The 60,959-nt window shown below is 34.8% G+C and overlaps 1 non-coding gene and 1 pseudogene across 1 annotated transcript; one reads left to right on the plus strand and one right to left on the minus strand.

The window, feature by feature from the left end:
- The first annotated feature begins 39,829 nt into the window (after positions 1-39,829).
- On the plus strand, positions 39,830-44,787 carry LOC147382032 (uncharacterized; annotated as a pseudogene).
- On the minus strand, positions 40,088-40,194 carry LOC147382033 (small nucleolar RNA R71). Its single transcript, XR_015174183.1, has one exon. It is a non-coding gene; the product is annotated as a small nucleolar RNA R71 (small nucleolar RNA).
- Positions 44,788-60,959: the final 16,172 nt, after the last annotated feature.

The following is a 60,959-nucleotide window of genomic DNA, read 5'->3' on the forward strand; positions in this document are numbered from 1 at the left end:
GCTCGGTCACGCAAAAAAATGTATTCTCTTAAGAAAAGTGTTATCCAAAAGGAAAATCTCCTATTAAAAGGTGTAGGGAACCAAGAAGCTGACGAGTTGAATATTCAAGATCATCGAGAAAAAAGATAAGCCTGCTAAGTCGAAAACCCGAAAAGGCGACTTAGGCAAAAGTTAGGGCATGACCATAGAAAAAGAAAGCTTGCTAGGTTGAAAACCTGAAAAGGCAACCTAAGCAAAAATCAGGGTATCTTTAGAAAAAGAAAAATAATGTCCGTTAGATTGAAAATCTGAAGAGGTGATCTAGGCAAAAATTAGGGCATCATCAAATTGGAGGAAAGGTCTCATCAAAAAAAAAAATTCAGAAGGAAGTTTGTGTAGAAATTAGGAAATGCAGAACCATTCAAGCCACAACATTCGATGAAAATAATGATGAAGTTGAAGAAACTCAGAAGTCATTTTGAACATTGTAGAATATTTAGTAGTATGTTTACTTGTTCAAGTGTTCGTCAAAGGAAAATGTAGAACCATCAACCACTTTGAAGAGAGATCTTCTATTCTAATAATTATCAAGATTTATTAAGTCCTGCTCAAGCATTTTTCAAAGAAAATTCGAAAGAAAATGATCAATCCCTTATTGCTCATATGATAATCTTAAGAGTCTTGAAAATTTAAAGGAATTTTGAATCTTCTGTTTGTCATATATCAGAGTCCATAGTTGCTCGTTCATATTTTTTAAGTGCAATCCATTTCATCAATTTCATAGTCAAATTCCAGTTGTAAGCCAACCCTAAAACTAGGGGCATTTTTTAGAATAACTGTGATTCCAAAGTTTTTATTTTTAATCACATGATAACATAAAATCTTACAAAAGCTTAAAAGTCCGATGAAGCCCAATGATAATTATGAATCCAAATGCATGATAAGTCAATAAAAGTCTAATCTTTCAAACTTTGAATTCGACAATACCGAGTCTTTAACTAATTCGAGTATGAGAAACGAGACTCCAATTTTTTTTGAATGAATTAATAGGATTATTTAACTTCCTATAAATCTGAACCCGAGAAATGTGGCTTAGTGAGTTTGAGTATGAAAAACGAGACTCCAACTTTTTTGAATCATAGAATGAATTAATAGGATTATTTAAGTTCATATAAATCTGAGCCTGAGAAACGTGATTTAGTGAGTTCGAGTCCGAGAAACGAGACTTCAACTTTTTTTTGAATCATAGAATGAATTAATAAGATTGTTTCAATTCCTATAAATCTAAGCCCGAAAAACGTGGCTTAGTAAGTTCGAGTCCAAGAAATGAGACTCCAACTTTTTTTTGAATCATAGAATGAATTAATATGATTTTTTAAGTTCCTATAAATCTGAGCTCGAGAAACGTGACTTAGTGAGTTCGAGTCCGAGAAATGAGACTCCAACTTTTTTTGAATCATAGAATGAATTAATAGGATTGTTTAAGTTTCTATAAATCTAAGTCTGAGAAACGTGGATTAGTAAGTTCGAGTCCAAGAAATGAGACTCCAACTTTTTTTGAATCATAGAATGAATTAACAAAATTGTTTAAGTTCTTGTAAACCTTAGCCTGAGAAGCGTGGCTCTAATAAGTTCGAGTCCGAGAAACGAGACTCCAATTTTTTTGAATCATAGAATGAATTAACATGATTGTTTAAGTTCCTTAACCCGAGAAGTGTGGCTACAATAGGCTCGAGTCCGATAAACGAGACTCAAACTTTTTCGAACTCTAAAAGAGAATTTCAAATAGGATTTAACGAAGTTCCTACAATGTTATGACTCCAATTACCTCAATGTTCAACCTTGCCATGATTACTTTTGTTACATAAGCACATTTCAATTTTGAATCATTATTGTCAGTGAGAGAAGATCTCTAGGACCTGACACATTTTTACTCAGTAAACATCACACCATTGTACATATGTGCACTTTTGCATTAGTTAGGGAGAATTTTCTAAAATTGAAAGATTTGACATCGTTAGTGAGAGTTCAAGCTCGAGGACCTAACAAACTTATTCGGGGAGAGTTTTACCCTCAAGGATCCGAACGTCCCAATGAATTGCTAAATCAAGCTGTAAAATGAACTGTCACTAGCTTTGGCATTCATATATCGTATTATCTACCAAAATAGATTTGCTATCTAGTTTGCTTCAACCCTCTGCCAAAGAGGGGCATCTGTAAAAATCCCATTTTTGCACTCGTCTAATTAATCAACTCGTTAACCCGATTATAACGGTTCTCAATGATGGATGATTATTTTATTGCTTTATTTATTACTAGATATGTTTCAGAAATTCGGATGAGATATCTCAAACTAACAAAATCGTAGAAATCATGCTACAATAAGAAAATATAACTCCAAAAATATAGAAATCATCATCTTGCAGACAAAAAGAAGCTTTACGATAAAAATCACTAAAAAATGATAAAATTATGAAAATACCCCTAATTTCAAAACATCCCTAGAGCTTACATTACGCTTATGAAAATCCTTTCAAACACATAAAATAACAAATCGAAACCAAATAAATCATTTCACCAATTTTCTCAAAATTCGATAAAATTACGAAAATGCCCCTCATAAAGTTCACGATCATTTTGAACAAAAAATTTCATAAATGATACAAACCAATATTCTTATTGAATTACTTACAAAAAATTGATTCTAAAACACCCTAAAACATCAAAAACTGACTTGAAACGTAAAAGTTCTCTTTAAGGGCAAAACGATAATTTTTCAATTAAAAAAAATTTTAAATTCTAAAATTAATAAATAAAATATTAATAATGTAAAGTGAAACATTAATAAAATTAATTAAAAAATTTGAACGAAAAAAATCGATCAATCAGGCTCTCAGGCAAAATTGTTATTGGTTGCCCAGATATTTATTAAAGAACCCCTCCATCTGAGGGCCCAAAAAATTAAAGATATAATAAGGGGGGGTTCTTCAAAAAATAAGAATATATTTTTAGTCAATCAAGTAAGACTGAAGTCAAAATCTTAAAGTCAATCAAGTAAGACTAAAGTCAATCAAGTAAGATTAAAGTCAAAATCTTAAAGTCAACCAAGTGAGACTAAAAGTCAAAACTCTAATAGAATTCTAATTAAATAATAACTCTATTTAAAACAATCCTAATTAAATAATAATTCTATTTAAAATAATTCTAATTAAAATATAACTCTACCTAAAATAATTATAATTAAACAATAACTCTCTCTAAAAGAATTATAATAAAACACTAACTCTATCTACCAAGCATTAAAAAGATCTATAAATAGGGGTCCCTACAATCTATTTTCGGATCCAAAAATAAATCCTACGAGAAGTACGTTAAAAAACTTTCCTAGCCTCCCATAAACCCTAATTTTGAAACCCCAACTCCTTACCTAACACCCATAGCCCAACTTTAACTCAAAAAACACCTAGAAACCCTTCCAAAACACCCCAGAAATTCATAAAAAAATTATAAATACTCAGAAGGAAATACTTTATTTTGGAGATCCGAAACGAATCCGGTGACAGAATGAAGCAAGGAGTGCTGTACGAAGAACAATTCTACTAGATCTGAAGGAACAAGACCGTTGTCTTCGTAAAGGTAAATATTTAATTTTTTTTATCAATTAATTCTTTTTAGCAATGTAGTTCTATATGGGAATTAGTAGAGACCGGCATTTACCGGGCAAGGTTGGTGCCTAATACTTTTCAACCCCGTAATGTGATCCCCGAACTCAGTTATTTTTTTAAAGTAGATTAGTTGTTTTCATCCATTTAGAGTCGATGTTCGATTCCTAGACTGCAATAACTAGGTGGCGACTCCCAAACCTCAAAGGTCAAAAGTGGATCTGCACACCCCGCTGATCGAGGGCACTTTCACAAGCCTCCTACATTAGAATTCAAAGTGCTTCTAACGATTTTGAGATATGTATATCTTGGCAAAAATTAGACTTTGCCTGTAATAATTTTCTCTAACTTCAATATAGTCTAAGAAAAAAAGTTGTTAAAAGTTTAAAGAAAACATCAATAAGCTATTGGTTTGACCGTAGATGACATTAAGGGATTTAGTCCATTTGTGATAATATACCACATTCTTCTAGAGGATTTTGTTAAGCTTTCTTTAGAATCTCAAAGATGGGTAAATCATGTCATGAAGGATCTGGTCTAGAGTAAAGTAATAAAACTATTAGATGCAGGTATCATCTACCCCATTTTTTATAGTTGTTGGGTGAACCCCATTCAGGTTGTTCCTAAGAAGTTTGGTATCACTATAGTAGTGAACCAAGACAATGAGTTTAAGTCCCACTTGAGTTTAAACTTGATAGAGAGTATGTATCGATTATAGGAAACTCAACTTAATGATTCCCAAAGATCACTTTCCACTACCTTTCATTGACCAAATGTTAGAGCGTCTAGTAAGACATTCTAACTATTTCTTTTTGGATGGTTATTCCGAGTACAAAAAAATATCCATTACTCCTATCGATTAGGAGAAAACAAATTTTACTTGTCCTTTCAAAACTTTGGCATATCGCCGCATGCCCTTTATGTTGTGCAATGCACCAACTACTTTTTAGCGGTATAAGATGAATATATTTTCAGACATGATAGAAATATATCTCGAAGTATTCATGGATGATTTTTTAATATTCGAATCAAGTTTTGATGAATGTCTCCATCATTTGACTTTGGTCCTCATGCACTGTAAAGAAGTCAGCCTAGTGTTTAATTGGGAAAAATGTCATTTTATGGTAACATCAGAATTGTGCTAGGATACATTATTTTTGTAAAAGGGATTGAAGTAGATAAAGCTAAGGTAGGTTTAATTAAAAAGGTACAACCTCTTAAGACTGTTAAAGAAATTAGATCATTCCTAGGCTATACAGGTTGTTAGGCAAGGATGTTCTTTTTAATTTCTTAGAGTGATGCTTTTTTCCATTTAACAAGCTTAAGTTTGAGTAACCTCAACACCCATCATTCAACCTCCAAATTGGAATATTCTATTTGAGGTTATGTACGATGCTTCAAATTATACAATAGGCATTGTTTTGGGTTAACAAATCAATAAACAGTTTCACGTTATCCAATATGCCAATAAAAATCTTAGTGATGCTTAGCTTAATTATTTTACAAAACAGATAAAGAAATGCTAGCAGTGGTCTATGTCGTTGATAAATTATTCTTTTACCTAATAGAATCGAAAGTCGTGATCTATACAGACCGTATTGCTTTGAAGTACCTTCTATCTAAAAAAGATGCTAAAGTAAAGTTAATCCATTAGATTCTGCTTTTGCAAGAGTTTGACCTCGAAATCCAATATAAAATAACTGTAAAAAATGTCGTAGCTAATCACTTATCTAGGATTGTTATTGAGTCATTTAAGAAATATTTACCCATTTCTGAATCCTTTCCTGATGAGCAACTTATGCAAATCTTCAATTTTAACATTTCTTGGTATGTTGACATTATCAACTACCTAGTTACATGTCAATTGCTAATCTCAATGACTAGATAAGAAAAACTTCGTCTCTTTTTGAAAGTCAAATGGTATTTTTGGGACGAACCATACTTATTCAAGTAATGTCCTGACCCGATTATTAGATGTTGTGTTCCAACCTGTGAAATATCAATATCTTAGAGTTTTATCATAATCATACTTGCGGAGGGCACTTACTTTAGTGGTAAGAAGACTATTGTAAAAATCTTGCAGTGAAGTTTCTTCTAACCAACCATTTTTCGAGATGCCCACGAGTTTAGCAAATCTTATAGTTAATGTCAGAAACAAAGAAAATTTTCCAAGAGAAATGAAATACCTCAGAATTCTATTTTGATCATCAAATTTTTTTACGTTTGAGGCATAGATTTTGTGAGATCTTTTTCTATCTCACAGGATTTCCAATATATCCTTGTTGTAGTTGATTATGTATCCAAATGGGTGAAAGTTGTGGTATGTAAAACGAATGATCATAAGGTGGTGATCAATTTTGCAAGGTGACTATCTTAGCAAGATTTGATACTTCACGAACTATTATAAGTGACGATGGCTTACATTTTTATAATAAACCTTTGCATCGTTGATGAGAAAATACCTCATATCTTATAAAATTTCAACACCTTACCATCCATAAAAATGTGAATAGGTAGAGATTTCTAACAGGGAAATCAAGATCATTCTAGATAAAACAACCAATCCTTCATAGAAATATTGGTCTTTGAGATTAAATAATGCATTATGGGCTTACTGAATTGCTTTTAAAACATAAATAGGAGTGTTTCCCTACCGTTTAGTTTTTAGCAAGGTCTATATGTGACGATTATACATTCTGACACCTAGAGTTAGGTGTAGCTCGCCCTGGAGTCACCTAAGAGCACCCGTGTAAACTATGCAAGGCTCACATATGAAGTCATGTCAGTCCCGTACTAGGGCATATCTGTTAGCTTAGTGGCATTTTAGTAATGAAGGAGTATGACTGAAAACACCCTCGATCTGTAGGGTGTGCGGATGTGCTTTTGATTTTCGAGGTTTGGGAGTCGTCACCTAGTTATTATGATTTAAGAATCGACATTGACTCTAATAGATAAAAACAACTAATCTACTAAAAGAAACTATGATCCGGGGATCACGTTACGGGGTTGGAAGGTATTAGGCACCAACCCCGCCCGGCAAACGCCAGTCTCTACTATTACCAAAAAATGATTACAGTGCTAAAAAGACCTAAAAAAAATAAATAAAATAGATAAAAATATACCTATACGATGATTGTAATGATTTGTTCCCTCAGAATTGGTAGAATGGCTCATCGTAAAATACTCCTTGCTTTATTTCCGTCGTTCGATCTACTTCGGATCTCCAAGATGAAATACCTCCTTCTTAGATCTAAGTATTTCCTAAAAAATTTTGATAGATTTTTGAATATTTTTTGGAGAGTTTTTGAAAGTTTTTTACAAAACCTAGGGTTTGGATAATAAGTAGGAGTTAGGGCTTCAAAATCAAGGTTTGAGGAAAGCTAGGGAGACTTTTTGACTTACTTTTTCTAAGATTTATTTTCACCTATGAAATTAGGTTGTGAAGACTCTTATTTATAGATTTTTGGAAGAATTAAGGTTTGACTAGGTCTCCTTTTAGGTAAGGTGAATTAGGATTTTGACTTACGTCTTGTTTGATTGCATAGGTTTCTTCAATTAGGGTTTTGACTTAAGTCTTATGAGATTGACTTGGTCTTTTAAGTTAGGTTTTAATTCTTACGTACAATAAAAAAAAATATTTTTAAGTTTTGTGAAGAACCCCCTAATTATATCTTTAATTATTTGGACCCCCAGATGGAAGGGTCTTTTAATAAATATCAAGGGGGCTCTAGTTAAATAAGTGGACAACCATTAACAATTTTACCTGACGGCTTGATTGATTACTTTTCTTGGTTCAGATTTTTAAATTAATTTTATTGAGATTTCACTTTATATTAATTAATGTTTTATTTATTAATTTTAAAATTTAAAATTGTTAAAATTAAAAAATTATCGTTTTGCCCTCAAATAAAACTTTTATGTTTCAAGTCATTTTTTGATGTTCCGGGATGTTTTGGAATCGGTTTTTTGTAAGGAATTCAATGGGATTATGGGTTTGTGTCATTTACGAATTTTTGGTGTGAAATGATCATGGACCCTATGAAGGGTATTTTCATAATTTTATCGAATTTGGTGAAAATTGGCATAATGATTTATTTGGTTTCAATTTGTTGTTTTGTATTCGAAAGGGTTTATCTAAGCGTAATGTGGGCTCTAAGGATATTTTGATGTTAGGGTGTAAATACGTGATTTTCATCCTTACGATGACCACATATACTACGATTTGGAGCCGCCACCATTCAAATTGTGAATGGGTGTGAATGGTCACCCAATGCATATTTTTTGAAAAATTGCCATTTTGTGCATTGGTGACTCGCAACGGATAGGATTGGTCGAACCTAGAAACTTGGGTAAGCGATTCGGTTGGAGAAAAGGGAAGGTGTTAGGCACCCTTTCTCCACGCCAAGTGGTAGTAACCTCTACATAACTCGGTCATTTTGATTTTGAAAAACGAGATGAAAATAAAAGTGCCACGTGTGTGCATTTTGTACTCTAGATAGGGATTGACTTTTGACTTGATCATAGGGTCATTTCATTGGTGGAAATGACCCTTATGAGCCTTTAGCCTTGGGGTCCAATCATTAAAAAGGTAAAATAAAATAGAAGAAGGGGATATTAGAAAAGGGAGGAGGATAACGTTAGAGAGAGAGAGGGGAGGAAAAAGTCTAATGTCCACCTTGAAGCTTCTTTTCTCTTCTTTCTTCTTCTTCTAGATCTCCTTAAGTTCTTAGTGAAGTGTGAGAGAGTTATTGTGGGAGTTAAGAGAGTAGTAAAGAGATAACTAAGGATTAGAGTTTTTTTTTCATAAGACTTGGTAACCATTTTTGGGATGAGAGGGGAGGTCTTTATAGATGTTTGGAGGAGGTTTGGGGGTATAATGGGGTGATGAGTTGAGAGAATAGAGAATGGCATGGGTATTTGAAGATGAAAGTATGAAATTTGGAGTGAATTTAGGGGTAGTTTTGTAAAGAATGGAAATGGATTGTATTTCAACCCAAATGGTTTGGATCCTACCCAAATCCATTTGGGTAGAGTGTTAGGTGGGATGAGATGAGTGATGGTTGATGGGAGGAGTGGGGGTGCAAGAGAGTTGTTTAGGGAATGAGTGTTAGGTTGATGAAAAGGGTAAGGTGGAGGGATGGGTAGTGTAAGAGATTGGTTGGTTGGTTTTTGGGAGAATAAAGGAGATGATGCCATGTGACAATCATGATGAGATGGTGAGGGAATGAGATTGGTTGATTGGTTGATGGGGGTCGTTTGATTGGAGAGAAGGGTGTGGGTTAGTTGATTGATGATGAAGGATGTATGGGTTGAGGTGATTTTGTTGGAGTGTTTTAAGGGATATGGGTGGTGATGTGGGTGGTTGATAATGTTAGAGAGTGGTGATGGGTTAGGATATGGGTTGAAGTATGGGTGGTTGATGATGTTAGAGAATGGGGATAGGGTAGGTTAGGGTAGGGTATGGGTTGAGGTGATTTTGGAGAGAGGTGATGTGGGTTAGATGGAGTGTTTAGAGAATGGTGATGGGAGTGGGTGATTAGATGAGGGAGGTGAAGGGTGGTGATGACATGTGTCATCTTTTGATATTGAGGGGTTGATTGGTTGATGTGGGTAATGGGTAATGGGTTAAGGTTATGGGTTGGATAATGAATTGGTATGGTTAATGTTTTGTAGATTTTTTGATAGATTAGGCTTGAGCTTTTAGAGGGTTATTGGTTATTTTGATTTGGATGGGGTTTGATTTGAATGGGATTTTTGAAGGTGGGTTTGTTTTACGGTTTAGGTAACATGGGATTGATTTTGGGTTAAGGGTAAGGTAGGAAATGGATTTAGGAAAGAGTTGAGGCCTTGTGGGCCTTAGGTGGGTTTAGGATATTTACGAATTTCGAGGCGGAGTGGTGGATGATAAGCATGGAGCGGTGATATTGAACACATGTGGGATGGGTCACAACCTTTCTTGTGGGTCCCTTAGACCATTGGGTGGTCTTGGGGCCTTAATTAACTTAAGATTGCCATTTTCATCGTTTTGGGCCTCAGAGGCCCGTTGGCCTATTTTGTTGGAAAATCAGTATTCCGAATGGAGTGAGGTGGATGGGAGCATGCCGAATCCTCTTGGTGGACTTACTAAACCATTGAGAGGTGTTAGAGGCTTTGGTTCTGGCGAAAATGTCATGTTTCGATGATTTGGCCATCAAAGGCCCGTTGGCCAAATTTATCGAAAAATCACTATTTTTGGGCCCTTTCGAGTAAGGGCCCGTTCAAATTGGGGTGTCTACAAGGGGTATTTTGATAATTTAGTCATTTTTTAGTGATTTTTATCGTTAAATTTCTTTTTGTTTGCAAAATGATGATTTCTATGTTTTTGGGGTTATATTTTCCTAGCGTAGCGTGGTTTCTACAATTTTGTTAGTTTGAGATACCTCATCCAAATTTCTGAAACATATCAAGTAACAAATAAAACATCCATCATTGGACATCGTCGCGATCGGGTTGACGAGTTGATTAATCAGGTGAGTGCAAAAATGGGGTGTTTACAGATACCCCTCTTTGGTAGAGGGTTGAAACAAACTAGATAGTAAATCTATTTTGGTATATAGTGTGATATTCGAATGCCAAAGCTAATGACAGTTTATTTTGCAACCTAATTTAGCAATTCATCAAGGCGTTCGAATCCTTGAGGGTAAAACTCTCCTCGAACTAAAAAGTTGTTAGGACTTTGAGTGCGAGCGCTCACTAATGATGTCAGATCCTTAAATTTTAAAAAATTCTCCTTGACTAATAGAACAAATGTGCAAGTGTGTGTACTGTGTGAAAGTGAGTGAAAACTAAGCAAAATCTGAACAAACCCTCGGCGTCATCTGTTTGAGCATAATCCGAGAAAACCCTCGGCGGCATATAGCTGAGCATAATCCGAGAACGCCCTTGGTGGCAACTGGCAGAGAATAATCTGAGAAAATTGGCTAAGCAAAATATGAAAAAACCCTCGGTGGCAACTAGCTGAGTATAATCCAAGAAAACCCTCGGTGGCAATTGGCTGAGTATAATCCGAGAAAGCCCTGGTGGCAACTAGCTGAGCATAATCCGAAAAAGCCCTCGGTGGTACCTGGCTGAGCATAATTCGAGAAAGCCCTCGGTGGCAACTGACTGAGTAAAATCTGATAAAGTCGTCTTTGGCAACTGGTTGAGCATAATTCGAGAAAACCCTCGGTGGCAACTGGCTGAGTAAAACTTGCTGAGCAAAATCTGAGATAACCTTCGGTGGCAATTGGTTGTGCAAAATCCGAGATAACCCTCGACGGCATTTGACTGAGTAAAACTGGGAAGGAAGGAATGAATCTGGGAAAGAATGATTGAAAATGAATCTGGAAAATAGTGATTTAATCTAGGAATGAATGAATGAATCTGAAAATGAATCCGGAAAAGAATGATTGAATCTGGGAAAGAATCAGTGAATCTAGGAAAGAAAGAATGCATTATCTCCTATTCTATGTGAAAGGGTAATGAGTTAATCTCTGGGCAAAACCAAATATGAAATCAGAAACGTTTCTGTTTAAACCTCAAGATTTTTTTTTCAAAAATTTTATGAACTTAAAAAACTGAATTTTAATTTCCTTTGAGCCTCAGGATTTAAAAAAAATTGTTATCAAGAGGATAACCTTGAATTCGGGGTTCCTATTATCCTTTAGGATTAACTTTGATCAGGCTTGAGAACCAAAATGCCCCTAGTTTGAAAGGAAACATTGCACCGGAGATAATTTGAACATAATTTTTTTAAAAATTGCCCCTAGTGTAAGGGAGAAAGCTACATGCCATGGAAAAAAGAAAGTGTCCCATGTTATGAAGGTTTGAAATATTTGATTACCACAAACACAATAAAGATTCAACTTTTAATTTTGACTTTTTATATTGAAGATGTTGAGTAGGCTCAATATAACAAAATATTTCCTTTCGAGATTCATTGTAGAATTCACCATTTTCCTTCTTGATCACTTAGATAAGTAGAAATTTTCAAATCAATCATAGACAATACTCGTAGCTTCTGAGTCTTTGATTGGTTTAAGTTGGGTATTGAAACTTGGTCATTCGGACTTTTGATGTCTCGACTCGGACCGCCCTTCAACGGAGATCTTTTTTTTTTTGTTGCCCTAACTTTTGCCTAGATCGCCTTTTCAGATTTTCGATCTAGCAAACTTTATATATATATATATATATAGGGTTAGGTTCAAGGGCCATGTGAGAAAACATGTAAGAAAACTTTCGTTTTTCAAAATAAGGGTTAGAGGTTTTGGATTGAGCTGATTTTTTGCAAGGATGGTCACTATGATGAGAAGATCATCCTCACAAAAAATCAGCTCAATCAGAAACTTCTAAATCCATCAAAAGTGATTTACAAATTAGTGATAAAAATTGAAAAAATATCGACGGTCCACATTCTAAATCACTTTTAATGGGGTTAGAAGTTTCAAATTGGGCTGATTTTTTTTTTGGATGATCTTCCCATCATAGCGATCATCCTCACAAAAAATCAGCTCAATCTAAAATTTCTAACCCATATTTTAAAATTTTATTTACCGCCGAAAGTTTTCTTACATGTTTTCTCACATGGCCCTTGAACCTGACCCATATATATATATATATATATTGTTACCAAGGCCGTCCTTTCGGATTTTTAACCTCGCGACTTGCCTTAATTTTTGCCTAAGTCATCATTTCAGGTTTTCAAATTAGCAGACTTTTTTATTTGCTCTAATTGTTGCCAAGGCCGTCCTTTTAGATTTTCTACCTTGCGAGCTTACCTTAAGTTTTGCCAAAGTAGTCATTTCAAATTTTACACTTAGCAGATTTTTTTCTTTTTCTTTCCTTTTGAACTTCTGGAGTTATTGTCTGATTATACTTTGCTACATTCCTTGAGTTTTTCGCACAGTACTTAGGAGGACTTTTATATGTAAGCTTAGGACTATGCATAAAAAGAAAGGAATTTTGATGCTCAAAAACCCAAATGCCCCCTTGTGTGGCATTTCTTATATTGTTTTGAATTTTCTTCCCCATTTTGAAGATATTTCTTTTTGAAAATTTTTTTGTAGGGGAATATATTTTTTTATTTGGATGTGGTCGGGCATGATGTAACTTCTCAGGCTGCCTACGTACCCCCAACATTTTGGGATCAGACCAAAACGTAGTTTGAATTTTTCTCTCCCCAAGGTTGGGTGATCAGGTTGAGAACGAAGAATATATTTTTCTTTTGAAAAAGGCTGCAAAGGGGTTGAGAAAGGATATATTGAACTTGGTAATAGAAGAATTGATTCGACCAAAGATGGCTTCTTTAAATATAGTATCGTTTGATTTGATCAAGGTTGATTGGTTCTGGTAATTCAATTCCATCATGGTCTTGAAGTCTGAACGTTTTTCCCGATAATATTTCTTTGATGATGAACAGACCTCCCCAATTTGGTTTGAATTCCCTTTAGGGTCAAAGATAAGTGCCCGATTTTCTTTGAGTACTAAATCCCTGACTTGTAAGTGGCAGGCCTTGACCTTTTTGTCAAATGCTCGGCCAACTTTTCTTTGATAAGCCTGCACGTGGTACAAAACTCTTAGTCATTTTTTTTCGATCAAATTTAATTCTTCATACCATTGACGAACCCAATTTGCTTTTAACAATTGACATTCCAACAAGACCCTGAGAGATGGGATTTTCATTTCAACTGGCAGAACTGCTTTCATGCCATACACTAAGGAGTAGCTCTAGTAGAGGATCGAATTGAAGTTCGATATGCCCATAGTGCAAATGGCAATTTTTCTAATCAATCTCGATGTGATTGACTGAAAATGCCCTCGATCCGCTGGATGTGCGGATCCGCTTTTAACTTTGAGGTTTGGGAGTCGTCACCTTGTTATTACGGTCTAGGAATTGAGCATCGACTTAAGATAAATAAATCAACTAATCTACAAAAAGAAACTAAGTCTGGGGATCACATTACGGGGTTGGAAGGTGTTAGGCACCAACCCCGCTAGCACAAACACCGGTCTCTACTATTTTCCAAAAAACTACATTGCTAAAGACCTAAAAAAATAAATAAATAGAAGAAAAAATATACCTAGATGTTCGTGACGATTTGTTCCTTCAGATCTGGTGGAGAGATTCCTCGTATGAGGTTTTTTTGCTTTGTTTCTGTCACTGAATTCGCTTCTGATCTCCAAGATGAAGTATATATTTCCTAGATCTGAGTGTTTTCTAATTTTTTGATGGATTTTTAGGTATTTTTGAAGGGTCTCTAGGTATTTTTTGAGCAAAAGTTAAGGTTTGGATGATAGGCAAGGGGTTAGGACTTCAAAATCAGGATTTTGGGAAGGCTAGGGTGGCTTTTTGACCTACTTTTTCTAGGATTTTCTTTAACCTATGAAATTAGGTTGTTGAGACTCTCTATTTATAGAGTTTTTTTTTTGATAGAGTTAGTGTTTGATTAGATTTCTTTTAGGGTTTTAATTAGGGTTTTGACTTTAGTCTTATGAGATTGACTTGGTTACTTTAGATTAAGGTTTTAATTAGGGTTTTGACTTAAGTCTTATTAGATTGACTTGGTTTAGATTTTTCAATTAATTTTATTAAGGTTTTACTTTATGTTAATTAATATTTTATTTATTAATTTTAAAATTAAAATTTTTTAAAAATTTAAAAATTACTGTTTTGCCCACGAAAATAACTTTTGCGTTTCAAGTCGATTTTCAATGTTCCGAGATGTTTTGGAATTGATTTTTCGTAAGGAATTCAATGGGATTATTGGTTTGTGTCACTTATAAAATTTTTTGGCATGAAATGATTGTCAACCCTTATAAGGGGTATTTTCGTAAATTTGTCGAACTTGGTGAAAATTGACGAAATGGTTTATTTGATTTCATTTTGTTGTTTTATGTGTTTGAATGGGTTTTCCTAAGCATAAGAGGGCTCTAAGGATGTTTTGATGTTAGGGGTATTTTGATAATTTGATCATTTTTTAATGATTTTTATCGTAAAGCTTCTTTTTGTTTGTAAGATGATGATTTCTATGTTTTTGGGGTTATATTTTCCTATCGTAGCGTGGTTTCTACAGTTTTGTTAGTTTGAGATACTTCATCTAAATTTCTGAAACATATCTAGTAACAAATAAAGCATTAGAATAGTCATCTATCATTGGGAATCGTTGCGATCGGGTTGACGAGTTGATTAATCATGCGAATACAAAAATGGGATGTCTACAGATGCCCTTTTTTGGCAGAGGGTTGAAGCAAACTAGATGGAAAATCTATTTTGATAGATAGTACGATATCTGAATGCCAAAGCTAGTGACAACTCATTTTGCAGCCTGATTTAATAATTAGTCGTGGCGTTCGGATCCTTGAGGGTAATACTCTCCTCGAACTAAAAGTTGTCAGGTCCTCGGGTGTGAGCTCTCACTGACTGCGTCAGATCCTTGAATTTTATAAAATTCTCCTTGACAAAGTGTGCACGTGTGTATTTGAAATTTGAGATAAATCTCATGTGGTCTAAGCAAAAACTAAGTAAAAATTGAGCATAATTTGAGTTTAAATTGAGCAAAATCCGAAATAACCCTCGGCGGCATCTGAGCAAAACTGAGCAATATCCAAGAAAACCCTCGGTGGCATCTGAGTAAAATCCAAGAAAACCCTTAGCGATAACTGAACAAAATCCAAGATAACCCTCGACAGCATCTAAGCAAAATCTGAGATAACCCTCGGCGGCAACTGAGCAAAATCCAAGGAAATTCTTGGTGGCAGTTGAGCAAAATCCGCGATACTCGTCGATGGAAATTGAGCAAAATCCAAGAAAATCCTTGATGGTAACTGATCAAAATCCGAGATAACCCTCGATGGCATCTTAGCAAAATCCGAGATAATCCTTGGCGGCAACTGAGCAAAATCCAAGAAAACCCTTGGAAACAACTGAGCAAAATCCGAGATAACCCTCGATGGCATCTTAGCAAAAATAAATCTCGAAAAGGATGGATGAATCTAAGAAATAATAAATACCCTATCTCATATTCTATGTGAAAGGGTAGCGGGTTAATCTCTGGACGAAATCAAATATGAGATCAGAAACACTTCTATTCAAAATTTTGTTAATTTTTTAACTTCTTTGTACCTCAGATGTTTTCAAAAAAATTACTATCAAGAGAGGAACTTTAAATTCAGGATTCCCATTATCCTTTAGGATTAACATTGATCAGGCTTGAGAACAAAAATGCACCTAGTTTGACAGGAAACATCGTATTGAACATATTTTGTAAAAAAAATGCCCCTAATATAAGGGGGAAACTACATATCAAAGAAGAAAGAAAGTGCCCCTTGTATGAAGGTTTGAAATGTTTGATTATCACAAACGCAATAAAGATTAAAATTTTGATTGAAGATTTGGAGTCAGGCTTAAGAGAACAAAACATTTCCTTTTGAGACTCATCATAGAATTCATCTTTCTCATCCTTGGTTTACTTGGGGAAGAAAAAAAATTTCAAATCAATCGTAGACAAGATACTTGTGACTTTTGAGTCTTTGTCTGGTTTAAGCTAAATGTTGAACTTGATTATTCGGACTTCAGATGTTTTGGCTCGAATCGTTTTTTAACCTTTCAACTCTATGAAGATTTTCTTCTATTTTTCTTTATTGCTCTAACTTTTTCCTAGATTGCCCTTTCAGATTTTCAAACTAGCGAGCATGCTCTAGCTTTTGCCTAAATCGTCTTTTCAGATTTTTGATCTAGCGAGTTTTTTTTATTTTTTCTTTACTCTGATTATTGCCAAAATCGTCCTTTCAGATTTTCAAACTTGCGAGCATACCTTAATTTTTGCCTAAGTCAATTTTTCGAGTTTTCAACTTAGTAGGTTTTTTTTCTTTGCTCTAATTATTGCCAAGACCATCCTTTCGGATTTTCAACCTTGCGAGCTTGCTTTAATTTTTACTTAAGTCTCCTTTTCCGATTTTCAACCTAGCAGGTCCCATTTTTTTTCTTCCCTTTTGAACTTATAGAGTTACTGCCTGATCATGATTTGCTACTTTCCTTGACTTTTTCACATGGTACTTAAGAGGATTTTCATGGGTAAGTTTAGGACTATGCATAAAAAGAAAGGAATTTTGAGACTCAAAAACCCGAATGCCCCTTGTGTTGCATTTTCTCTTTTTCCTTCAATTTTCTTCGCCATTTGACAATATTTTTTTTTTTAGGAAAATCTATTTTTTTATTTATTTTGATGTGTTCGGGCCTCAAGTAACTTCTCAGGTTACCTATGTACCCTAGAATTTTGGGATCAGACCAAAACGTAATTCGAAGTTTTCCCTCTCCTAGGTTGGGTGATCAGGTTGAGAATGAATAAGGTATTTTTGAAAAAAACTGCAAAGGGGTAGAGAAATGATATATTGAACTGAGTAATAGGAGAATTGATTCGGCCAAAAATGGCCTCCTTAGATGTAGTACGGTTTGATTTGGTTAAGGTTGGTTGGTTCTGGTAATTTAATTCCATCATGGTCTTGAAGTCTTACAGTTTTTTCCGGTAATATTTCCTTGATGATGAACGGTCCTCCCCAATTTGGTTTGAACTTCCCTCTAAGGTCAAAGATAGTTGCCCGATTCTTTTTGAGTACTAAATCCCCAACTTGTAATTGACGAGCCTTGATTTTTTTGTCAAACGTACGGGCGATTCTTCTTTGATAAGCCTGCATGTGGTACAAAGCTCTTAGTCATTTTTCTTCGATCAAATTTGACTCTTCTTACCATTGAAGAACCCAATCTACTTCTGACAATTGACTTTCTAACAAAACCTTCAGAGTTGGGATTTCCATTTTGACTGGCAAGATTGATTCCATGCCATACAATAAAGAGTAGGGAGTAACTCTAATAGAGGATGGAATTGAAGTTCGATATGCCCATAGTGCAAGGGCACTTCCTTTTTCTAAAGAGTACAGTTTCCCCTCTTACACTAGGGGAATTTATTTTCAAATTATGTTCAATTATCCCCAGTGTAATATTCCTTGTCAAACTAGGGGCATTTTGGTTTTGAAGCCTGGTCAATTTCAACCCCAAAGGATAAGGTGAACTTTGAATTAAAGGTTACCCTCTTGATAGTAATTTTGAAAACTCCTCAGATTCAAAGAGAGTTAAAATGTTTACCGGACCTTCATAAAATCCAACATTTTACTTTTAAAAAATTCAAATGCGACGTTAATCCCCTGTTTGTTCCCAAAAAATTAATTCATTACTTTTTCACTCCGAGTAGGTAGAGTAGAACTTCCCAAAAAAAAAATTAGTTCATTACTCTTTCACCCTGGGCAGGTAGAGTAGGACTCCCAAAAAAATTAGTTCATTACTATTTCACTCCGAGTAGGTAGAGTAGAACTTTCCAAAAAAAAAATTAGTTCATTACTCTTTCACCCTGGGCAGGTAGAGTAGGACTCCTAAAACAATTAGTTCATTACTCTTTCACTCCGAGTAGGTAGAGTAGAGCTTTCCAAAAAAAAAAAAAAAAATTAGTTCATTACTCTTTCACCCTGGGCAGGTAGAGTAGGATTCCTAAAAAATTAGTTCATTACTCTTTCACTCCGAGCAGGTAGAGTAGAACTTTCCAAAAAAAAATATTTCATTACTCTTTCACCCTAGGCAGGTAGAGTAGGACTTCTAAAAAGCTTAGTTCATTACTCTTTCACTCCGAGTAGGTAGAGTAGAACTTCCAAAAAAAAAATAGTTCATTACTCTTTTACTCCGGGTAGGTAGAGTAGAACTTCCAAAAAAAAAATTTAGTTCATTACTCTTTTACTCCGAGTAGGTAGAGTAGAACTTTCCAAAAAAAAAATTAGTTCATTACTCTTTCACCCTGGGCAGGTAGAGTAGGACTCCTAAAAAATTAGTTCATTACTCTTTCACTCCGAGTAGGTAGAGTAGAATTTTCCAAAAAAATTAGTTCATTACTCTTTCACCCTAGGCAGGTAGAGTAAAACTTCTAAAAAGCTTAGTTCATTACTCTTTCACTCCGAGTAGGTAGAGTAGAACTTCCAAAAAAAATATATATAGTTCATTACTCTTTCACTCCGGGTAGGTAGAGTAGAACTTCCCAAAAAAAACTTTAGTGCATTACTCTTTCACTCTGAGTAGGTAGAATAAGACTCTCAAAAAAATATAAATTCATTACTCTTTCACCTAGAGTAGGTAGAGTAGGACATTTAACTTTCTCCCAACTTTTGCTCAGATTTGTCTCAAATATCATTCAAATTTTCTCGAGTTTTGTTTTACTCAGATTTTACTCAATTTCACACAGTGCACACACTTGCACATTTGTTCTTTTAGTCAAGGAGAATTCTCTAAAATTCAAGGATCTGACACTGTCAATGAGAGCTCACGCTCAAGGACCTGACAACCTTTTAATTCGGGGGGAGTTTTACCCTCAAGGATCCGAACACCCCGACGAATTGCTAAATCAGGCTGCAAAATGAATTGTCACTAGCTTTGGCATTCGGATATCGCACTATCTACCCAAATAGATTGCTATCTAGTTTGCTTCAACCCTCTGCCAAAGAGGGGCATCTGTAGACACCATATTTTTGCACTCGCCTGATTAATCAATTAGTCAACCCGATCGCAATGATTCCCAATGATGGATGTTATTTCCATTGTTTTATTTTGTTACCAGAAATGTTTCAGAAATCCGGATGAGGTATCTTGAATTGATAAAACCTTAGAAACCACGCTACGCTAGGAAAATACGACCCAGAAACATAGAAATAATCATCTTGTAGACCAAAAAGAAGCTTCACGATAAAAATCACTAAAAAACTACAAAATTACGAAAATACCCCTAACATCAAAACAACCATAGAGCCTACATTACGCTTAGGAAAACTCTCTCAAACACATAAAATAACAAATCGAAACCAAATAAATCATTTCGCCAATTTTAACAGAATTTGAAAATTTACGAAAATGCCCCTCATTAAGTTCATGACCATTTCACACAAAAAATTCCATAAATGACACAAACTAATATTTCCATTGAATTTCTTATGAAAAATCGATTCTAAAACATCTTAGAACATTAAAAACTGACTTAAAACGTGAAAAGTCCTCTCCGGGGGCAAAACGGTAATTTCACAATTTTCATAATAAAAAATTTCGAAATTAATAAATAAAACATTAAATAATTAAAGTGAAACATTAATAAAATTAATTTAAAATTTTGATTTAAAAAAATCGATCAATCGGACTTTCAAGTAAAATTGTTGAGGGTTCGTGAGATATTTCTTTAAGGACCCCTCCATTTGGGGGTCCAAAGAATTAAAGAAATAATGGAGGAGGGGTCTCCAAAACTTAAAAGTAAATCAAGCAAGACTAAAGTCAAGGTATTAAAGTCAATTAAGTGAGACTAAAGTCAAAATTGAAGTCAATTAAGCAAGACTGAAGTCAAAATATTAAAAGTCAATCAAATAAGACTAAAGTCAAAGTATTAAAAGTCAATCAAATAAGACCAAAAGTCAAAATCATAATAGAGTTCTAATTAAAAAATAACTCTATCTAATAGAGTTTAATTAAAAAATAATTCTACCTAAAACAATTTTAATTAAAACACAATTCTACCTAAAACAATTCTAACTAAAACACAACTCTAACTAAAAGAACTCTAATTAAATACTAACTCAATCCAAATCAACCCTAAAAAAAATCTATAAATAGAGGTGCTCACACCCTATTTTCGTATAAAATCATAAACCCCAAAAGAAGTAGGTCTAAAAGCCCCCCTAGCCTCCCATAAACCCTAGTTTTGGAGTCCCAACTCCTTACCTAACATCCCTTCTTCGATCTTTGCCTAAAAAAACACCTAAAAGCCCTCCAAAAACATCCCAAAATCCATTAACAAACTTGAAGAATTCAGATCCAAGAGAGAAGAGATACCTTGCCTCGGAGATTGAAAACCAAATCCGGAGACAGAACGAAGCAAGAAGTACGGTACAAGGAGCAATTTTTGTCGGATCTGAGGGAACAAAGTCTTTGCTATCGAAAAGGTATAACTTCTTATTTTTAATTTATTATTATCTAGGTTTTTTAGCAATGTAACCTATTTGGAAAGCTAGTAGAGACCGGCTTTGGCCGGGCGGGGTTGGTGCCTAACACCTTCTAACCCCGTAACATGATCCCCAAATTCAGTTTTTTTTGTTTTAGATTAGTTCTTTATCTATTTAGAGTCATTGATCGGTTCCTAGACCGTAATAACTAGGTGGCGACTCCTAAACCTCAAGGGTCAAAAGCGGATCCGTGCACCCCGCGGATCGAGGGCGCTTTCAGTTTTCTCGGATTTGCTCAGATACCGTCGAGGGTCATCTCAAATTTTACTCAGACCTACTCAGATTTTGCTTAGACCCGCCAAGATTTGTCTCGGATTTGCTCAGATACCGCCGAGGGTCATCTCGGATTTTACTCAGACCTACTTAGATTTTACTCAGTTTTATCTGATTTTCTACAAAAACATGTTGCATGGATTTTATGTTGACCTTACACAGTTTGCTATCCTTTCAGCATGAATGTGCAGAATGGAGATGTGCATTTTCAAAATCATCACTACACAATGGCACACACGTGCACCCACATTACATTTGCATTAGTCAAAGAGAATTTTTTTCAAAATTCAAGGATCTGACATTTTTCTAAGGAGAGGCTATTATCAAGGATCTGGACACTTTGACAAATTGCCGACTCAGGCTGCAAAATGGACTGTCACTAGCTTTGGCATTCGGATGTCGCACTATCTACCACAATAGATTGGGCATCTAGTTTGCTTCCACCCTCTGCCAAAGAGGGGCATTTGTAGACACCCCATTATTGCATCTACCTAATTCGACAATTCGTTACCCGATTTTGGTGGATTCCTAATGATGAATATAAAAGAACTCGAAGGCTTGTGGGTATTGCTTGATTCGTTCCGTTTTTAGTCTTTTCATCCCCCCTACTTGTCACTACTCGACCTAGAAATTTACGCACGCTTAGGATCGCTACATCTTACACCTAACTTAGCAAGTACGTACGCATAGGTTCGTTACACAATTCGATAACTTAGAGACCTCGCTACCTAGAAAAATATAACTTTAGAACTTAGAAATACTCACACAGTGACTGAAAAAAACCTCATGCTGAAATCCCTAAAAAACTGTAAAAATCACAAAAATGACGAAAATACCCTTCATAAATTTTGGATGTCTGAAAAGTCTCGAAAGTACTTCCATTGCACTCAGAACGTGATTTCGAGTCTAACTGGACCCAAATCAATCAAAACAGAGAAATTTATAAAAATTTGTAAAAAATCATTAAAATGACGAAAATACCCCTTATATACCTCGGACCTCCGAAAAATCTCGAAAGTACCTTCATTGCACTTAGAATGTGATTTCAAGTCTAACAAGACAAAAATCAATAAAAACAGAGAAGTTCGAGAAAAATCTGTAAAAATCGTCAAAAGACCAAAATACCCCTCAATATCCAACTCTACGATTTAGAGATCCTGATCCCTAGGACAATGTAAATCGAAATCCAATCTAAACTAAAAATAAAATTCAAATTAAAAATTAAACAATTCAAATTAAAAAAATCCAAATAATTAAAATTAAAAATTAAATCAAACAAACAATTAAATCCAATCAAAATTTTTTTTCAAATTAAAAATAATTATAATAAAAAAATTAATCAACCCGTTCAAAATTTAAATTAAAAATTAAATTCAAATTAAATAATTAAAACTCAAATTGAAAATCACCGAACCAATTAAAATGTAAAAATAAAATTAAAATCGAACAATCAACCAATCAAAAAATTAAATCAAATTAACTAACAATCAAATTTAATATCAAAATTCAAATTCTAATCAGAATTCAAAATTTAAAACCAAATACAAATTTAAATGTAATTGAAAACATCAAATTAAATTTCAAATCAAAATATCGACTAAAATAAAAAAAATTAGAAATCAACCAATCGGAAACAAAATCAATTCATTAACCAATCACAACTCATTAGCAGGAAATTACTGTAGTACGGGTAATGTGGGATCTCTATCCCCCACTATTAAAAATAAAAATAAAAATAAAAAAAGAAAAGAAGAACGTGGGCACTCTCGCATTGTCTTCTTCTCCAACTCCTCCTTCTCCATCTTCTCCAACGACCTATGTTTTGGACCACACACAGCACCCACTTTCTTCCCCACTCCTTCTCTAACTATCTCCATCACTCTCCACTCCATAACCTCCCTTCTCCAACTGTTGCCATGCCCCCACGTTGGACAGCAACCGTTCCATCTCCTCTCTCCCATTTATCCATAACTACCCACACAACTCTCTTTCTCTCTCTCTCTCTCTCTCACACACACGTTTTATAGAGAAAGCCACTATAAAAGAGGGGAGAAGAAGATGTTTTTGTGGGATAGCCATTAAAAAATAAAAATCAGCAACTCATCTCTTTATCTCACGCCTTTGATCTCCACGTTTCCTTCTCTATTCCTTCATCTCTTGGCCTTGCATCTCTACCTTTCCTTATCATCTTCATCTCTTAAAAAAAAAAACAAAAAAAAATAGCAACTTCTTATTCTCTACATAACCTGCAACATTGCTGATTCCCAAACGCACCTAACCTTGTTGTAACGCCTCAACTCTTCTATGAAGCTTCATTACATGTCCAAATACAGCCCCTTAAAACGTTTTAAATCATCTTCTTAACTCACTGTCCAACCCCTTGCAACACAGCCTCTCATTGTCCATTCCATCACCTCCATTAAACATGCAACACAGCAACGTTCAGCCATTGCTACAGTCCTATAGCAGCCCCTTATCATTTCTCTTTCATGTTCCCCACTTCCTATAACATCTTCTCCATCTCCTAGCCTTTCTCTAGTTTTCGTATCCCCTACAAATAAATGATATTGCCTCACTCCTCGTTAGTTCAAGGTCCGTTGCAGCCTCTTCACTACCTTCATCTTCCACAACGAATAGTCACGAGTTTTGGAGATCATACCTGAAGGAATCGACCCTTGTCATCCCCACTTAGGTGAGTTTATTTTTTTTAGTTCTTATTTATTTTTCTTTTTCTTTTTTCTCTCTTTTCATGTTCTTCTCGGTTTATTAATTTTTCTCTTTTGTTTATGTTGCTTATTGGTAGGATAGATGTTATATATATTTTATGTTTTTTTATGAAATTTTTAATTTTTTTAATTTTTAATTTTTTTTTGAATCAATTCACCGATTTTTAGGGTAGGCGTGGCACTATGGCAATCTTTACAATTTCTAATTATTAGTTGATCAATTTGCACATTTTGTTGATAAATTGATTGGTTAACTTGTTAATATCAAGATGGTGGACCGGCTCATTGTTGATATTTATCTGGTCGACTTGTCGATTTTTGGGGTTATTGGGTCAACTCATCAATGTTGATATTAATCAACTCATTTTTTTTTTTGTGTACATGTAAAATTAAATCGAATTTTTCAATAAAAATCAACAAGTTGACTCGCTGTTTTTTTGTGTGCATTGGAAATTCCAAATTGAAATATTCTATGAAATTGGGCATTTGAGTCAACTCGTTGGTTTTAATACACGTGGCATTTCAAAAATCGAGTTTTTTTGATAAAAATATTGAATCAACTCATTTATTTTAATGTACGTGGCGAATTCAAAAAAAAATCAAGATCCTTTTGATTAATAAATTGCGAGTCGACTCGCAGATTTTGGGGACATTGAACATTTGAATCGATTTTATTTTAAAATTAGGCATGTGAGTCAACTCATTGATTTAATGCACGTGACATTTCAAAAAATCAAATTTATTTGATAAAAAAATATGTGAGTCGACTCACTGATTTTAATGCATGTGATAATTCAAAAAAATCGAATTTCTTTGATAAAATATCGTCATTGAGCCAATTCACTAATGTTGTATACGTGACATTGAAAATCGATTTCATATTATTCAAAATGTGACGGAATTGATCCATTAATTTTTGGTGCCACATAAGCCTTACTAAATCGTGGGGTTCCATCATGCGAAATTCGAGAATCCATGTAATTATTTTCGCTATAAGATTCATTTAGTAAATCCGATGTAATTCGATAATGATTGGACCCTAATTTGACCTTTAGTCTTTGAATGTTGATCATAGGATATTTTTGGATCGTAATAGAGACTGATCATCTTGTTCAGGCGGGTTCGGTGCCTAACACCTTCTGAAACCCGTAACCTAACCCTTACCCATCTCTCTTATCCGTGGACCGACCCATATTCATTTGGAGTTAATTTTGGTTCCTAGACCTAATAAACTAGATGGCGACTCCCTATTCTTTTAAAAATCCCTGAGATACGTAGATCGAATCCCTAATCCGCTATTCAGCGGACGGCCGCGGGGTAGAGGCGATTTTAGGCGGTTGGACTTTTAATGGCGGGAATGGGACTGCGTCGTAGAGATTGGAGAGATGGAAAAGATTATTGGGGCATTAATGGAAAAGAGAGGGAGGTGTCCTATGCTGCAACAAGGGCTGATGAAGGTAGTTGAGACGTTAATGGATAAGAGAAGGAGGCGTTCTATGGTGCAGCAAGGGCTGTATGAAGGTGGCTGGGGCGTTGGTACAGCAAGGTCGTTGGAGGAGAGGTGAGTGAGAAGTGATTTGCAGGTTTTAATGTAGACGCGGAGGAGGGAGGATGGCTGTGTTGCAGGGGCTATTAGAGTAGCTGGGAGATGAGGGACGTGAGCAGAGAGGAATGAGAGACTTGAAGGAGAGAGTTGCAGGAGAGAAGAAGAGAATGGGAGGGTAGAGAGATGAACCTCCGAGATAGCAGAGAGAGATCGTTGAAGGAGAGAAGAACCAATGTAGAGACCACCAAAGATCTTCTTTCAGCCCAATGGAGAAGAAGAGATGAAGGAGGCGTCGATATAGAATATTAGTTTCTATTTTTCAGTTTTTTTTTTCTTTCTTTCTAATTTTGTTGTGTTTCTTTCTCTGTTTTTTTTAATTAACACGTATTCCCTTTTAGGAGAATGATGGTGGGGCGATCTCACGCTACTCGTACTTTGTTTGTCGAGTTATGGTTGGTCGATTGATTGGTTAATTACTTTATTTCAAGTTTTTGTTGATTAATTAAATTTTTTTATTTTTGAGTTTTATTAGTTGACAAATTTTGAATTTTTGGGTTTAGTTAAAGATTTTAATTTGATTTTTAATTGACCATTTGATTTCGATTTCGTTTGGTTGCTCGATTGAATTTTAAATGTTTAGTTGTTTAATTTTAATTGTTGCTTGATTTTAATTTTAAATGTCTAGTCGTTTAATTAATTGGTGCTTGATTTTAAGTTTTAATTGTTTAATTTTGAATTAGGTTTTAATTGTTTAATTTTGAATTAAATTTTAATTTTTAATTTTTTAATTTTAATTAGGTTTCAATTGTTTAATTTTGAATTAAATTTTATATTTTAATTGTTTAATTTTAAATTTGAGTTTGAATTGTTTGGAACTGTTTTATTTGAATTGTTTAATTTTTTAATTTGAATTTTATTTTTTAGTTTAAATTGGAATTTTAATTAGGTTTGATTCTTGTTATATTTGAATTGTTTAATTTTTTAATTTGAAGTTTAATTTTTTTTCTGTCAAAAGTACCTCACCTGCTAAGCACCGCCACAAGCTTAAGTGTATTATATGTGGTGTTCCTCACAAGACGTTCAAGTGTCCACAGAAAAGCAAGTTGAATGCATTACTAGCCTCTTAAAGTTACCCTAGTCACGAGAGTACAAATGGGTGAGATGATGACGATTCTCCTTACATTGGAGCCATGCATTTACTGAATACAATCAAGCAGATCTCTAAAACTCAGAAAAACCGTCAACAAAGGGTCTTATGTATGTTGACATAGAGATTGATGGCAAGACCACCCAAGCAATGGTTGATACAGGAGCATGCACAACTTCATTTCCCTTGTAGAAACGAAGCGCCTCAATATTCGGCTTGAGAAAGATTATAGCAGTATGAAAGTTGTAAACTTTTAGGTCACTCCTATCCAAAGGTCGACCAAGTTCGTATCCATCAAGATAGGTACATGGAAGGGTAAGTTTGATTTACTAGCAGTTCTACTCGATGAATTAAAAGTCATCATTGGGATGGACTTCTTTCGACAGAATAGGGCCATACCAATGCCATTCATCAACACATTGAATACACTAGATGAATGTCCAAGCTTCATTTCCATCTCCATAGGTAAAAAAGAGTGAAAGATGATCTCAACCCTTCAGTTGAAGAAAAGGTTGAAAAAAGGTGAGCAAACATATATTGCTACCTTACGAGTTGAACCTGATGATCAGGACCATAATTCAACTCATACTCCAATAAAATATATATTGAGAAAATTTGATGATGTGATGCCGAATGAGTTTCATAAGGCCATACTGCCACATAGTACCTAATACCACGCCTCCTACGAAGGGACCATAAAAGATGAGTCCTCCAGAACTAACTGAGCTATGCAAGCAACTTGATGGATTTCTTGAGTCTGGATTTATCAAACCTTCCGAGGCACCTTATGGGGTGCCTATTTTGTTTTAGAAGAAGAATGATGGGTCATTGTGACATTGTGTTGATTATAAAGCATCAAACAAGGTCATCATTAAGAACAAGTATCTTATCCCACGGATTGCCAACTTATTCGATCAACTTGGGGCAGCCAAGTACGTTTCAAAGTTGGATATGAGATCATGTTACTATCAAGTTCAGGTTGCAGATGAAGCCTCTCAGTTACTTCACAAGCATGTTATCAAGTATTGGGGTATGCCAAAAAATATTGTCAATGATAAAGATTCTAGATTCACAGGAAAGTTTTGTACTGAGCTGTTCAGATTACTTAAGCCTCAGCTTGACTTTTCAACAAGTGGACATCCTCAAATAGATAGGCAAACAGAGAGATTCATTGCTATGTTGGAATATTTGAGACATCTTGCAATGCTAACTAGAAGGATTGGGCGAATCTTCTTGATGTTGCGCTGTTCAATTTCAACCTTCAGAATAGCCTTTCCTCCAACAAGAGTCCTTTTGAACTTATTACTGGCCAACAACCTTTAACACTTCATACTATTGTTTCAGGCTATTAGGGATAGAGTCTAAGGGCGTATAGGTTTGCTAAGCTTTAGCAAGACAATAACAAAATTGCCAGATCTTACCTTGAAATAGCATCGTGACTTAATTCTACTCAAAACAAATCAATTGAGGTTCAACCGAGTTCAATGAGCACATAGAGGTGTAGTCACCCCATTTTTGCATCTGCCTAATTTGACAATTCGTCACCTGGTTGTTGTGGATTCCTAATGATAAGCATAAAAGAACTCGAAGGCTCATGAGTACTGCTTGATTTATTCCATTTATAGTCTTTTCATCCCCTCTACTTGTCACTGAAAGCGCCCTCGATCCGCGGGGTGCGCGGATCCACTTTTGACCCTTGAGGTTTGGGAGTCGCCACCTAGTTGTTAAGGTCTAGGAATACAACTGACTCTAAAAAAGGCAAACTAATCTACGAAAGAGAAAAAGAGTCTGGGGATCACGTTACGGGGTTGGAAGGTGTTAGGCACCAACCCCACCCGGCCAAAGTCGTTTTCTACTAACGTCCCAAATAAATCACATTGCTAAAAACCTAGATAAAAATAAAAATAAAAAATTTTATACCTTTCCGATAGCAAGGATTTTGTTCCCTCAGATCTGACAAAAATAGCTCCTTGTACCATACTCCCTTGCTTCGTTCTGTCTCCGGATTTGATTTCGGATCTCCAAGGCAAGGTATCTCCTTATTTTTGGATCTGAACTCTTCAAGTTTGTTACAGATTTTGGGATTTTTTTGGAAGGCTTTTAGGCGTTCTTTAGGCTAAAATTGAATGAGGGATGTTAGGTAAGGAGTTAGGGCTCCAAAACTAGGGTTTATGGGAGGCTAGGGGGGCTTCTAGACCTACTTCTCTTAGGGTTTATGATTTGATACGAAAATAGGGTGTGAGCACCTCTATTTATAGATGTTTTTAGGGGTTGATTTAGATAGAGTTAGTATTTAATTAGAGTTCTTTTAATTAGAGTTGTGTTTTAGTTAGACTTGTTTTAGGTAGAATTGTGTTTTAATTAGAATTATTTTAGGTAGAATTGTTTTTAAGTTAGAACTCTATTAGATTGAGTTATTATTTAATTAGAACTCTATTATGGCTTTTAGTCTTATTTGATTGACTTTTAATGTTTTGACTTTAGTCTTAATTGATTGACTTTTAATATCTTGACTTCAATCTTGCTTAATTGACTTTTAATTTTGACTTTAGTCTCACTTGATTGAATTTAATACCTTGACCTTAGTCTTGCTTGATTGACTTTTAATTTTTGGAGAACCCCCCTCTAAAATATCTTTAATTCTTTGGACCCCCAAATGGAGGGGTCCTTAAAGAAATATCTCACGAACCCTCAACAATTTTATTTGAAAACCTGATTGATCGGTTTCTTCGGTTCAGAATTTTAAATTAATTTCATTAATGTTTCACTTTAATTATTTAATGTTTTATTTATTAATTTCGAATTTTTTTAATTATGAAAATTGTGAAATTACCGTTTTGCCCTCGGAGAGGACTTTTCACGTTTTAAGTCGATTTTTAATGTTCTAAGATGTTTTAGAATCGATTTTTCGTAAGGAATTCAATGGAAATATTGGTTTGTGTCATTTATGAAATTTTTTGTGTGAAATGATTGTGAACTTTATGAGGGGCATTTTCGTAATTTTGTCAAATTCTGTTAAAATTGGTGAAATGATTTATTGGATCCGATTTGTTATTTTATGTGTTCGAGAGAGTTTTCCTAAGCGTAACGTAGGCTCTAGGGTTGTTTTGAGGTTAGGGGTATTTTGGTAATTTGATCAATTTTTAGTGATTTTTATCGTGAAACTTCTGTTTGGTCTGCAAGATGATGATTTCTATATTTCTGGGGTCGTGTTTTCCTAACGTAGCGTGGTTTCTAAGGTTTTGTCAATTCGAGATACCTCATCCGCATTTCTGAAACATATCGGGTAACAAAATAAAGCAATGGAATACACATCCATCATTGGGAATCATTGCGATCGGGTTGACGAGTTGATTAATCAGGCGGATGCAAAAATGGGGTGTCTACAGTCACGATTAGACATAAAAAGTTACGCACACTTAGGATCGCTACATCTTATACCTAACTTAGCAAGCATGTACGCATAGGTTCGCTACACAATTCGATAACTTAGAGACCAATCTACGTTAAGAAATTACAACCTCGAGACTTAGAAATAACTACATAGGGACTGAAAGAAACCTCACGTTAAAATTCGTAAAAATCTGTAAAAATCACAAAAATGACGAAAATAACCTTCATAAATTTTGGACCTCTAAAAATTCTCGAAACTACCTTCATTGCACTCAGAATGTGATTTCGAGTCTAACAGGACCAAAATTGATGAAAATAGAGAAATTTGTGAAAAATCTATAAAAAATACCAAAATGACGAAAATGCCACTCATAAATTTTGGACCCTTGAAAAATCTCGAAAGTACCTCCATTGCACCCAAATCGATGAAAACATATGGATTTAAAAAAAATCATAAAAATGATCAAAATACCCCTCAATATCCAACTCTAACATAAAAATCCTGATCTCTAGGAAAATAAAATTTAAATCGAAAATCAAACTAAAATTCAACCAAGAAACCAATTTAAAATTCAAATCAAATTTAAACCAAAAATCAAAATAAAATTTATATTAAAAATTAAACTAAAATTTAACCAAGATCAAATTAAAATTCAAAATTTAACACCAATTTAAAATAAAAAATCAAGTTAAATTTCAATTAAAATACAAAATAAAAATTAATTTTAAATTAAAAATCAATAAACCAATTAAAATACAAAATCAAAATCAAATTGAAAATTAAGTTAAAAATCATTCAATCAATTAAATAGTAAAATTAAATCGCATCGATCAACCAATCAAAATAAAATAAATTCGACCAACAACCAATAATAGAATTTTAGACACCCCATTTTTGCACTCACCTGATTAATCAATTTGTCAACTCGATCACGACGACTCCCAATAATGGATGATTATTTCAATGCTTTATTTATTACTAGATATGTTTCAGAAATTCAGATGAGGCATCTCAAACTAACAAAACTGTAAAAACCACGCCACGCTAGGAAAATATAATCCCAAAAACATAAAAATCATCATCTTGCAGACAAAAAGAAGTTTTACGATAAAAATCACTAAAAAATGACTAAATTACCAAAATAGCCCTAACATCAAAACATCCTTAGAGCCCCCTTACGCTTAGAAAAATCCATTCGAACACATAAAATAACAAAATGAAATGAAATAAATCATTTTATCAATTTTCACCAAATTTGATAAATTTACAAAAATGCCCCTCATAAGGGTGACAATCATTTCATGCCAAAAAATTTCATAAGTGACGCAAACCAATAATCCCATTAAATTCCTTACGAAAAATCAATTCCAAAACATCCTGAAATATTGAAAAACGACTTTGAAACGCAAAAGTTCTCTTCGGGGGTAAAACGATAATTTTTTAATTTTTAAAAATTTTAATTTCGTAATTAATAAATAAAATATTAATTAACGCAAAGTAAAACCTTAATAAAATTAATTTAAAAATCTAACCCAAGTCAATCTCATAAGACTTAAGTCAAAATCCTAATTAAAACCCTAATCTAAAAACACCAAGTCAATCTCATAAAACTTAAGTCAAAACCCTAATTAAAATCCTAATCTAATAAAACTTAAGTCAAAATCCTAATTAAAATCCTAATCTAAAAAAACCAAGTCAATCTCATAAGACTTAAGTCAAAATCCTAATTAAAATCCTAATCTAAAAAGACTGAGTCAATCTCATAAGACTAAAGTCAAAATCCTAATTTATCTTATCTAAAAAGAGACCTATTCAAATCCCAATTCTTCCAAAAAAAATCTATAAATAGAGAGCCTCCACAACCTAATTTCGTAGGTTAAAGAAAACCCTCGAAAAAGTAGGTCAAAAAGCCTCCTTAGCCTTTTCAAAACCCTGATTTTGAAGCCCTAACCCCTTACCTATCATTCAAATCCTAATTTTTATTCACAAACTCTACAAAATTCTTCACAAACACTCAAAAATCCATCAATAAATTTAGGAAACACTCAGATCTAAGAAGGAGGTACTTTGTCTTAGAGATTTGGAGCGGATCCATTAATAGAAACAAAGCAAGGAGTATTTTACGAAGAACCATTCTACCAGTTCTAAGGGAACAAAGTGTTGCGATCATATAGGTATATTTTTCTTTTATCTTTTTCATTTATTTTATTTATTTAGTTTAGATTTTTTTAGCAATGTAATATTCTTGAGAAATAGTAGAAATCGGTATTTGTCGGGTAGGGTTGATGCTTAACACCTTCCAACCCCGTAACATGATCCTCGGACTTAGTTTCTTTTTGTAGATTAGTTATTTTTATCCATGTTGAGTCAATGTTCAGTTCCTAGACCGTAATAACTAGGTGACGACTCCCAAATCTCAAAAAATCTAAAGTGAATCTGCACACCCCGCGGATCGAGGACATTTTCAAAAATCGAAATTCAAATCAAACAGTCAAAATTCAAAATTTAAAATCAAATTAAAATTAATTAAACAATCAAAATTTAAAACCAAATGCAAAGTTCAAATTTAAATCAAAACATCAAATTAAAGTTTAAAATCAAATCTGAAATTCAAACTCAAATAAAAAATCAACCAATCAGAATTCAGCGAGTAAATTACCGTAGTACGAGTAGTGTGGGATCCCCCTCTCCCATTCTCTTTTAAAAAAAATTCAAACAAAAAATAAATAAACAACAACCCACGTTTTCCTCTTCTTCTTTTTTAACACCAACTTCTCCAACACCCCTTCCATGTCCCCTCTCCCATCTCTCCAACCGTTCCCATCACCCCACGTTTTTAACTGCAACTACACCACCTCCCTCTTTCCAATCTTCTCCATAAAAATGTCCTCTCTCCCTCCTTCTTAAGGGACACAAAAAAATGAGAGAAAAAAACGTTTTCATTTTTGGTTGGCTGCCATTTAAAAAATGAGCAACTTCACCTCTTTTATCTCTTTGATATCTCCCATCAACCCACGTTCTCAACCCTTCTTTTTCTTCACAACAAAACCTGCAACAAAAGCTCACTCCCTCCCTCTTTCACGTTCTGAAAAAAAAAAGAACCATAAAAGCAAAAAAAAAAAAACAGCAACCATAAAGGACGGTTTTTTTTTCTTTTATTGGCAACCATTAAAAACCAGCAACACCTCTTTCTAAATCACCCCTTCACAGACCTTTCTTCCTCTCTTAATCTTGCTACACTCTCCCTCACATCTTAGAGGACCCATTGCAGCCCCTTTGTTGCACACACAAAAAAAAAAACAACTTATAGAAAAAAAAATATAAACATTTTTGGTGTTGCCATATAAAAAAAAACATTACAGTCCCCTACCTCTCCATCTTCTTCACCCCATTCACGTCATCACCATTTTTTTCTCTTTCTTCATATCTCCCGTACAACGAGCTCTCATTGCAAAAGCGTGGCTACTACAGCCACTTTTTGTTCTCTCTCTCACTCTCTGCTTTCCTCAATCTTCAACCAACGTCCGAGTGCATTGTAACGCAGCCCCCTTAGCTGTCCAATCTCTTCACGTACCGCTACAATACCTCTTATCTTGCCCTCATACCCCATGTCCTTACGACAATGAATACTCGCAATTCTTTGAGTTGGACCTGAAGGAATCAATGCACAATTCTTAGGTAAGTCCATTTTTATTATTTTATTATTTTATTATTTTATTATTTTATCTTATTTTCCTTTTTTTTGTATTCTAAACTTGCCTCCATATGTTTATTTTTATTCTTGATTTTGCTTTTCTTTAATGCACTTAAATTAATTCACTGATTTTTGGGTATACGTGGCACTAATGGCAATCTTCAAGTTTTTTAAATATTTGTGGATTGATTCAGTGATTTTTTTTAATGTCGTAGGTTGATCGAATTATTTTATACAAAATTAGAAAGCCAACTCCTTGATTGATAATTTTAACGTATCAACTCATTGATTTTGTGATGTTTACGTATCAACTTATTAATTGATAATTTAATCGGATCAACTCGTTGATTTTTTTATGTTAACGTATCAACTCATTGATTGATAATTTAATCGGGGCAAATCCTTGATTTTATGATGATACCGGATCATTGATTGTTAATATTATCAAAATCAAATCTCTTTGATTAAAATGTGTGGATTAATTCATTAATTTTGACATACGTGGAGGGTTAAAAAAATGAAAATTTCTTTGCTCAAGATTGTTGAGTTGACTCGTTGATGTTGTGTACATTAGAAATTTTCTATGAAATTAGGCACGTGAGTCAACTCACTAATTTTGTATACATTGGAAGTTTCAAATAAAAATTTTCTATGAAATTGAACAACGAGTTGACTCACTGATTTTAATACACGTGACAATTCAAAAGCCAAAATTTCTAATTAAAAAATGTGTGAATCGACTCACTGATTTTAATACACGTGGTAATTCATAAAATCAAGATTTCTTTGATTAATAATTTGTGAGTTAACTCACTGATTTTAATACACGTGGTGATTCAAAAATTGAACTTCTTTGATAACGAATATGTGGGTTAGCTCACTAATTTATTGCACGTGACAATTCAAAAATCAAATTTTCTTTAATAAAATGTTGTCAGTGAGTTAAAAATTGATTTTGTGTACATAACAATAAAAATTGATTTCCCATTCTTCCATATGTGACTGGATCGATTCAATAAATTATGGTATCACGTAAATCCTATTAAATCATGGGATTCCACAACACGAAATTCGAGAATCTATGTAATTATCTTAATCGTAAGATTCATTTGGCAAATCCGACATAAATCGATGATGATGATTGGACCATAGTCTTATCCCGTTGACCATAAGTTAGTTTTGGATCGTAGTAGAAGCCAATTATCTCGATCGGGTGAGTTCGGGGCTTAACACCTTCCGAAACCTGTAACCTAACCCCTTACCCATTTCTCTTACTTGTGGACCAACCCGATCCATTTTGGAGTTATCTCTGGTTCCTAAACCTAAACTAGGTGGCGACTTCTTATTTTTTAAAGTCACCGAGATACATAATCAAACCCCTATTCGCTATTTTACGGACGGTTGCGGGGGTCGAGGCGATTTTAGTGGCGACTCTACTGGGGATATTTAGGGTCAAACTTGACCCGACCCAAAACTATCCTTAGGTTGACTTTTTTCTCGAGTCAACCCAGTTGACTCAATAAGAATCTTAGATTAGGTTAGATTTTGTCTTTTATTTCATTGGCATGTGATTAGATATGTTCAATTGTTTATATCTCCTGATTTGATTGATGATTGGATGTATTTGATTTGTATGGTTGGATATTTGTGAAAAACACCCCGGGCGTACTTTGTCCCTTTGTACACACTCACGAGCATGCATATTCATATTTGCCTCATGACATATCCTTATGAACCCAGTAGCCAGAACCAAGCTAACCTGGTCCTTCGGGACACGGGAGATGCCTGTGAATGCTACAACTTTAGTATAATACCTTTGCGAATATCAAACTGAAACACCACATATTGTTTGACCAGGTAAAACTAGAATAGTATATCGGTGTTTCGGGCTGAAGTGATCTAAGCTTTATCCTAACCTAGCCTCAATCATATAGTAAGCCCAGAACTTAAGTGCGATCCCATTAGGTCACGACTCGAATCGACCATAAGTTCTTCCGAGTTGCCTTTCTTTAATCTAACCAAAAGGTAGTGGGTAGGCCGATCCACACAACTCAAATTGAACCCGCAACATCAGTCCAACCTAATAAATGTAAATGAAAAGTTGTGTTGACTAATCGCTTTCTAACCCATTAGCCTAATTGGTAAGTTGATCTTTCAGATCAATATATGAATCAATCGAGTTAATTGGTTTAATAAAATGTCAATGAGGTGATATATCATTTTTTTACCCATTGGGTAAAATCGATCCAAATGAGATAACTGAACTTCTTTTTCTAATTGATTATATTCAACGGATCGGACCTTTCTTTAAATCAAAATGGTTGAATCACATTAAAGATCGTACCAAAATATAAATATGGCTTGTTTTTAATGTGTCAGTAGTAGGAGTTAGTTTCTTTTTGTTATATGGCTCATGATGATGTACAATTGTTGATGGATCAAGCCTTAGAAGCTTTCACCACAAGCGAGAAGTACAATTTTAGTGCATATAGACTTCAAAGCGTATTCTCCCTCAAGTCAGTAACTGTCAACTAGAACCTTTTATGTGCCACGACCAATTTTTGGGAACCAAACTACCATGTATTCCGTTTTGGTTCAGTCATACTTTGTCCAACTCATGAAGATTATTTCAATATTATGGGGATAAGCACATTGGGTCCAATCATTCGTCTTCCATTGAAATCCAAATTCACAAAAGAACTCTCAAAAGAATTAGGAGTTAAGCCTAAAAAGGTAAGAAGATTCACAAATCACGGTTTACTAAGCATGTGAAGAATTTTAGAAGTACACCGAACTCCTGAACATGAAAATCCAGGGGATTTTGCTCTAGAGCCTCACAAGAAGGCTAGAGATTTTACTTTATATCTGGGGCTATTTTCAACATATTTATTAGTTTCATTTAGGATGGGTCATCAGTTGTTGGGCTTCTTCATAGATATTGTCGGAAAAACTAAAAGTAAGGTTAATCCAGTCCCCACAATACTCGTCAAGACTTTTGAGGGATTATCAAATAAGAATGCATCAAAAGGGGCAGGATTTTGAGGAAGTCCACATTTGCTTTATCTATGATTATGTATCTGACTTCGCATCACAGAATTCCCGTAAATCAAGGAAAGTAAATGGAAAAAATTTGTAGAAAAAAGAAACATTGGTGGACTTTGCATCCATGGAAGACTGGAGAGATTGGCTCTCAAATTTGACTACACAAGATGTAAATTAGGATAGATTGGGATAAAAAAATGGATGAAGGCATGTACTTGCTTCAAAAGGGTCTGATCATGTAATGCTCACTGGTTTGTTGCATACATATTTTTATTGCCCAAGGATGATATCAAGACAAATAGGATTCCCTTCATAGATCCCAATGCACCCGAGGAATCGACATCCTATTAAGGAGCTGACTGTGTATTTAGTGGAACACATAACTACCGATTGGGACCATCAAATACTTCTTGAATCGAAAGATCAACAAACATTCAAGAAGCAGAATAGAGGAATAGAAGAGCATGTAGGGTCCTAGATCGAGTCGTTTTTGCTTTAAGAAGAGATTCTCCTCAATTCTTTTATTTTCGCATTTTCTCATTGGTATGATTTTTAATGAGAAGTCTCTTTTAATAAGGCCCTAATTAATAATAAATCACCTCATCATACATAAGCTCAACCAGCATAACTCATCAATTATAATAAAATAATAAAAGCAAATGCTATCAAAAGGGATCATTTACCTACCACAAATTTTTAATTCACTTTTGATGGGGTTTCAGGATACTATTTTGCCCAAACTTAAGGGTCCGCAACCTAGTTGGAGTCGAGAGTCAGGTCGTTTGGGAAGAATATCAGCACCTAGAGAACCGTCAGAAATGGCTTATGAATCTATACTTGCGAAAATTCATAAAATCTTGTCGGTCTTTACAATGGATATAAACAGTATAAAGAGCAAGGTATAAGTGCTAGAACAGATCTCTGAGTCAACAATATACCACCCTGACGATCAAAGGGGCAAAGGACCAGAAGGTAGCATAGCTAAGAATCTAGATGAGGTTTATTAACTTGACGAAAATAATGAGCACTTTAATGAGAATCCGATGTTAGCCAACAAAATGACTCAGTTGGAAATAGCTATGAAGAACATAAAAGGGATTGACGAAATCACAGTAAGGATAGAGGCTTTGAATCAAATCCCTAAGATCCGTTTGCCCGAGAAGTTTGTAATGGCAGAAATGGAAAATTAAATCTAGTAAACTGCGTAAAAACGCATCTCAAGGTATATGTCACTAACATGCACACAATGGGCCTCAATGACGAACATATGACATTGTTATTCCAATGTACTCCATCAGGATCAGTGTTACGATGGCTAATGTCCCAAGATCCAATTGTAATAGGGATATGGGAAAATATGTCAAGGATGTTCTAGCACCAGTACAAGTACAACACCGAGATAGAAACTTCTCGAAAGAATTTAGAATTTACTAAGCAGAAGAATGGGAAAACATTTATTGATTTCATTAGTCGTTGGAGGGCTAAAGCTGCATAGGTGTGGGATAAACCATCGAAAAAGGAACAAGAGGCTTTCATATTGAAAAACCACTCGCAGGGGTATGCTCAGCATTTAGTCGCCCAGTATCACTCTATATTCGAATTCCTGTTATAAGTCGAAAGCCAACTTAAGAATGTTTTTGCCTCTAGGATCCTTTCCAACTCTTTTGACCATAAAGCTGATAAGTCGGTTTGTAACGACTTATTCCATGTAATTTTACTTGACATTTTGTTAATTTGAGAGTGATTTTATTTAGTAATCGTTCTTTTTATTGCTTTCGGTAATAAATGGCCAAGAATACTAAAAGGAAGCAATTCGAGATGAAATTGAAAGAAATGACAAAGTTTCGGAGAATGGAGTACAAGAGGCAAAAGCCGCTGCGGCGGTAGATACATGTCCGCCGCGGCGCTCGTGTTTCAATCAACAAAGGCCCCAAGATAAGAGCTAGTCACCGTGGCGCGATCCCTTTTCTGCACTTCGTCTCGTGTTGTTATCATATCTTTTAGATCCGATTTAAAGGGGATTTAACCCCAATTGTATTCAGAACGTATGAAGGCTATAAGTAGTTTATTTTTTTAAGGTTTATGGGAATATCTTGGAGACGCTAGAGAAGAAGGGGGATAAGAGATCAAGTGATTGCTACTGCAATATTGAATTTTACTGGTTTATTCTTCCTTTCTTCTATGTTTAATTTCAAGATGTTTGTTTCGTATTTCGTTATGAACTAAATTTCATTTCTAGGGTTGAGATGTAACTCAGATATAATTTCGTAGTTGTTTTATTCAAATTCAATTCCTTGTTTGCAATTCTTTATTTGTGTGTCTATTTTAAGTTTAATGCTGTCAAATCTTAAGGTCAAAGTTTTGATTGATTTATTGATTTAAGTCTATAATGAGAATTAGAATCTAGGTTAGATCAATAAACTATATCACGTTAGAATGAATGAACGGTAGAGGTACTTTAAGCATATTGTAAGAGGTTAGTAATTCAATTTACGATAAGTCCACAAATTTTATGACTCTTTGGTATTTAAATTCACATAGAGATGTGCTGAGTTATATTAAAGGAGTAATCTAGCGTATTTCGAGAGAAAATACTAGTTAGTATAGGGATTAAACTTCCAATAAGGCAAACAGGAATTATTTTGAATAATCAATTACGTAGGAGTATCTGTAGTAAAGTCGAAAGCCCTAGGTTTCTAATCCATAAGAATCCATTCTTTTTTGTCTCATTGTTATTTCAATTTGCAATTCTACAATTCTCGATTCATCAAATAGTAATTTAAGTGATTGTTTTTGGTACTTAATAACTTAATCCTCGTGGGAACGATATCTTATATTATTACTTGAAATGATTAGTGCACTTGCTAGCATAAATTATACACATCAAGTTTTTGGCGCCACTGCACGGGATTAAAGATTACTAATATTAATACCAATTGCTTTTATTACTAATTTGATTTTTTATTTATTCTTACTTATTCGTTTTTCTCTTTTCAGGTTTTTCTTAGTGTATGAAACGGACAAGGAGCTTGGATTTAGTGCCAATCGCCTTGATATCGATAAGACACTTAGAGGCTAAATAGGGAACGCAAGCAAAGAGCTGAACAAGGAGTTTTAGCAGTGGCGGAAGAAAGAATAATGGTGGTGGTGGAGATGCAGTCCCGAATAGAGTACTAAAGGATTACTCTATTTCTAATGTGGGTGTCTCTAGCATTCGAAGGCCACCTATTCAAGCAAACAATTTTGAGATCAAGCCTGGCATCATTTAGATGATACAATCTTCAGTTCAGTTTGGGGGGTTGGCTAATGATGATCCAAATTTGTATATTGCAAATTTCTTGGAAATTTGTGATACATTCAAGCACAATGGGGTGACTGATGATGCCATAAGACTGCGTTTGTTTCCGTTCTCATTGAACAGCAAGGCTAAAGCATGGTTGACCTCGCTACCTTCAGGAACCATTACTATATAAGATGGGCTGGTTAATGCCTTTTTGACTAAGTACTTTCCACCAGCGAAATCTGCGAAGATGAGGAATGATATAACCAATTTTCTACAGCAAGATCAAGAATCTCTCTATGAAGCTTGGGAGAGGTTCAAAGATCTCTTAACGAAGCGCCCGCACTATGGACTACCATTATGGATGCAAGTGCAAACGTTTTATAACGGTTTGCTCTCAAACACTCAAACCATAGTGGATACAGCAAGTGGATGAGCATTCTTCAACAAGACACTGGAGGAAGGATATGAATTTATTGAAGTCATGGCTAGTAACAACTTCCTAAAATCTGATAGGAATGCACAGAAAAGGACAGTCGGAGTTCATGACATTGATGCTTTTACTAATTTTGCTGCTCAAGTTGCTATTTTAAATAATAATTTTAAGAAAATGAATGTTGCTGCAGTTTCTAATGTAGTTTGTGATAATTGTGCAGGGAATCATCCTACAGTGTCAAAGTCCATATGAAGCAAATTCTTTCAAACAAGTAAATTATGTGGCCAACAATCAAAGACAATACAATCCTAACTCCAATTACTACAATCAAGGGTGGAGGAATCATCCAAACTTCTCATGGAGCAACAATGCGAATGTGCAAAAACTGCCTCCCGATTTTCAATCTCAATAGAAGAAATCAACCCTGGAAGAGGTCTTCACCCAATTCATGTAAAATACCAATGTATTCATTGATGATACCCAAGCCAATTTCAGAAATCAAGGTGCAAGTATTCGCAACCTTGAACATCAAGTTGGGGAGATTTCCAAGCTATTGACGGAAAGAGTTCAAGGAGCACTCCCAAGTAGTACTGAGAAGAATTCCAAGAAGCATGTGAAAGCTATAACTCTTAGAAGTGGGAAGGAGTTAGAACAATCGAAGGGGGCTAGCAAGCAAGCAAATGAGGATAAAATTGCTCTTCCTAAAGATCAAGATGCTACCACTCCTATTCAACAACCTATTCCACAACCATCTTCTAATCCCATTCCTTTTTCTCAAAGATTGCGAAAGCAAAATTTAGATAAACAATTTTCTAAATTTATTGATATTTTTAAAAGCTTACATATTAATCTTCCCTTTGTAGATATGTTGGAGCAAATGCCGAAATATGCTAAGTACTTGAAGGAAGTTCTATCAAACAAGCGGAAATTGGTGGATAATGAGAAGGTTATGCTCACGGAAGAATGTAGTGCTTTTCTTCAAAGAAAGCTTCCTCAAAAGCTAAAAGATCCAGGGAATTTCACTATTCCTTACATTATTGGTGATTTTAATTTTGATAGAGTTTTATGTGATCTTGGTGCAAGTATTAATTTGATACCTCTCTCTATTTTCAGGAAACTCGATTTAGGGGAAGTGAAGCCTACTACGGTATCCTTGCAGCTTGCAGATAGATCTATCAAGCATCCTAGAAGCATTATTGAGGATGTTTTGGTAAAAGTGGACAAATTCATTTTTCCTGCTGATTTTATCATTTTGGATATGGAAGAAGACAAGGATGTTCCACTCATATTGGGAAAGCAAAATTTAGGTAAGCAATTTTCTAAATTTAATGTTTTTGAGGTTATGAAATTTCCTTCCTTTGTTGAAGCATGTTTTGCAATAAGTGTTTTGGATAGGGTAGTAACTGAAAATTTTAATGAATCTTTTCCTCCTTTACCTTTGGAAAATTGCATATTAAATGGTAGAACTTAGGAACTCTAAGTGATGATGAAATATAATTGAATGTGTGACTAATCTTGATGCTTTGCCACTTTGTGAGTTTCCAAAAGGCTTAAATTTAAAGAGTTAGGAGCTGTGGATGTTAATGAACCATCATCTAAAAAGGAACCTCCTAAACTTGAACTTAAACAATTGCCATCACATCTTAGGTATGCTTTCTTAGAAGAGTCTTGTTATTATCCTATTATTATTAACTCTTCTTTGAATGATTTGGAGGATGAAAAGTTATTGAGAGTTTTAAGGGAGCATAGGAAAGCTATTGGATGGACTATTGATGATATCAAGGGAATTAGCCCATCTATTTGTATGCACAAGATTTTGATGGAAGAGAGCTACAAGCCATTAGTACAACCTCAAAGAAGATTAAATCCTTCCATGCAAGAAGTGATGAAAAAGGAGGTTGTGAAGCTTATGGATGCAGGTATAATTTATCCAATCTTGGATAGTTCATGGGTAAGTCTGGTCCAAGTGATTCCTAAGAAAGGTAGTATGACCTTGGTGAAGAATGACAACACTAAGCTTATACCCACAAGAACGGTGATCGGATGTAGAGTTTGTATAAATTATTGGAAACTCAATGATGCCACAAGAAAGGATCATTTTCCTTTTCCCTCCATTGACCAAATGGTGGAGAGACTTTTCAGGCATGACTATTATTGTTTCTTATATGGATTTCGATAGCTATAATCAAATTCCAATAGCACCGAGGATTAAGAGAGAAAACCACTTTTACATGTCCATATGGAACTTTTGCTTATAGAAGAGTGCCATTCGGATTGTGGCAACGCCCCTGCTACTTTCAACGTTGCATGATGTCAATTTTTCCGATATGGTTGAAAAATACATTGAAGTGTTCATGGATGATTTTTCTGTTTTTGGTTCTTCTTTTGATAATTGTCTTTTTAATCTCTCTTTGATTTTGCAGTGATGTATTGACACAAACTTGGTCTTGAATTGGAAAAAATGTCATTTTATGGTAAAAGAAAGAATTGTATTGGGACATCGAATTTATGTTAAAGGAATTGAGGTTGACCAAGCAAAAATTGATGCAATTGAGAAGCTTCCACCTCCTACCAATGTTAAGGGAGTTAGAAGTTTTCTTGGACATACAGGATTTTACAGGAGATTTATTAAAGATTTTTCTAAAATTGCTTAACCTCTTTGTGAATTGTTGGTAAAAGATGCAGTTTTTTATTTTTCCAAAGAATGTTTAGATGCTTTTGAAACTCTTAGAGTGAAATTGATATCTTCTCCTGTTATTGCTGCACCCGATTGGGAATTGGCTTTTACTTTGTGTGTGAAGCATAATATGCTATAGGTGTTGTTTTAGGCAGCAAAAAGATAATGTTTTTCATGTATTTACTATGCTAGCACAAGTTTTAAATGAGGCTCAATTGAATTATGCAACTACCGAAAAAAGAGCTTTTAGCAGTTGTTTATGCTTTTGACAAATTTCGATCTTATTTGATAGGCTCTAAAGTGATTGTCTACATCGATCATTCGGCTTTGAGGTATTTATTTGCTAAAAAAGGTGCAAAGCCAAGGTTGCTAACATAGATTTTACCTTTGCAGGAATTTGACTTGGAAATCAAGGACGAGAAAGGAACCGAAAATGTGGTTGCAGATCATCTTTCTAGGACGGACCATGTGCAACCAAATGAAGAAGTTGATGGGGATATTAATGAGAAATTTTCAGATGAGCAGCTATTTGCAATTGGAGAAGCCCCATGGTATGCTGATATTGTCAACTATTTGGCTAGGGGGATTGTGCCTACCGAACTCACCCACCAAAGGAGGAAGAAGTTCTTTTCAGGTATTAAGTATTTTATATAGGATGATCCATTCCTTTACGAGATGTGTGGTGATGGTATAACTAGAAGATGTGTGCCAGAAGAGGAGATGGAGAGTATTCTTCAACATTGTCATTCTCGCGAAGTTGGAGGACACTTTGGAGCAACCAAGACAGCAGTAAAAATTTTACAATCAGGATTTTATTAGCCTACTCTTTTTAAAGATTCATATAATTTTGTTGCCAATTGTGACAAATTTCAAAGGGTTTGGAAATATATCTAGGAAAAATGAGATGTCTCTGACAAATATTTTGGAAATTGGATTGTTTGATGTTTGGGGTATTGATTTTATGGGTCCTTTTCCATCTTCTTTCTCTAATCGTTTTATTTTGGTTGCTGTAGATTATGTGTCCAAGTGGGTTGAAGCTGTAACATTGCCAACCAATGATATGCTCGGGTGGTGGTGAGATTTTTGAATAAGTATATTTTTGCAAGATTTGGAACACCAAGAGCTATCATAAGTGATGGAGGATCACACTTCTGTAACAAACAATTTGATTCACTTTTGAGCAAATATGGAGTGACATAGGGTGGCTACACCTTATCATCCACAGACAAGTGGTCAAGTTGAGGTATCCAACTGTGAGCTAAAGTGGATTCTATAGAAGACAGTCAATTCTTCAAGGAAGGATTGGTCAAGCGAATTGGATGATGCTCTATGGGCCTACCGGACAGCGTTCAAGACACCTATTGGAATGTCTCCATATCAATTGGTTTATGGAAAATCTTATCATCTCCCAGTTGAGTTGGAACATAGATCATGTTGGGCTGTTATGTTCTTGAATTTCAATTTATAGGTTGCAGGAGAGAAGAGACTGTTACAGCTAAATGAGATGGAAGAGTTCCGGAACGATGCTTATGAGAATGCTAGGATGTATATGGAAAAGACAAAGAGATGGCATGATAAGCACATTCACAAATGGGAATTCAAAGAAGGACACCAAGTTCTCCTCTTCAATTCAAGACTTAAACTTTTTCTAGGAAAATTAAGATCACGGTGGTCCGGTCCTTTCACTGTCAATAAGGTCTTATCATCGGGGGCAATAGAAGTCAAGCATTCGTCGAATGGGATTTTTACAGTAAACGGGCAGCGATTGAAGCACTACTTTGGAGGAAACTTTAGTACCGAGCGGGTGTCCATTTTGCTCTCAATTCCGAAGTAAAGATTCAAGAAAGTCTAGCTAAAGACTTAAATTTTAGTGCTTCTCGGGAGGCAACCCGATTTATTTCCAGCATTGAAATTTTAATTTTTGAACAACTTATTTAATTTTGTAATTTAATTTTTGTTTAATTTCCAGGATTTAGGATTTCATTAGTTTATTTTATTATATTTTTAGTTGTTATTTTATTTTATTAGGTAGTTTAGGATTTGTTTTGATTTTAATTATGTTTGTTTTATTTTTCAGTTGAATAAAGGGTTTCAGTGTTGCCCAGTCAATTCCGCCGCGGCGGTTTCTGAAAATCTTAGATAAAGAGGGCAAACCTGTGCTTAGCCGCCGCGGCGCGAGTCGCGAAGTTGGAAGTTTAAGGGGTTAAACCCTTCGTTTGGTTCAAACTCCTCACATTCTCTCCACCCCTTTTTCTTCTTCTCTCCAAAAACCTCTCATTTTCCTTCACCTCTTCCTCTTTCTCAACCTTCTACCGCCCCTAACTCTATTTAAATCTACAAAATTTCTTTCATTTGTTCATATCACTCTCACTATTCTTGTTTCTTCTCAGAGAAATGAAAGGTTACTACTAAGTTTGGAAGAAGGAAGGTGATTGCATTGAAGTTTGGATTCGAGATTTGAAGAAGAGGTTTGCAAAAGTGGTAAGGGTTTTCTTCTCTCTTGATTGCTGAAGTTCTGTGTTTGGTTGATTTCTGATTAGAAGGGTTTTATTTGGGTTATAATGGCTTCATCAAGTACTTCTAAGAAGAGGAAATCTAGGGTTGTTTATGATGAAGAAAAAAACTTTAGTGAAGATGCACAGAATAGGTTCTATGAATCGGTAACTGGTAAAAATCCCATAACAGAAAGGGGATTCACTGTCGCAGTTGTAAGATATCCTCGTATTAGGGGGATTATAGAAGAGAGGAAATGGGAATAGTTTTGTGCAAAACCTAAGCCTGCAATAGTACCAGTTGTGAGGGAATTCTATGCTAATGCTCCTTAACATGACCATAGGAAGGTGTTTGTTAGAGGAAAACAGGTCAATTTTAGTGGGGAGGCTATCAACAAAATTTTCAAATTACCTGATATTACGAAAGATGATTATAATAGATTCATTGGGAGGCAAATAGATTATCAAGAGATATTGCAAGAGATTGCTGCACCAGGTACCCAATGGAAGCTAACAAAAGAATAACCCGTGACATTTCCGAGCATTGGGCTCACTAAGGACTGCAAGGCTTGATACTATTTTCTAGGGGCTAGAATGATGCCAATAAAGCATTTTAGTGATATTAATAAGGAAAAAGCAATTCTCTTGTACTGCATTGTGACTGGAAAATCTATTGATGTGGGGAAATTCATATCTTCTCATCTTATACAGTGTTACAAGCACACTTCCATGTCATTATTTTATCATTTCTTGTCACTGCTTTGTGTGTTGCTGCTGGGGTCCAATTTGGGGTAGATGAGGAGACTTTGGCTCCTATGACTGCACTTTCTGACAGTAAAGTACAAGGTATGAAAGGGGTTCACAGAATGGCACCAGTTGTTCAGAGTCAACAGGTAAGACCACAGTCCTCCAGATCTCTCACTATTGCTAAGCGGATAGAGAGGTTGGAAGAAAGGGTTAATCAGCAAGGCGAGCAGCTCCAGCAGTTTACAGAGTATTAGTATGCCTGCAACAACACTCTTGAGTTGATGATGAGGCAGCTAGCAGTAGGGATAGCAGTGGACATGTCACAGTTTATCCAGGAAAGTCACATGGAGAGGGACTGGGGTCTTCTCGGGAAGAGGACTTAGATGGAGATGAGGGTGATGGAGCAACTAAGGAGGAGGAGATGTAGTCTCTATTTTTATTTCATTTTACTTTTCTGTCTATTTTTCTATTTTTGATTCAATTTTATTTTTTGGATTTATCAGTTATGTTTTGTTTTATTTTGGATACTTGAACTAAGTATCGTTTTTCTTTGTGTGAGTAACGACTTACATTGGTTGCAAGTGTGACTTTTTCTTTTTCTTTTTAGGATACTGCTTGAAAAGAAGGAGAAAATGGTTGTTGTACCCAAGATAAATCGAGAAGGGAGTTATTCTATCCCTTAATTTCCTTACTTTAGTTTGTTTGTTTTTGTTCATTGAGGGCAATAAAGATAATTAAGTTTGGGGGGAGGAGGATAATTTGATTCTTTTATTCTTTGAGTTGTTAGCTGATATGATCCCTCTTGAATGATATAAACCCTCTTGGAGATCTCTTGATGATCTCTTCTAGGAACCCTTGAATTCGATGTCTTCAAAACGTGTCAGATCACTTGGGAACAAAAGATGTTGATCGGATTAGAACCTTCAGGAAACTAAGTCCCTAAAACCCCAACCTTGAGACGCCACAAAGGATGATCACTCCTTTGATAAGTAGAAGATTCATGCACTTCTTCAAGAACTCAAGCAAGAACTCATACAAAAACTCATACAAGAACTCATAAAGAACTCATAAAGAACACATGAAGACTTAAGAAACTTCTTGAATAAACTTCAAAGAATTGCTCATAAAATGTAAATTGTAAATTGTGTCTCAATTACAAGATGAGGTGTCCTTTTATAGACAAATTAGATCAAGATTAATTCCAATTATCCTTGGAAAAATAAAGAAAGTCTAATTAGTCCTTAGGAAATTAGAATTCAAAACTAAGGACAATTAGAACATAAAAATTCCAATTAACCCTTGCATTCAAATTGATCTTCCAAATTGATCTCTTGCATAAAAAGATAGTTGACCATCCTTGATGAAACTTTGATATCTCCGAAGTTAGCCTTAGAATCTTCTAGAATGGCCTCTTTGTATTGTACTTCCACAATCAAGCCTTGCAATGCCTCTTCCATCCTCTTTGTCCTTGTCCTAGTCATCGGACCGCCAATTCCTTGCAATGGTTCTTGAGAAGACTTGGAAACATCAACTTGAGTTATTGGGTCAGCAACTCGATCTCCATTATTCTCCCCCTCTTCGAAAAGATTCGTCCTCGAATCACCTACATTAAACAAGTATAAATCAATAACATTAAAAGTTGCACTAACATTACCATAATCATTTGGCAAATTGAGTTTGTAGGCGTTATCATTGATCCGTTCCAAGACTTGAAATGGACCATCTCCTCGAGGCTGTAATTTTGATTTCCTTTGGGTAGGAAACCACTCCTTACGCAAGTGCACCCAAACCCAATCTCCAGGGTGGAAAATAACTTTCAAGCGGCCCTTATTGGCTTGCTTAGCATATTACTCATTCTTCCTGTCAATGTTGGCTCGAACTTTGACATGTAAATCTTTCACAAAATCTGCCTTTTTCTTACCATCAAGATTAGCATGTTCATTAGTAGGCAAAGGTAAAATATCCACAGGCGTTAAAGGATTAAAACCATAAACAATCTCAAATGGAGAAAATGAAGTAGTTGAATGAATAGTCTTATTATAAGCGAACTCAATATGTGGTAAACACTTCTCCCATTGTTTTAAATTTTTTTGACTGATAGCACGCAACAAGGTAGTGAGTGTCCTATTAACTACTTTTAGTTTGGCCATCCATTTGAGGATGTGCAACAGTAGAAAATAGAAGTTTAGTTCTAATTACTCATAAAGTACGCCATAAAACCCAAAATAACTTAGGAACTTAACATCTCTATCACTAACAATGACTTAGGTAGCCCATGCAATCGAACTACCTCTTTAAAGAACAAATCAGCAATATGTGTTGCATCATTGGTTTTAGTACATGCAATAAAATGGGCCATCTTACTAAACCTATCAACAACAACAAATATACTATCTTTACCATTTTGAGTCCTTGACAATCCTAAAACAAAATCCATAGAAATATCAGTCCAAGGTTGATTAAGTACACGCAAAGGGGTATACAAGCCATGCGGTCGAATTTTAGACTTTGCTTGCCTACATGTAATGCACTTGTCACAAACAGATTGAACATCACACTTTATATGGGGCCAATAAAAATGCTCACGTAAGATATCTAAAGTTTTTAGGACACCAAAGTGACCCATTAAACCTCCCCCATGACTTTCCCTTACAAGTAACTCACGAACAGAACAATTAATCACGAACAATTTATCTTTCTTGAAAAGAAATCCTTCATGCCTATAAAAGTCACCAAACGCACACTTAGCACATGCATTCCATACTTGGCTGAAATCAAAATCATTGGCATACAAATCTTTAATCAATTCAAAACTAAGTAGCTTAGTTTGCAATGAAGTAAGTAATACGTACCTTCTTGATAATGCATCGTCCACAGCATTTTCCTTCCCACGTTTATATTTAATTACATAAGGAAATATTTCTATAAACTCCAATCATTTAGCATGTCTTTTATTAAACTTACCTTGGGTCTTCAGGAATTTCAAGCTCTCATGATCAGAATGAATGATTAATTCCCTCGATCATAAATAATGTTGCCATGTTCGAAGAGCTCTCACTAATGCATAAAGCTCTTTGTCATAAGTAGGATAATTCAATGCTCCCCACTTAGCTTTTCACTAAAATAAGCTATTGGTTTTAGAATCCTGCATCAAAACAGCTCTTACTCCAATCTTGGATGCATCACACTCTATTTCAAAAGCTTTATCAAAGTTAGGCAAACACAACAAAGGTACATTAGTTAACTTATCTTTCAAAGTTTGGAAAGCCTGATCATGCACACTAACCCAATTAAAAACAACATTCTTTTTTAACAAGTTCATTCAAAGGTACAGCAATAGAACTAAAATCCTTAACAAACCTTCGATAAAAACTTGCTAAACCATGGAAACTTCTTTCCTCGTTCGCATTCTTAGGTATAGGCCAATCCTTTATTACCCTTACCTTTTCCTCATCAACACTAATTCCCTGCGAACTAACAACAAATCCAAGAAACATAGTAGATTTCATACAAAATGTGCATTTCTTAAGATTAACATATAATTGGTGTTCTCTTAACACACTAAACACAGCATGTAAATGCTTCACATGGTCATCAACATTTTTGCTATAGACTAAAATATCATCAAAGTAAACTACCACAAATTTTTCCATGAAAGCACGCAAGACATACTTCATTAATCTCATGAATGTACTAGGTGCGTTAGTTAAACCGAAGGGCATTATTACCCATTCTTACAACCCATATCTAGTTTTAAATGCAGTTTTCCATTCATCTCTCTTTCATGCGAATTTGATAATACCCATTCTTTAAATCAATTTTAGAAAATAAATGAGAGCCATGCAATTCATCAAACATATCATCCAACCTAGGGATATGATGCCTATATTTTATCATTATCTTATTAATAGCTCGACAATCCACACACATGCGCCATGTTCCATCTTTCTTTGGTACTAAGAGAACAGGAACCGAACATGGGCTGAGACTTTCTTTTACAAATCCCTTCTGCAACAGTTCATCCACTTGCCTCTATATCTCCTTTGTTTCCTCGGGATTAGCTCTATAAGCAGGTCTATTTGGTATAGCAGAACCAGGCATGAAGTCTATTTGGTGCTCAATTCCTCTTAAAGGAGGTAAACCATGTGGAATCTCCTCGGGATAAAGATCCTCAAAATCCTGCAACAAAGACACAACAATACTAGAAAAAGATGAGTTAAGATCGTCAGTGGAAAAATAAACATCTTTGTACATAAGAACTAGAACTTGTGGCCTTGCTATCATTACACTTTTAACATCATGTTTTTCAGCAAATACACTCAGTACTTTCTTCTTCTCTCCATGTTGTTCACTTTGCTCTCCTTTTTGCTCACAACTTTTTTTCTCTCTCATTTTGCACTCACTTGCTATCCTGACCTGGTTCTCATAAGCTTGCAAAGGTTTGAGAGGGGCCAATACAATTTTTTGATTGTTCATTACAAAAGAATAACGGTTTTCATACCCATCATGCGACACTCTCCTATCAAATTGCCATGGTCGACCGAGTAGTATATGACCAGCCTGCATCGGTGCCACATCACAAATAACCTCAATCCACATACTTGCCTATTGAGAAAGAAACCTGAACTTGCTTGTTTACCTTCACTTCTCCATAATCATTCAGCCATTGTAGCTTATATGACTTAGGATGTTTCTGCCACTTCAAATTCAACTTCTCTACCAACAAGGTACTAGCAACATTGGTACAACTCCCACTATCAATAATCAATGTACAGACTTTATCCTTCACGTGGCATCTTGTGTGAAAAATATGCTCACGTTGCTCCTCATCTCCTTCATCCTTAGGCTGTATACTCAAAGCTCTCCTGGTCACAAGTAAATCACCATGCACATGCTCTTTTACTTCAACATCAGAACAATCCTCAAAGGAAGGCATCTCGTTGTCACTTGAACTAGCACTTTCAATGTCACCGTTTGCCAAGACAACCATAACCCTTTTGTTTGGGCATTCAGAAGCAATGTGTCTGAACCCTTGGCACCTAAAACACTTAATCTGACGTGACTTAATAAGAGACTTTGTTTCAGGTCTATCTTTAGGAATAGAAACCGAAGGCTTCGACTTTGCGTCTTCTTTTGGTTTGAAAGGAATTTTGTTGTCCTTCCAATTTGGTCTCCACGGATTATTAGAAGATAATCCAGATCTGAACCTTCTAGACTTTATTTGCATTTCCACTTTAATGGATTTATGCAGTAACTCTTCCATCTCCACATAATGGTGCAACTCAACCACATCAGCAATCTCTTTGTTTAATCCGACAATGAATCTAGTCATGGTTGCTTCTCTATCTTCCTCTATGCTTGCTCTAATCATGGCAATCTCTATTTCTTTATAATAATCCTCTACACTCATGAAACCTTGAACCAACCCTTGCAATTTGATATACAAATCTCGATAGTAATGGCTAAGAATAAATCTTTTACGCATCACTGACTTCATCTCATCCCATGATCGAATAGGTCACTCACCATTTATACGCCTATTGATCACCAATTGATTTCACCATATACTGGCATAGTTTGTAAATTCCACGGCGGCTAACTTTATTTTTTTATCCTGGAATAATTATGACAATAAAAAACGTGCTCAACCTTTCTTTCCCACTCCAAATATAATTCAGCATCATTCTTTCTGTGAAAGGTCGGAATCGTCATCTTTATGCTACCCAAATTGTTATCTTCTTTGAAATCAACTTTCTTATCCCGTCGATAATGTACTCTCTCCGCTTTGGAATGAACATCTTTTTCTCCGTCGAACTCATGTCTTCGATATGGTTTAGATTCATTAGAGGATTCCATATTCTCCAACCTTGAATTCAACAATTTAAATTGGTCATGAACAGCCTTGATGAATAATTTCAGGTCGGTCTCATGTGGTTCGCTTCCTTCCTTACTCATGGTTGAAACCTGTAACTTTAAATAAACGAAAACAACAAAAGAATACAACAATCTTGTAAGTCTTGGAAAGTGATGAAAATGATGGAATTGGAGGTCGAAACGATGTGGAATGAGGCTATGCCTATTCTACTTGTAAATCCCGAAAAGAGCTTCGATTTGATATGCACTAATAGTCGTTCTGATATCCAGATCAAAAGTTATGGCCGTTTGAAGTTAGCAGCTCCAATGTATCAATTTTCTGCAACTACAAACAGCGAATAGCCATCCTTCTTTTTTTTTTTTTGTTAAACAAGAATTTAATTGTGGTTGTTCGGATCTCAACAAAAGAGAACATACATTCAGCAAAGTAAGAAAAGGAAACAAAATAATTTTGAGAACTCAGCAACAATTCGTTGGTGGTCACCAATAAGGCGTTTGTGGACCAACTTGGTTTGCTCTTGAGTTATTTAACATGTCTCTTTTTTATTTTATTTATTTTTTTATATTATATCATCCAACAACAACAAGAATGTTAGGAGAGGATGTATATATATATATATATGTATTACCAGCAAAAAAAAAAACGAGTAGTAGACAGTAAGTCAGCAATTGGATTATATTCTACGTTAATGGCGGAATCACCATGACATACTTTCTGAAATTTTCAGCAAACTACATTCCAGCAAGAACACATTGAACACGGTGCTGTTATTTATTTATTTTTTGAAATCGTTCTTGGTCTGATCCGATTTAATGTAACAACAAATCGTTCTATATGAACTAGATACAACAGCTCCAACAACAGAAACGTGTTTCTGAGTTTCCAGCAAAAAAATAAAAAAAATCAGCAATAAAACGTTGGGTGTTGAGTATGCATTCAACAAGAAAACCAGCAATTCAATATAGTAAAACAACCAAATATCAATATAGCAATTCAATATAACGTTGTTGAAATTATCATTATGGCTGCTTATATTCTCCCTCTCTTAAGTTTATTTTTATTTTTCTATTCGAAGAGGACGTGAAGAACAGCAAAAGCAAACATATATGTATATAATTAGCAAACTCAATCATAAAACAGAAGAATCGGCAAGAAAGAAAAATGTTTTTTTTAAATGTATGTCGCACGTTGGTCTAAATCTTCAGCAAGAAAAGAAAATGTTTTTAAAGAAACAGTAGGTTGCAATTACAAGATACCAATTGAGATGAAACAATTGATGCCAATTGAAAATCCAGCAAGGAAACCATGAAATGTAAAGAAGACGTTCTTCTTTATAATGGCTGAATTTTGAAAACGTTGTGACGAAGAAGGATTCGTCTATTTTCAATGAAAGATCATTCAATGAAAGATCAACAATGAAACAAACATTTTATTCTAAAATTTCCAACAAGAACAAACGTCTAGATGGTGGAAAACACAACAACTATGTATATTCTATTGGTTGGAGCAACAACAATGGTGGAAACATAGCAACGTCATTGGTGATGAACACAGCAACAAAGAATGTTTCTTTTCAATCAAGAATGTATCAAGAATTTTGAAATCTAAAACAAAAAAGAAAAGAAAAACCTGATTTTTTCTAGCAATGCTTGGTTGTGAATTGGTGGGAATTTATGGTTGGGGAGCAAGATCTACCCGTTTTGTTCTCCAATCCAATGTCGCCCAAATCAAATCTTCAAAGGATTCCTTCAATTATGATCTAATTTCCAACAATCTTGGTGCTCTGATACCAAATGATATGATCCTTCTTGAATGATATAAACCCTCTTGAAGATCTCTTGATGATCTCTTCTAGGAACCCTTGAATTCGATGTCTTCAAAACGTGTTAGATCACTTGGGAACAAAAGATGTTGATCGGATTAGAACCTTCAGGAAACTAAGTCCCTAAAACCCCAACCTTGAGACGCCACAAAGGATGATCACAACTTTGATAAGTCGAAGATTCATGTACTTCTTCAAGAACTCATAAAGAACTCATAAAGAACACATGAAGACTTAAGAAACTTCTTGAATAAACTTCAAAGAATTGCTCATAAAATGTAAATTGTAAATTGTGTCTCAATTACAAGATGAGGTGCCCTTTTATAGACAAATTAGATCAAGATTTATTCTAATTAGTCCTTGAAAAAATAAAGAAAGTCTAATTAATCCTTACGAAATTAAGAATTCAAAACTAAGGATAATTAGAACATAAAAATTCCCAATTAACCCTTGCATTCAAATTGATCTTCCAAATTAATCTCTTGCATAAAAAGATAGTTAACCATCCTTGATGAAACTTTGATATTTCTGAAGTTAGCCTTAGAATCTTCTAGAATTGCCTCTTTGTATTGTACTTCCACAATCAAGTCTTGCAATGCCTCTTCCATCCTCTTTGCCCTTACCCTAGTCATCAGACCGCCAATTCCTTACAATGGTTCTTGAGAAGACTTGGAAACATCAACTTGAGTTATTGGGTCAGCAACTCGATCTCCATTATTAGCTACATTAAAGTCATACAATTCTTTTTATTCTTCTATTTTTCATTATTTTATTCTTTTCTATCCTTTTATTTATTTTCTGCATTAAAAATTTTTGCAATAAATTTTCAACTTTTGAGCATTTCTTTTATTTTCGAGTCAATTCATAAAGTCAATGATGATAACTTGATTACTGTGATATGTGGTTGTTAAGTTGGAATTCAATATTACTTAGACTTTGAGGATAGCTTAGACGTTTGTTTTGTTTGAATTGGATATTCAATGTTGGTCTAGTATGGTAATTTTGAATAATGATCATGTTTTGCTTCTTACAGACATTTTAATTAGACATTTGTGAATGAAAAATAGGCCTCAACAGAATTTAGAACTTGGCTGATTGTCGCACGAGACGAAATCCTAGACTTTCATGTTGCTTAGGAAATGATTTAGGCTATCTTTGGACCGTTTGAGCTTTTCTTACCTACCTTAGTTATTTTTATCCGCTAATTACCTATTTAAGTCATTTATTTAATTTTTACCTTAATTTTCTTTCTTTAAACTTATTTTCCTACCTGGTTTTGAGACTAAACACTTATCCTTACCTTTAATGAGAATATTCACTTGTGTGGGATTTATTGAGATTGAAGAGCAAAAATCTATTGTTAAGGGAGAAAATGATAGAAAAGAATGTTGTTGACCACGGTGATAATCAAAGATAAGTTAGGGGGTCTTGAAGAAAAATGAAGAAGGGATACAAATTTAAAGAAAAGTGTTCTGCATTTATTTATTTTGTTTTGCATTATCATAAATAAAAAAGAATAAATAAAGAATTTAATGGTAGTAATGGTGAAAGTGAGCGAAAGTGTTATAGCACAAAAGAAAGAAAGAAAGTATGAAAAGTGAAGTTCTGATGTTAGTATTCTTAAGCTCTTTAGAATGTTACATTTTGTTCGATTGTGAGTATTCTCAATCTTTGAATTATCCTATCTATTCTTTTTGAGCCAATACTTGAACCTGACATTACAAGCTTAATTAAGACCTTTTGATCCGAGGTGGCATGATGAGTTTTCATTAGCGAAGAGTGACAAGAAAGCCAAGCTTATGAGATTTGATATTTTCATTACTATTTAGAGGTCAAATTTGTTTACATTATTTTTATAAAATTATCCGGGTGGTAGAATGGATTGTTTTAGAGATTGTTTGCTTGGATTTTTCAGAGGATTGATGATTTGAATGGGATGAAAGTTTGGGTGATTTTTCTAGTTTTTGTAATGTCCAATAGATTCTTGACGCTTTATGTTATCAGTGATTTTTGATACACTATTGTGAATTATGCTTGTTAAATGAATCTTGTTCTTGAAAGTTGAAGAGTCTGAAGTTAGTTTTGATTCAGTTCGTTCTAGGTTAGGTTTATTTCTATTTTTGCTCGAGGACTAGCAAATGTTAAGTTTGGAGAAATTTGATAAGTCTGTTTGTAACGACTTATTCTATGTAATTTTACTTGACATTTTGTTAATTTGAGAGTGATTTTATTTAGTAATCATTCTTTTTATTATTTTAGGTAATAAATGGCCAAGAATACGAAAAGGAAGCAATTCGGGATGAAATCGAAATAAAAGATGAAGTTTCGGAGAATGGAGTACAAGAGGCAGAGGCCACCGCGGCGATGGATACATGTCCGCCGCGGCGCTCGTGTTTCAATCAACAAAGGCCCCAAGACAGGAGCTAGCCGCCACAGCGCTATCCCTTTTCTGCACTTCGTCTCGTGTTGTTATCATATCTTTTAGATCCGATTTAAAGGGGATTTAACCCCAATTTTATTCAGAACGTATGGAGGCTATAAGTAGTTTATTTTTTTTAGGATTTATGGGAATATCTTGGAGACGCTAGAGAAGAAGGGGGATAGGAGATCAAGTGATTGCTACTGCAATCTCGAATTTTACTGGTTTATTCTTCCTTTCTTCTATGTTTAATTTCAAGATGTTTGTTTCGTATTTCGTTATGAACTAAATTTCGTTTCTAGGGTTGAGATGTAACTCAAATACAATTTTGTAATTATTTTATTCAAATTCAATTCCTTGTTTTGCAATTACTTATTTGTGTGTCTATTTCGAGTTTAATGCTATCAAATCTTAAGGCCAAAGTTTTGATTGATTTATTGATTTAAGTTTATAATGAGAATTAGAATCTAGGTTAGATCAATAAAATAGATCACGTTAGAATGAATTAACGGTAGAGGTACTTTAGCATGTTCTAAGAGGTTAGTAATTCAATTTACGATAATGCCACAGATTTTATGACTCTTTGGTATTTAAATTCACATAGAGATGTGCTGAGTTAATATTTAAGGAGTAATCTAGCATATTTCGAGAGAAAAACTAGTTAGTATAGGGAGTTAAACTTCCAAATAAGACAAAGCAGGAATTATTTTGAATAATCAATTACGTAGGAATATCTGTAGTGAAGTCGAAAGCCCTAGGTTTTTAATCTATAAGAATCCATTCTTTCTTGTTTCATTATTATTTCAATTTGCAATTCTACAATTCTCAATTCATTAAATAGTAATTTAAGTGATTATTTTTGGTACTTAGTAACTTAATCCTCGTGGGAACGATATCTTATATTATTACTTGAAACGATTAGTGCACTTGCTAGCATAAATTATACGCATCAAAAGTCAAAAAAACCTTCACTAATTCCAAACCTAACGTCAAACATGCCTATATAGCCAACACTTCCACCACCCCAGTTCAACCCCAGCTTGAACCAATAATCAAGCAAATTCCGGTAGAGCCCCCCCTCGATAGCTCACAAATCAAGGGATGACCCTCACCGTAGCCTTCCAGAAACTATTGAAAAAAGGACTTCTCACCCCTCTCCAACCTTGACCTCTACCAAACCCCCTACTGGCTTCACATAACCCTAACGTCTTCTGCGAATTCCATCAAAATCTAGTCATCATACTGACCGATGCATCTCTCTCCACCATGCCATCCAAAACCTCATTGATGATAAAAAAAAAAAGTCATCATAGCTGAAAGCGTCCTCGATCCGCGGGGTGCGCGGATCCGCTTTTGACCCTTGAGGTTTGGGAGTCGCCACCTAGTTATTACGGTCTAGGAACTGATCAATGACTCTAAACAGATAAAGGATTAATCTAGAACAGAAAAAATTGAATTCGGGGATCATGTTACGGGGTCGGAAGGTGTTAGGCACCAACCCCCGCCTGGCCTAAGCCGGTCTCTACTAATTTTCCAAATAAGTTACATTGCTAAAAAAAAACCTAGATAAAAATAAAAATAAGAAGTTATACCTTTCCGATAGCAAAGACTTTGTTCCCTCAAATCCGATAAAAATTGCTCCTTGTACCGTACTTCTTGCTTCGTTCTATCTCCGAGTTTGATTTCCGATCTCCGAGGTAAGGTTCTCTTCTTTCTTGGATCTGGATTCTTCGAGTTTGTTATGGATTTTGGGGTGTTCTTGAAGGGCTTTTATGTGTTTTTTAGGCTAAAATCGAAGAAGGGATGTTAGGTAAGGAGTTGGTCCGAGAATTGTGATATTTTTACGGAATTTGATTTTAAATCAAAATTGTTAGATCGAAATTTTTCGACTGATAAAAACCTGCAAAATAGAAGAATAGATCGGAACGGCTTGATACATCAACATCATGTGATTGTTTTCTTTGGAATCCATGGGTGCTTAACAGCCATCCCCGTTGTCATGCGTTACAATAATTGTTACTGTAATGCAATCGTAATGGAACAGCAACACTTCATGTTCACCCCGATTATCAATCTCCGTTTGATAAACATTTTTAACTATCCAAAAATCGAGAGTAAGAACTAGAACCAACAATATCAAGCTAAACTAGAAAAACCGAGAGTAAAGAAAAAATTTCGAACTTTAAAATTCTGATTTTTCGTTTTAAGCCAATCTACCCATTTTCAAATCAAAATAAATCAACGTTCTCAAGAAGAATCGGAACATTAGATCGAACACAAAAAAAAAATAGGAAATTTCTGCCATCAAATCTTTTAGAACCGATCCATATCGGGTTCGATCAGGATGGCTCATGTCTCGATCTAGTTCGAAATTTGAACTCATCGCGGCTTGAACCAGTGACCATGGAGGTTTCCTTCGACAAAAAACGATTTATTCATGATGAACTCCTTTAATTCGAGTCGATTTAAGGAAAACTACTTTGAACAAAAGGAATTAGCGTTTTCGAGCAAAAGCTAAAACAATCGGGCTGAGATTTCAGCCGATCGAATAGAGGGATGTTCGGCTTTTTTTTTTTTTGTTAAATAAAGTTGAAACCAAGTCGTTCTCTTAAGGAAGATGATGTGCGGCCTTTAAAAAAATGATTTTTACTTGTACACACCCACTTAAAAACGTTGTCAACAGAACTTAAAAACGACAATTTTTTTTACAAAAAAAATCGATTTTTTTCTTATTACACACCAACCCCTTCATTACTGTAGACAGCACCCTTTTTTTTTAAGAAAAATAAAAATTTTCAAAAGAAAAAACAAAAACAGAAAATGGGAGTTGCTAAAATGACTATCTTTCATCAATACCCTCAGCCATTATCATTGTTAATGGAAAAACTAATAATAATAAAACTTTAACAAAAATAACAATAAAAATAAAACAAAATAAAGAATAATAAAAAAAAACATCGAAGGATATATCATCCACCAAAAAAACTCCATTTTTTTTTTTAAATCAAACCCACGTGGTTCACTAATCATCACTCCATCCTCAATTAAACTTCTTGATTTTTTTTTAATTATTTAGGATCATTCTAAATACCCTTCGATTGAGCCACAATAATAATAAAACGAACATAAAGGGCAGAATATTCAGGATCCAAACACATGATCAAACATTGAACAATAGGATGATAAAAATAAATAAAAACAAGAATAAATAAATTAACAGATAAGCTAATCAACTAAAAAAAAAACTAGATCGCTTTAGCAATGCTCCCATACTTGGGGTTTTTCAAGTTTGATCCTCAATGTCCCCAGTGGAGTCGCCACTGAAAGCGCCCTCGATCCGCATGGTGTGCGGATCCACTTTTGACTCTTGAGGTTTGGGAGTCGCCACCTAGTTGTTAAGGTCTAGGAACCAAACTGACTCTAAAAAAGGCAAACTAATCTATGAAAGAGAAAAAGAGTCCGGGGACCACGTTACGGGGTTGGAATGTGTTAGGCACCAACCCCGCTCGGCCGAAGCCGGTCTCTACTAACTTCCCAAATAAATCACATTGCTAAAAACCTAGATAAAAATAAAAATAAAAAATTTTATACCTTTCCGATAGCAAGGATTTTGTTCTCTCAGATCTGACAAAAATAGCTCCATGTACCGTACTCCCTTGCTTCGTTCTGTCTCCGGATTTGATTTCGGATCTCTGAGATCAAGGTATCTCCTTGCTTTTGGATCTGAACTCTTCAAATTTATTACGGATTTGAGGGTGTTTTTGGAGGGCTTTTAGGTGTTTTCTAGGCTAAAATTGAAGGAGGATGTTAGGTAAGGAGTTGGGGCTCCAAAACTAGGGTTTATGGGAGGCTAGGGGGCTTCTAGACCTATTTCTCTTAGGATTTATGATTTGATCCGAAAATAGAGCGTGAGAGGTCTATTTATAGATGTTTTTAGAGGTTGATTGGATAGAGTTAGTGTTTAATTAGAGTTGTGTTTTAGTTAGACTTGTGTTAGGTAGAATTGTGTTTTAATTAGAATTGTTTTTAAGTTAGAACTCTATTAGATTGAGTTATTATTTAATTAGAACTTTATTATGACTTTTGGTCTTATTTGATTGACTTTTAATATTTTGATTTTAGTCTTACTTGATTGACTTTTAATATCTTGACTTCAGTCTTGCTTAATTGACTTTAATTTGACTTCAGTCTCACTTGAGGACTTAATACCTTGACTCGGTCTTGCTTGATTTACTTTTAATTTTGAAGACCCTCCTCCATTATTTCTTTAATTCTTTGGACCCCCAAATGGAGGGGTCCTTAAAGAAATATCCCACGAACCCTCAACAATTTTACTTGAAAGTCCGATTGATCGATTTTTTTGTTCTAATTTTTAAATTAATTTCATTAATATTTCACTTTAATTATTTAATGTTTTATTTATTAATTTCGAAATTTTAATTATGAAAATTGTGAAATTACTGTTTTGCCCCCGGAGAGGACTTTTCACATTTTAAGTCGGTTTTTTAATGTTCTAGGATGTTTTAGAATCGATTTTTCGTAAGGAATTCAATGAAAATATAGTTTGTGTCATTTATGAAATTTTTTGTGTGAAATATCATGAACTTTATGAGGGGCATTTTCGTAATTTTGTCAAATTCTGTTAAAATTG

Source organism: Akebia trifoliata, unplaced genomic scaffold (genome assembly GCF_017979445.1).
Source record: "Akebia trifoliata isolate Shusen 1 unplaced genomic scaffold, ASM1797944v1 Contig00078, whole genome shotgun sequence".
NCBI classification, from domain to species: domain Eukaryota; kingdom Viridiplantae; phylum Streptophyta; class Magnoliopsida; order Ranunculales; family Lardizabalaceae; genus Akebia; species Akebia trifoliata.